Here is a 72,089-nt window from a genome sequence, read left to right as displayed (position 1 = left end):
AGGCTACCCTGGACATTACCCTCATTATACCTTTGTTAGAAGGTAGAAGCTGCTGTGTATTCCTTCAGGGCCTTTGGAAAAGTCCCAGAATTTGTCTGGACTAAAGTAAGGAATCCCAAATGAATAAATTACCTTTATGTAAAACATTTAGTGTTCCCTTTGGAGCTGAAGCTGTACTGACCTATTTGCTTTTAGTTAGGTTCATCAGTGATTTCAACTCCACTGAGTAGTGTGGCACTGAGCCATTTATTTTCTACTCAGAATCAAGGGTCTGTGTGGCTTTACAAGAAAGTCCTGCCAAGTATGATAACAACTACTGCAACTCGTACGGGATCTGTTCCATTTTACAACAGCAGCCCTGCTCCATGAGCGAGTGCTTGTGAAATTGTTTTTCATAGTTTGGAATGAAAAAAAAAACTCAGTCTGAACTGAGGTAACCTGTTCTTTACAATTCACATTGAAACTGACAGCTTTGGACAAAATCCCGACCTTATCAGTTGAAATAATTTAGAAGTTTACTGTTGTTAAGATAGTTATGAAGCTGGTTCTCATTGACCCTCTGCCAGCTCTCTGAATCCGCTTGCTGATCTCTTCAGTATCTCTTGCGAAGGACTAGTAGAACATACAGTATTGATCTCCAGTTCATTTGGAATTGCTGTAGCATATTAAAGCTACAGTCTGCATATCTAATAACAACCCCTACGGGAAGCTCTCATTAGGACCTACATGATTTACAGACAAGAAGTCAATGAAAATATTTATTTAGATGTTCTCATGTATCCCATCGTACAGTCCTTCATTCTTTCTAACTGTGGGATGTCTGCCTCCAACATGGACTCAGACATGCTTGACCGTTTTAATGAATTAATAAGTTAATTAATAATACCTCTACACACTAATCTTCATGCAGTGTATTAATTAAATGCTGGTAGAAAATCGGCATATGTCAATTCATATACAGTGGATTCCAAATAATTGGGCTATAGGTTAATCATGGCAGCAGTTTATTTGGGACAACTCTTAAGGAACAAAAAATAGCTGCAAAAATATCTAGGATTCCCTTTGCTTATTTGGGACACTATTCTGCTTAAATGGGGCAGGAGACTGTTGCCGCACAGTTTCTAATTAGCATTATTTGCATCCACTTGAGTGGCTATTAGACACAACACAGTGCTTCAAGTGAAGTTTTCAAATAGCATCAGTTCTGTGTGTTTGTGTTCAAAAGGCAGTGATTTTTGTAACTGATAGTTGGTGAGAAATAAGCAGCAAGACAATTCAAAACCGCTTTGGTCACTGCAGTTTCAAACACTCAGGCTTGGAGATGTCAGAAATGGCCAGAAGTGAAAATGAAATAATTTCACTACTTCACCAAGTTAGAAACTATGAAGAATCTGAAGATATTGACAATCATTTTGGACGTTACAATGAAAATGGAGATTTGTAGGATGAAGGCAGTCCATTACCTGCACTAGGAGTCTGAGCAGATTTTGTTCATTTATAGTCAAAAGAATGTTACATGGATGAATTCCTTGGTCAATAACAAGTGCATAATTTTATAGTGTTATAGTACTATTGGTAGTGGTGTAATTTGTTCTTTATTTCTTTTAAATACATAAATTGTTACTCAGTTTGTCTTGTATTGTACCTTTTTGAATTACTTCCATGAAACTATGGTTAATTGGGCCTAAGTTAACTACTGGACTAGTTAACCGGAGTCCATTGTACTGCAGTAGTGTTCAGTTGAGTCTTTGGGAATAAAGGCATGAGGACCACCACAAGCACTTGCTGGTTTGCATAGGAAATCTCAGGTTTGGTCAGCTTAAGCATTGCACAAGTCTATTAAAAGTCAACATTTTGTATTCAGGACTTCTATTTAAAATGAAACTGTAAGCTCCATGGTCTGGCTTTTGCTGAGTTTTACCATCAACTGTTGAGCCAGCATTTAGCAATTTTAGGACTTTTACACATGTTGAATTCTGCATTTTGCTGGCTAAACAGTGGAACAGAAGTGTTCTGGGATTGCTCAACATTTGCACTGGAGAATCTTATCTCGGTTCCAGCACAAGTTTATAACTGCAGCTGAATTCAAAAGTTTTAATTTTTATTTTAAATGGTTAAATATCCATAAATAATGATGCTTGTTAATAATCAAAATTGTCAAGGCAAATTTTGATCCATGATAATTCCACAGTGAAGAAGAAATGTAAGATAACATTAAACATAGAACATAGAACAGTACAACACAGAAGCAGGCCCTTTACATCACAATGTCTTTGCCAAACACAATGCTGAATCCACTAAATCTTTAAGGTAAGTAATAAATAACTATTTATTTAAGTTTGTTTCAACAATTTAAACATTTAAAATAAAGCTTAAAACTTTTGCATTTATTACTTCATTTTAATTGTTCTTCAATGTTTTTACCTTCAGAGGTGTTTGACCTTTTGAAAGATGGTGGAGATGGAGGTGTGGATTTGGCACATCTCCAAACTTCTTATTCTAGATCTGTGCCACTAGCTGTAACCTCATCATATTCAGCCCAGGATGGTCTTGGCCATCAGGATTAGCCAAACAGATGAGAAAGTTCAAAGGTCGAAGTACATTTATTTTCAAAATATGTATACATTATACAACCTTGAGATTTGTCTCCTAACAGGCAGCCAAGGAACAAAGAGGTGCCAGAGGTGAATGCAGGCATTGGCCCTTAATCACCAAAACCCAGGACTGAAGGGAGTAAAGATAAATATGAATATTCTTAATTCTGTACATTGTGAATAGAATCTCAGCAATGAAACAACTATAGGATCTTGGATGCAGTCTGGATCTTAGAAATACAGGGTTTTCAGTGAATTATTTATACCAAAGTAAGTCCAAGCACAGATAAACCACCAGGAAACCTAAGATACTGATTCTCCTTTCTCTTTGCTGCCCTCCTTTGTGCTAGCTCTGTGTGCTGTCAGTTGAAGACATATCCAGGCCTTTTTATTGGTTCCCTGACTCTTATTGTGTCTGCATCCATCTCAATCTCATTACAGTACCTCCAACTGTGCTGTCGGCAAATGTGTTTAGCTTTCTCATGTGGTTTTCAAGCTATTGCAGCTTTGTTTGTCTTGTAACCTTTTCAATAGTTTGTCAATTCCAGTTTCCTCACTGATTAACTACGTACCTTTCAGTGTACAATCCACGCAGCGGTCTTTTAAGGAAAAAGCATTTTAAATGCCTCAAATCTCTTCTCTAACTTGTAGTTAAACTCTCATGCCTCAAAGGCATGAAACATTGTGGAGAAAGTCACAGCAATGGCAAACGGTAATCTATTAATTATTGCAGGTTATAATTGAGAAAGGTCTAGATTCAACTGTATAGCCAGGATTAGGTGCATGCAAGAGGCTAAAATCAATAGTGTACCTGCTGACTCAAAGGCATAATCACCAGTTGAAACTTGGTCGGAAGAAACATCAGTCAAAAATCTTGATCTTCCACTGAGAAAAGGAGAAATATTAGAGCTACTGTAGTCCATCTTCAAGAAAGGAGCTAAATCATGTTGTACTAAAAATATAGAGGTCTCCCAGCTGTTTGCCACATGGCCAGGTTACTTTCCAGCTCCCTCTTTTGAGTGGTCGAAGAACCGCTCATAAATTAGTGTGTATTTTGCCACTCCACATTCAGAATGGACAACATCTTTACCATTCATTATCTTCTAGGGAATGAAAGAAGGAGCAACATTGCTCAACATTCTTCTTTCAGCCGCACAAGAGTCTTTGACCCTATCAGTTGAAACAAACTGTAAAAATGCCCTTCACAAATTTGGCTATGTGCAGAAATCTATTTTACCTTACATGTGCAAGATTAGAAACTTTAATTCATGATCTTAAACCACCAGGTGCCCTGAAGCCCCAGTCCCTGTACAGGTTGATGGGCATGATTGATTCAGTGTCTTGGTCCATCGACCATCCCAACACACATTTACCTCAGGGGTGATGGTGCAGACCCCACCAACACAGTGTAGCTTTCACTGGCATAGTGTGGTCTGAGGGACAATGGGGATGGTTGTAAAGTCCACCTACATTGTCTCCAATGTAGAACCAAGGTCACCCCTACAGCAGGTATTAGGTTGCAATTTGCATGCAATGCTTGAGCATGAGAATATGCTCATCAACTTATTTACTAAGGCGTATGACAGACAGAATTTTCACCTTAGCTTGCAAAGCAAAGGTCCTATAACAATTTGTGCCCACTGTACAATCCTTCCTCTTGTCAAAATGGTATATGGCAATATCCTGGAAAGCTTGAGTCAGCTTCAAGGACAGCAAACATCAATGTCTTCTGTGCACAAAGTTCAAATAATCCACTAGAGATTGGAAAACATTGCCCTTCGATCTCTGAGACATTAACTATTTACTCAATACTTGAGAGAAAAAAACGCTTCACCTCAGTATTAAATGGGAAGGCCCTTCATGTTTAAGCAGAGATTCCTAGTTTTAAGTTCTTCCGTTAGATGAAACAATCTGCAAGACCGCTCTCGACCATGTAATTGGGAAGGATGAAGGATACTTCTGTAGTCATGTTAATCAGGTATGAGATGACAGTATTAGTAAGAAACACCTAAAATAAACACAGAATCCAAATTCAGATACGTATTGGAAAGCTTCTCAGGGACATGAAAATGAGCGTCAAGTATCAGAAAGGAAGTGAGAACTCTGGAGACACAGGTATTTGAAATACACGTACAAAACAACCACAATTATAGTCATGGGGAATTCTAAATGTTAGTAGGGAGGAAACATTGCTCGATCTACAAATTGAAAATGAACCAGTACAGACAAGTGAAGCAAGCATTAGAGTCATAGAGCAATATACGTATCACAGATACAGGCCCTTTAATCCAACAAGTCTTTGCTGATGACTTTGTCTACATAGCTAATCCCAGTTCCTGCACTTGGCCAGTATCCCTTCAGGTCTTTCCCTTCCATGAACCTGCCCAGGTGCTTCCCAAATGATACCATCGTATTTTCCTCAAACACTTCCTCTGGCAGCTTATCCCATGAACTCACCACCCTCTGCGTAAAGAAGTTGCCCTTCAGGTCCCTTTCAAATCTTTCTCCTCTTACCCTGAATCTCTGCCGCTAGTTTTAGACATCCCTGTCTTGGGAAATGGACTATGAAGACCCATACTCAACATTTTAGAAACAGCTTTTTCCCTCCGTCAGATTTCTGAATACACTATTTATTTATCTTTGTAACATAGAGTAATTGTATGCCTTGCACTGTACTGCTGCCACCAAAGAACAGATTTCATGACATATGTCAATGATAATAAAGCTGATTCTAAGTGATCAAGTTATCTACAATATCTATCATCAACACCTTTTAACGTTGTGTCATCTGCAAACTTGCTGATCAAGCCTTGTGCAGTCACATCCAAATCACTTGTTGAAATAATGAATAACAAGGCTTGAACACCAGCCCCTGTGTCACACCACAAGTGTCCCGTCTCCATTCCTAAAAATCAACTAAGAAATAAAGGATAAATGCAGAGTGGAAATCACATTCTATTAAGGTTTATGATTAGGATTATTGACAGTAGAAAGAGTAAAGTATTAAACTGGGGAAGTCGGGAATTATGTACCTATGGAGATTGAATTGTGGAAGATGACTCTGATATAGAAAATTGTGCCGTATTTAAAAAAGAGATTACTAAGGTTCCCTAAACATTTAATATTATGAATAACTCAGGTCAGACTGAATCTTGAAAATTAACAAACACAGAATGTGTGAACAATGAAGAAAAGGTTAACAAGATGGAATATGCTATACTTAAGTAAAAATATTAAATTATTAAGTAAAAGATAACATTAAGTAATTTGGAAGACAAAGAGAAAATATGAAATTGAAAACAGTTAAAATATACTGAAAATAATGAAGTACAATCCACATGGTTTACCTACTCTGTTTCCACTGTGTGGGCCGAATTAAAATCAGGGCCCATATGTTGTTTTATTTGATTTTCCTTTCCCAGATAATTTCTCTTCTGTGGCCAGAAATTGGAGATGGAGGGATCAGATGAAATCCACAGTGCATGTTGCTTGGACCAATTCATCCTTTCTAATCCTTCAGTATGCTGAATCATTACCTGTGTTTGAAACATAATAGATCAGAACATTTTCAAAATTTTCTTGCTCAACCATTGTGATCTAAGCAGACATAAGGTCATAATCCTGCCTACACACATAACTCAATTTTCCACACTATTTTTGGTGAAGCTATGGTGGAACATTCCTTGTCAATGTATTAATATAAATTGTGATGAAACTTGACATCAATAAGGAAACATTGGTCACAAAGGTAAACAATTTAGATCACCACATCACAGGAAAAATGTTCTCGTGGACACAAAAGAGATTTATGGGAACATTGGTAGGGATGGACAACCCTATTTATGAGGAAAGGTTGTCTAAACTTTTCTTATTTTCTTTGGAATAGAGGGAGTTGAATAAGATTTAACTGAAGTGCATAAAACTATCAGTGGTCTAGATAGAATCAGTAGGAATAATAATAATGACTTATTTATAGAGCAATTTTCATATGGATGATGTAATTCAAAGTGCTTTACAATGGGATAAAGTGCAAACATGAAAATAAAATAAAAAGATAGGAGTAGAAATAAACATGGAAATAAAAGGAAGGATTTAGTTACCTCAGCAATGAAGTCAATAACAAGGAGCAGAAGATTTTGAGAAGATAATAAATTCACACAAAGCATAGCAGGGTGCTAGAATTCAAACAAAATAGAAGCCCTCATCAAACATAGAAAATAGTTAGATATGCGCTCTGTGTACAATAATGGATTAGCCAATGGTTAAATCATGCTGACTACAGCAACCAAATATTTACATGGAGTAAATCGAGACTTACGTGGTCCTGATACCTTAAGCTTGCTGATTGGGAGGTAATATTGCAACTACAGTCTGTTGCTGACTTCCACATGAAGTTTGACAGATATCCTGGGATATCCCGACATTGCCACTGGAGCTCCATCCTTTCAATCAGTTTAAATTTAGTGCAGATTCAGAGAACAACTTCATTCACAAGGGTATTCATGATCTATTACATAGTGAGTGTAGTAGGCTTTGAAATATGATTTTACTTTAGCTTTATATAATAATTCACTTTTAATTAACTTCAAAAATTAAATTATTTAGAACGGTTTTAATAACTTTGGATGTTTTAAGTGTCAGTGATATTAAAAACTATTAAATTATTTGACAGATTTAACAGGAGCCAAATTAACACTTCCAAATCTTTTGGATCTGCAAACAAAGTTTTGGGACGGTACTCACATGTCATTTAGGATCCGGAAGTCCAGTGAGTTTCAATCTACATATCTAAATATGGGTGTGGGTAGAGTATAGATGTGGGATCTGATTCAACATGACTGATCTCATCAGCATCATTTTGGCCAATATTGACACATAAACCAACTGACTTCTGTGCAATAACTTTGTTCATTTCAGTCTTATTGCTGAACTTAAACATGATGTAATTGGCAAAGATAATTTTCCTGTCTCAGTTCTTCAGTACTTCAAATCATGTGCCAAACCAGGCAGACTTTAAATCGAGGGATAAAAAATTCAGTTTGGGAAAAGGCCAACCCTTGAAACTTTTAATTAGTTCTTCAGACATTTAATCAGCATTCTTCTGAAATAAGTGAGATCAGCACAAGGATGGGAATGGGGTGGGGGCGACAAGGTTAACTCATATGTTGGGATCATTCATTTTATGGCCACTGCATTTTGTTCATCTGTCAAATCAATAAATCATTCTTATTTCCATATTGCAGCCTCCTCATTATGGACTGTAATGCAGGCTGTTCTTTTCTGCTATGTGACTGGTTCGGAGATTTTGCAGACACATGCAAAATATCGTTCCTGGAACCTGAAAGCAGTGGACCACAGGATTAAGTGTGAAAAATACGAATAATGACAAGAGATTTATGTTGTATAAAATAAAACACAGCTGAGGCAATTGGTAACCTATTATTCACTCTGAGGACTCCAGGTGTTGTTGACAATATTGCATGGGTTTAGGTCCTCACAAATTCTGGGCCTTGTTTGATCATTTCAGGAAATTTAGTGAAATAATTGATTCTGCTGTCATTCTTAGTAACATTTTACTCTTCCGTGTGTTGTTCATCACAAATTATTTATCTACACATACGACAAGAAGAAGAAAGTTTAAACTAGTGATACTCCCATATTTCTTCAAGATTAAAATTGACTGAAGACTTTGCTCTATTTATATTGAGAATCAAATCTTTTGTGATCCTTTGCTCCATAAGAACCATTTAACCCTGCAGCAACACCACGAATATTCTTTCTGAAAGAGGACAGTTGCAAATGGAAAAGTCAGCCACAATATCCTCCGCCAGGAATTTATTTGCTTTCTATCATGTTGTCCCCTTAGTATGCACTGCTATTGGTACCACACAGTGCCATCAACATGACTCCTTCTTAATGCTCTGTGCATTGTCTCTGCTTCAAGAAGCCTGTGGCTGAGACCATCCTGATGGAGTTATTGAAAATTATGGTTACACTCATCTTACCAATGTTACACCTACTCTTCCACTAGCACTTTTGTCCACACATCAAATTGTACATAAGCTGATCTATAAATTTTATTTAGAGATGCAGCGCAGAACAGCCCTTCCAGCCCTTCGTGCCATGCTGCCCAGCAATCTATCGATTCAACCCTTGCCGAATCACTGGACAATTTACTATGACCGATTAACATAGAACATAGAACATAGAATAGTACAACACAGTACAGGCCCTTTGGCCCACAATGTTGTGCCGACCCTCAAACCCTGCCTCCCATATAAGCCCCCACCTTAAATTCCTCCATATACCTGTCTAGTAGTCTCTTAAACTTCACTAGTGTATCTGCCTCCACCACTGACTCAGGAGGTGCACTCCACGCACCAATCACTCTCTGAGTAAAAAACCTTCCTCTAATATCCCCCTTGAACTTCCCACCCCTTACCTTAAAGCCATGTCCTCTTGTATTGAGCAGTGGTGCCCTGGGGAAGAGGCACTGGCTATCCACTCATATCTATTCCTCTTATTATCTTGTACACCTCTATCATGTCTCCTCTCATCCTCCTTCTCTCCAAAGAGTAAAGCCCTAGCTCCCCTAATCCCTGATCATAATGCATACTCTCTAAACCAGGCAGCATCCAGGTATATCTCCTCTGTACCCTTTCCAATGCTTCCACATCCTTCCTATAGTGAGGTGACCAGAACTGGACACAGTACTCCAAGTGTGGCCTAACCAGAGTTTTATAGAGCTGCATCATTACATCACGACTCTTAAACTCTATCCCTCAACTTACGAAAGCTAACACTCCATAAGCTTTCTTAACTACCCTATCCACCTGTGAGGTAACTTTCAGGGATCTGTGGACATGTACCCCCAGATCCCTCTGCTCCTCCACACTACCAAATATCCTGCCTTGGAGTTTGTCCTTCCAAAATATACCACCTCACACTTCTCCGGGTTGAACTCCATCTGCCACTTCTCAGCCCACTTCTGCATCCTATCAATGTCTCTCTGCAACCTTTGACAACCCTCTACACTATCTACAACACCACCAACCTTTGTGTCATCTGCAAACTTGCCAACCCGGCCTTCTACCCCCACATCCAATAAAAATCACGAAAAGTAGAGGTCCCAGAACAGACCCTTCTGGGACACCACTAGTCACAATCCTCCAACATGAATGTACTCCCTCCACCACGACCCTCTGCCTTCTGCAGGCAAGCCAATTCTGAATCCACTTGGCCAAACTTCCCTGGATCCCATGCCTTCCGACTTTCTGAATAAGCCTACCGTGTGGAATCTTGGCAAATGCCTTACTAAAATCCATATAGATCACATCCTCTGCACTACCCTCATCTATATGCCTGGTCACCTCCTCAAAGAATTCTATCAGGCTTGTTAGACAGAATCTGCCCTTCACAAAGCCATGCTGACTGTCCCTGATCAGACTGTGATTCACTAAATGCCCAGAGATCCTATCTCTAAGAATTTTTTCCAACAGCTTTTCCACCACAGACGTAAGGCTCACTGGTCTATAATTACCCGGACTATCCCTACTACCTATTTTGAACAAGGGGACAACATTCACCTCCCTCCAATCCTCCGGTACCATTCCCGTGGACAACGAGGACATAAAGATCCTAGCCAAAGGCTCAGCAATCTCTTCCCTCGCCTTGTGGAGCAGCCTGGGGAATATTCCATCAGGCCCCGGGGACTTATCTGTCCTAATGTATTTTAACAACTCCAACACCTCCTCTCCCTTAATATCAACATGCTCCAGAACATCAACCTCACTCATATTGTCCTCACCATCATCAAGTTCCCTACTAAATTAACCCTATTAACCAGTGCGTTTTTAGACTGTGGGAGGAAACTGGAGCACCCAGAGGTAAGCCACGCGCACACGGGGAAGAATGTACAAACCAGCTTTCAGAGGATGCCGGAATTGTACTCTGAACTCTGATGTCCCAAGTTGTAATAGAGACGTATTAACCACTACACTATTGTGGGACCCATCATTCGAGCTGATGATCTTTCTCAAAACAAGCCAATTTAAGCCTGAAACCATTTAACAAAGTTATTAACCAAGCCAACTATGAAAATAATAAGTACTGCTATTTCTTTATGCAGAATTTGGACAAGAATAGCATCACCTCCTTGCTGACAAACAACACAGGAGCACTCCTCAAGGATGCATGTTTAGCCTGCTGCTCTTTACACCTAAAACTGTGGCTAGACACACCTCAAACTCTATTTATAAATTTGCCAATGACACCAATGTTGTTGGCAGACTCTCAGGAGGTGTACAGGAGTGAGACAGATCAGCTGATTGAGTGGTGTTGTAATAACCTTGTACTCGGCATCAGCAAGACCAAGGAAATGAATGTGGACTTCTGGAAGGGGAAGTCAGGAGTGTACACACCAGTCTTCATTGCAGGATCAGAAATGGAAAGAGTGAACGGTTTCAAATTCTTGGTGTCAACACCTCTGAAGGCCTATCTTGGGCCAAGCATACTGATGCAATTACAAAGATGGAATGCCAGTCGCTATAATTCATTAGGAGTTTGAGGAGATTTAGCATGTCACAAAAGATTCCAGCAAATTTCGACAGATGTACCATGGAGAGCTTTCTGACTGGTTGCATTAGCATCTGGTATGAAGATGCCAATGCACAGGATCAGAAAAAGCCGCAGAGGGCTGTAAACTCAGCCAGCTCCATCGTAAGCACTAGCTTCCCCGCCGCTGAAGGTGATGCCTCAACAATGCAGCATCCAACAGTATGGACCCTCCATCACCCTGGACATGAACTCTTCTCATTGCTACCATCAGGGAAGAGTATAGGATCCTGAAGACACACACTCAATGTTTTAGGAACAGCTTCTACCCCTACACATTCAGATTTCTGAATGGTCCATTAACCCATGAATACAATCTCACTACTTTCCTCACTTTTTGCACTATTTATTTATTTATATATATAGTTTATATTGTAACTTACAGTATTTTTTATCTATTGCACTGTAATGCTGCTGTAAATTTCATGACATTTGTCAGTGGTAATAACCCAATTCTGATTCTGATACTAATATCCTATCATCTTGACACTGCATTGGTCTTCTACGCTGCTGCCAACAATGGCATTTGTATTTATGGATATCTCCAACCTGCTGAGCACCCACTGCCATTGGAAGGAGCCTATCATCATTGTTTGGGCAAAAATCAGTATTCCTGTCTCCCCAAAGGAGTTTGTAATTGAAGATTTAAAGTCTGTGAGATGTACAGAGCTGGGAAATGGATCCTAGCCCATCACTAACACACTCATCCAAAATGCTGCAGGGACTCAGCAGGTGAGGCAGCGTCTATGGAAATGAGTGAACAGCCCTTCTTCAGGACTGGAAAGGAAGGGGAGAGGTCTGAGTAAGAAGATGGGGGAGGAAGAAGTACAAGGTAGCTGTTGATAGGCGAAACAGGGATGGGGGAGCTGGGAAGTTGATTGGTGGTAAAGGAGGGGGAATCTGATAGGAGAGCAAGGAAGAAAGGAAAGTAGGAGGATCACCAGAGGGAGGTGAAAGGCAGATAAGGAGATAAGGTGAGAGAGGGAGACAGGAATGGGGAATGGTGAAGGGAGGAGGGGTACAGTTACTGAAAGTTTGAGAAATCGATATTCATGCTATCAGGTTGGAGGCTACCCAGGCAGAACATAAGGCGTTGCTCCTCCAACCTGAACGTGGCCTCATCACGGCAGTAGAGGAGGCTGTGGACCGATATGTGAGAATGGAATGGTCCGTGGAATTGAAATGGCTGGCTACAGGGAGATCCTGCTTTTTCTGGCAGACAGGACGTAGGTGCCCTGACTTATCATCCTTTCTCTCAGTCCTGATGAAGGGTCTCATTTGAAACGTTGACTGTTTACTCTTTTCCATAGATGCTGCCTGACCTGCTGATTTCCTCCAGCATTGTGTGTGTGTTGCTTTGGATCTCTGGCATCTGCAGATTTTCTTGTATTTGTGACCAACACACTCGCCTTTGGGTTTAACAGAAGCAGGACAAGGTGCTGGCAGTCAACATGCCTGCACAAGGCATTTATTATCAATAGGCTTCATGTTTCAGGGATTGAGATTGAGATTGAGTCCTCAGGAAACCTGATAGACATAAAGAAGGAACGGATAGTGGAGCCAGAAAATAAATAGCTGTTTACTGACCTTCTGGATCTGTCATATCCATCATTATGATTGGATGCTGGACTTTCTGACGGTGGTGTCTGAAAAGAGGATGCTGTCCAAGTTACATGCCATCTTGGACAATGTCTCCCATCCACTACATAATGTACTGGTTGGGCACGGGAGTACATTCAACCAGAGACTCATTCCACCGAGATGCAACACAGAGCATCATAGGAAGTCATTCCTGCCTGTGGCCATCAAACTTTATAGCTCCTCCCTTGGAGGGTCAGACGCCCTGAGCCAATAGGCTGGTTCTGGACTTATTTCCTGCATAAATAATTTACAAATTACTATTTAACTATTTATGGTCTTATTATTATTTATTATTTATTAACAAAAATGAATTTCCCCCAGGATCAATAAAGTATGACTATGATTATGACTATGACTATGACTATTGGTCCATTTAGTCATACATATCCACCAGCTTTCTCACAGATGATACTGAAAGCATTCATCTCCTACATTCCTAAATCTAACCCCACCTCCACAACCTCCAATTCCAAGCACATACAATCTCCTCTGTGCTTCAGATCTCAAGTTTACCTTGGCCCAGACACCATTCCACCCTCTGGCTTTTAACACATCCCAGCCACATAACTCCTTTTGTTTATTTTCAGCCATTCTTTTCATTATCTTCATCCCATCAGTGTGGTTCAGTATCAAATCCCATCCAACAACTAGCCTGCCTTTCATCCTGGCTTGAGAAGCAAATTCAATATTTGTAATCAGATTCCACAGTTCTGATTTGCAAAATCTGAAGAAAACTCATTCTCTTTGGGTTCTCAAGTAGGATCTTTTTCCTTGGCTCCTTTAGCCAATGAAGGAACTTCATTCTCTTTGGGTTAAAGACATTTTTTCATTCCACCTATGCCACACCCGCTCTTTGTAACTTTGATTCCCTCAGTGACGGTTGATCTCTCTTGTTCAGGGGTTCCCAACAGTTCTATGCCATTAAGCAAGAGGTCTATTCACCCTAGGCTGGGAACCCCTGCTCTAGATGGTATTTGACACTGTAATCTGCTGCAAAGGGTTGAACCACTCATTTAATGTAATGGTATCTTTCCCCCAGTCTACTAACAATTATTGTGCAGACATCTATCAGCTGTGAGCATTAGAAAATTCTTCATTCTCAGAAATTCAGATTATTTTCTGAATACATTTCATAGAAAATTGCAATGAAATTTGGGATCCTGAAGCAGTATGGATAAATTCACTCACCTAAACATGGAACAGGTTGCACAACCCATGGACTCATTTTTAAAGTCTCTGCAACTCATGTTCTCAGTATTTACTAATCAATGTATATATGTATGTATTTATTCATTGATTTATAATACTCTAAATGCAATCTGACCAATGCCTTATAAACCCCTGGCATTACATCCTTGCTCTTACATTCTAGTTCTTTCAAAATGAATGCTAAGATTGCATTTGCCTTCCTTACCACTGACTCAGCCTACAAGTAAATCTTCAGGGAATCACACACGAAGACAGCCAAGTCCCTTTGTACCTAATTGTATAACACCTGCCCCAGCCTCAGCCCTATCACTGGTTCCCGACCCCTACCAAATTAGATTAAACCCTCCCCAACAACTCTAGTAAACCTGCCTGCAAGGATATTGGTCCTCCTTTGCTTCAGGAATAACCCACACTTTTTCTGCAGGTCATTACTTCCCCAGGAAGAGATCCCAATGATCCAGAAATCTGAAACCCTGCTCCCTGCACCAATCCCTCAGCCAAGGATTCATCTGCCAGATCATCCCATTCTTAGCTTCAAAGGCACATTTCATAGGCAGCAGTCCAGAGAATACTATCCCGGAGGTCCTGCTTTTCAGCTTTCTACCTAACTCACAGTGTTCTGTATTCAGAACCTCCTTCCTTTTCCTACCAACGCCATTGGTACCAATATGTACCACAACATCTACCGCTTACCGTCCTCCTTTACAATGCTGTGCACCTGATCTGAGACTTCCCTGACCCTGGCATGTGGGAGGCAACATACCATCTGGTTTCTTTTCCACATTCACAGAATCCGCTTTCTGCTCCTGGAAAACTGTGGAATCCTCTATTACTACTGCACTCTTCTTCTCCCCCCCTTCCTTTCTGAGCCACAGCGGGCGAGACTGAGTGCCAGAGACCTGGATGCTGTGGCTTCCCCCTGTAGGTCATTCCCTTCAACAGTAGCCAAAGTGTGTATTTATTATTGAGAGGAACAGCATAGATTTTATTTTCTTAGCGTCTTTTAACAGTCACTCAAATACCTGCCTCTTGCGATTTAGGGTTGACTACCCTCCTGTAGCTCCTATCTAGCTCCTTATTCTCCTGTATGAGATGAAGTTTTATCGATCTCCAGCTCGGATTCCTTAACAGTCTTTAAGGAGATGCAGCTCAATGCAATTCATGCAGATGTAGTTATCAGAGAGAATTGAGGTCTCCCAAACTTCCCAAAGAACGTACTGCTAATTCCGAACTCATTCTCAGTGCACTAACTTTGTACTAATAGACAAAGAAAGAGAAGAAAAAAACTTATTGGAAACTCACTTAGAAATTCTGCCTGTGCTTGCCCAAGCCTGTTAAGCCAAAGACTCCCACTCAGAACCTATGAACACAGGGAGTGCTCCCGTAACTGCCACCTCCCATCCCCTTCTATCTGGTAAGCTCCCCACAGCTTAAAATTCCAACACCATAGCCTGATCTACTCTCTCTGTTCTCCACATCGTGAAGGCTCTAGGCACACGGGAGGCTCTGGTTATTTCTGGCGCAGCTTTCTGGACAAGACTCTGTGTGTGGAGCTTGGACTCCCTCCCGAGCCTAGTTCTCACTTGTTCTGCATCACTGCTTTTGATGAACATCACTTGGAGTCTGGGATGGTCAAAGTGTGCACACGGCCCTTGTACATAAGTATTGGAGAGCATCGTGGGTACATCCAATTCTTCCTTATCAACTTCCCCAACACTCCTCTTGTCTTGGGTTACCCCTGGCTCTCCACTCCTGACCCTTACTTCATCTCGTCATCCGGTTCACAGCTGAGTGGAGGACGAACCTGCAGGATTACCTGCCTGCAATCTCAGTTGACTTCACCCCATTGATCTGTGGAGCCAGAAGAAACTTGACCTCACTAAACTCCCACAGGAATAAATGACTAAGCCATCTCGTTCAGTAAAATGGAAGCCAGCATCCTACCACATCGGGGATCACATGACTGTATGATCGACCTCTGCCTGGGCACCTCCCCTCCCTGAGGTCATCTGTTCTCCCTCTCCCCTCCTGTGACCCAAGTGATGAATGACTACATCCAATGAAAGGAGTTTTTTTTCTTGTTGTGTGCCTGAGAACGAGGTGATCTGGGTCTTTTGTTCGGTGAGAGAGGAAGAGAGAAGGTGCCAGAAAGGAGACGTTGTGGACTTGGCGTGGGGCCGGGAGTTGACAAAGCCGGGGAAATCGATGGAGGGCCAACGGAAGGGAAACCATGAGCTCCAACTTGTGCACATTAGACTGTTTCATTAAAATGGGCCCTTTTCTTTTTGTTTTACTTTACTAACCCTTTAGTCAAATTAAGAATCATAAACCTAAATTATTTAATCGCATATAGTGTACTGTCTGTTATTCTGGGGTACTGATTTGTAACAGGGTAACACATCACACAGCATCCACTCAAACGGGAGGGTTTGCACCTCAATCTCACACATTTGGTGGGTCCAGAGGTTGTCTACTCTAGACTTACTCACCCAACAGAACCGGAGGGTTACAATTATGGGGTATAATTCGGGATTGATTTCGTTGGATGCTGTGTGAGCATTGAACCAATGGGTTGTGTGTTTAAGTCTGTGCTAAACTACTGTCCGGTAAAGCGATTACGATACCGTGGGTACGGATGCTGCCAGTGTTGAGCAGTGGTGTTCATCCACAGGGTTACTGGTAACGAATGCATCGTGTTGAGTGGGGTAGATATCCATACTCCTGATAAATTGTTCATTCGACTTTTAAGTACTGTTAAAGTTGCAGGCAAAGTTACGATTGTGGGATGGAAGTTTGATAAAATGACGGGCACAGACCTTGTTTCAGTTCAGACTAGTGTTGACGTAATGGCAGTGGATCTGCCTGGCACTATTGGAGCCCCAGAAGAGGGGCCGTAGACTGTCCATACTTTCCGGGAGGAGAGTAGTGTAGGGGAGCAGAACAAATTGCAAGTCGAGTCTCCCGTAGCTGGAGGGGGAGAATTCAAAGACAGGGTTCTCTCATTTCTGCTTAGCGAGGGGAAGGAGTGGTCTGATTTGGAACGTCTAATTAGCCCCCATTCCCTCAGTGAGAATTCTGAGTGAGTATCGGCCTTACCTCTCTGGTGAATAAATGGAAAAATTCCCAGGTTCAAAGTACCAGCGATCGTAGGCTCTGCCTGTTCTCAGGAACGAAGCCCACCCCTAAAGGGGAAGAGGAGTTTCAGACTTGGGCAGAGCGGAGCTCTCAGTTGTTCGATGAGTGGCAGTGCTCTGATGACATAAAACAACAGTGATTGGCTGAAAGTCTGAGTGGGCGGGCTGCTGACATAGTGAGAGCCGTAAAGGCACAGAACCCCCTTGCCACCTCTGCAGCCTACACATGAGCACTAGAGAAGTTGCTTGGTGTGACAGGAAGCCCAATGGAGCTCATTACGGGGTTTAAGAACATGTCAGGAGAAGGGGGAGAAGCTTTCTGCCTACATCTTTTGGATAGAGAGGCAGCTAAATTGCTTGTGGCACAGAGGGGCCATTCAGACGGCTGAGGTGGATCAGTTAAGAATGGGCCAAATAGCGAAAGGCGCCCAGTCCCAGAACCTGGTCGCTTGAGGTCTCCAACTATTTTGTAAGACGCACCCCACTCCCTCTTCTGTTGAGCTGATCAGAGAAGTACGAGAGGAGGAGAATGCGTCGGAGGCGTGGGAGGCCTCCTTCAGCAGAGTACAGTCCTCAGTAGTGGTCCCCTGCGGTGAAGTGACCAGGGGTAGCCTGCCTCAGGGTGTGGTAGAGGAGACTGTGGCAGAGTTGAGAACTGAGATGTCCTGGTTGTTATCAGTGGGTGTGGCCTCCTTGTATGATGGAGCTGATGGGGAGATGGATCCTCCAAGGGGACGGACTATACGGAGGGCTGCCAGCAGCCAGTGTCCCGTGAGAAGGGGAGTGGCCAGTATCGTCTGTTATAACTGTGGTGAAGAGGGACACTTCAGCCGGGAGTGTGGATGACGCCTCAGAGATGAGCCCCCGGGGACCTAAGCAGAGAGAGTCATTATGAAAACTTAAAAGAGACCCAGAGAGGGGACGGCCTGGTGCATTGCAGGGGGGGGGGTGCACATTCCCAGCAATATATCAAGGAATACCCTCAAGCAAAAAACCATGTTTCTGAAGGCTTAATGAGGCCAAGCTCCAGTATATCGCTACAGATAGAGGGTATTTATGCTAGAGCCATACTTGACACAGGGTCGCAGGACACTCTGCTGTACTATTGATTTGTAATCCAGGGAGCGAGAAGCGCAGAATCAAATATCGCTGTGATGATTGTACATTCTAGTATCAATTGTTTGGCGACAATGAAGTATAAAGTAAAGTAACGTAAAGTACCGTTCATTTTACAACCAGTAATTGACGCATTTACCATTGACGCCACTCAGTGCACTAGAGATCTGAGGTCTTAGTGCCGGTGATTATCCATATGGTGGTTTTCTGTCAGTGAAGTCAGAGTTTTCAGAGGCTGACATGGGAGTGTCTGAGGTCCTTGACACATTAGTGCTAGTTTGTCTGGACCCCATTGAGAAGGGTGGCATTTCAATTCTTGTGGGGACCAACACTCCTTTGGTGAGGAGGTTCCTGGGAGCCTGCAAGGAGAAAGCTGGGGAGAGCTTCTTGAGAACATTGTCCGTTCACCCGGTGTTACGAGCTGCTTTTGAGGAAGTGCGTGGCTGCATTGGGCTGGATACTGAGTTTAGACGAGGGACTGTGTGGTTCATCCAGTCAAAGCCAATTGTGTTATGGCCTGGGGAAATAGCGAGAGCGATGGGAAACCCCAAATTTCCCAGAATGCCCAAGGGCGAGGCCCTCCTGGTGGATGCTCCGGAAGACCACAAAGAGAAGTCAGGCATGTCTACTGGTGAGGCCCAAACTACAGAAGCCCTTGATTGTACAGGCAAACAGTATGGGTGGTAATTGTCAAGAAAACTATGAAGAGGGAGGACACCTTCCAGCGGGGGATGCCATTGGTGCATCTCTTCCCGGTGAAGGTAATGACTGGCGTCCCAGTGAGACAAGCCGGGGAAAAGTGGGAAAGTTGACCGCTGAGTCATTCAACTTTGGGGACTCCCCTGTACCTGTGGTTGGAAAAGGAGGTTGATAGAGAAGATGTTGAAATTGGATGGTGTCTTTTCCGCTAACGAGTTTGATGTGGGTTGTTCCAAGAGCTGTCGTCACATTATCCGGGTGACCAAGGACACCCCGTTCAGAAAGAGGTCGCGGCGACTGGCCCCTGCAGAGGTGGAAGATACTGGGCAGCATCTGTGTAAGTTGAAGGAAGCAGGGATCATCACTGAGTCCAGAAGCCTCTCCATCCCCAGTAGTAGTTGCCAGGAAGAATGGGAAGGTATGGGAATGTGTGGACTATAGGACTCTGAACAGGCGTACTGCCCCTGACCAATATACGGTCCCAAGAATCGAAGATGCACTGGCCTGTCTGAGTGGTGCGAAGTGCTTTAGTGTGCGGGACTTGAGGAGTGGATATTACCAGATCCCCATGAGTGAGGCTGACAAACAGAAGATGGCATTTATATGTCCTCTAGGATTCTTCCAGTTTGAAGGGATGCCCCAGGACATATTGGAAGCCCCTGCAACCTTCCAATGTGTCATGGAGAAAACAGTGGGGGATATGAACTTGCTTGAGGTATTGGAGTATCTGGATGATCTCCTAGTGTTTGGGTCCACCTTGGAGGAACATGAAGCAAGGCTACTGAAGGTGCTGGGCCATCTGAAAGTTGAAGAGTTAAAACTTTCTCTGGACAAATGCCAGTTCTACAAGACATCTGTCAGCTATGTTGAGCACATAGTTTCCCGGGATGGAGTAGCTATGTATCAGTCTAAGATAGAGGTGGTGACCACATGACCAAGACTGTGAGCGCTTTGCACTCATTCCTTGGGTTCTGTGTGTACCATCGGAGGCTTGTGAAGGGCTACGCAAAAGTGAGTCACCCTTTAAATCAGTTTCTGTGTGGTTATCCTCCCTTGGGGAAGAAAGTGAGGAGGGTAAAGAGTAATTTAGCCCTTCGGACACTTTTGGACCAAGGTGGGATGCGAAATGTGAAGAGCCCTTTCAATTGTTGGAGGAGTTGCTGTCCCAGGCACCTGTGCAGGCTCTTACAGACCCCCAATTGCCCTATGTACTGCATACAGATGCCAGCAGAGAGGGTTCGGGGGTGTCCTGTATCAGGTTCAAAGTACTGGGTTGAGACCCGTTGCGTTTGTCAGCCAGAGTCTGTCACCCTCTGAGAAAAACTATCCCACACACAAGCTGGAGTTTCTGGCACTGAAATGGGCTACGGTGGATAAGGTGAGTGACTATCTCTATGGTGCCAAGTTTGAGGTGAGGACGGACAACAATCCCCTAAATTATATCCTGACCTTGGTGAAATTGGATGCCACAGGCCATCGGTGGTTGGCAGTGTTGTCTGCCTATGATTTCAACCTGAAGTACCAGCCGGAAAGCAGTAACATTGATGCTGATGCTTTGTCCCGCCGTGCCCATGAAGGGCTAGACAGGGACGAAGAGTGGGAGAGCGTTCCTGCCCCGGGAGTGAAAGCCATGAGCCAGTTTACCATCACGGTGAAGGAGGAGAGAAGGCAAGGGCAGGATCGAGTGGCAGATCAATTGGGAGCTTCTGACAACACCATTCCACAAGTTTACTGTAACCTGACTACCAGACAAACCAGTTACCGGAATTGAGTCCTGGGGAAGTGGCAGCTACTCAGTGAGAACACCCGGGCATCGGTACCATTTGGTCAGTGGTCGAAAAGGGAGACATGGCCCAAGCGGAGAAGATGAAACACACTGTGGTGCCTCCATTACTGAGAGAATGGCCCCGGTTGGAGTTGAGGAACCAGATCCTATACCGGGTCACGTCACCTCCAGACTGATCTCAGCGTTCCCAGCTGATTATGCCCGAAAAGTATCGGAGGATTGTGTTGAAGTCACTTCATGATGATTCTGGACATTTAGAGGTTGAAAAGACCTATGGATTCCTCAGAGATCGGTTTTACTGGACCCGAATGTAGCCCGAGGTCGAAGAATACTGCAAGTCGTGAATTTGATGCATATGGAGGAAGATGCTGCCTACAAGGGCTGCCCTGTTGTCTCACTCCAAGAGTGTGGGGCCCCTTAACCTGGTGTGTGCGGATTTCCTGTCAATAGAGGCCAGATGCCAGCAGCAAGGCGAATGTCTTAGTCATCATGGGTCACTATACCAGATATGCACAAGCTTTCCCTACCAAGGACCGGAGGCTGTCCACGGTGGCCAAAGTGTTCTGGGAGTATTTCATTTATTATGGCCTCCCCAAGGGGATACATAATGATCGGGGATGGGATTTCGAGAGTAGGTTCATCCATGAGTTACTGAGCATGCTTGGAGTCGAGAAGTCGAGGACTACTTCTTTTCACCCCAGGGTGATCCCCAGCCAGAGAGATTTAATCGGACCATGCTAGACATGCTCAGAACCCTGGAGATCAGCAGCAAGAACAAGTGGAATCAACATATCGGACACCTGATCTACTGCCATGACTCTACACAAAATGAAGCTACCAGCTACTCGCCATATTATCTGATGTTTGGGCGTGAGGTGAGGTTGCCCATCAACCTTTGTTTTGGGACTGGCAAGGAGGACCTACCACCGAAGAGTTACCTGAGGAATGTGTCTGATATGAGAAGGCAGCTGAAAAAGGCTTATGAATTAGCTGAGGTCACGGCTACCAAGCAGAATCAAGGAAATAGAGGAGGTATGATAAAAAGGTTAGGCTGTCCCAACTCGTGCCGGGAGACCGAGTCCTCATAAGGAATTTAGGGCTACCTGGGAAGCATAAATTGGCTGACCACTGGGCAGCTACGCCCTATATAGTGGAGAGTCAGGTGAAAAACGTACCAGTTCTCTTGGTGAAACCAGAGGATGGGAATGGGCCTGTCAAGATTCTCCATCAGAACCACCTTCTGCCTCTGGGGCAAGAGGTGCAGGTTGACCTAGAGCCCGACCTGGAGCCTACACCTAGTAAGAGGACTCTGTAGTGATGTGGGGTGACTGAAGGACCAACAGCAGGAGAGATTAGACCGGCCCCCGACCCTGAGAGGGATACTGATTCGGAGGATGAGGAAATGGGGGTGTGGTATATGCTGCCTTTTGCTAACTCCTCACTGACTCCCAACCCTTCTCACACTGAGTCAGGTGAAATCAGTGGGGTGGTGGGGGCGGGGGAGTATCTGTGGACAGCCTGGGTTTCAGCGGGACCCTGCAAGGGATGAAGTGGAGCTCAGCCAAGGGACAGAGGGGTTCGAGTTGCAAGTGGGCACGAGTGATAGACCGAGGGAGGCCTCACCAGGTAGATCAGCAATATCCCCAGTAGTGTCGGAAACTGAAGAAGTAAATGAGGGAGTACAGAAGTTTCAAAGAATCAGAAGACCACTGGATAGGCTGGCCTACGTAGCACTGGGGGAACAGAGTGTGGCCCCTACTGCCTTGGGGAGCTATGTCACTGCATTTTACACCTGGATTAGACCATAAGATCATAAGATATAGGAGCAGAAGTAGGACATTCGGCCGATCAAGTCAGCTCTGTCATTCAATCATGGGCTGTTACAGTTCTTCCAGTCATTCCCACTCCCCTGCCTTCTCCTTTTGATGCCCTTGCTAATCAAGAACATATCTATCTCTGCCTTAATTACACCCAATGACTTGGCCTCCATAGCCAATTGTGGCAACAAATTCCACAGATTTACCACCCTCTGACTAAGGTAACTTCTCCGCATCTCTGTTCTAAATGTATGTCCTTAAATCCTAAAGTCATGCCCTCTTGTCCTAGAATCCCCTACCATGGGAAATAACTTTGCCATATCTAATCTGTTCAGGCCTTTTAAGATTCTTAGTGTTTCTATGAGATCCCCCCTCATTCTTCTGAACTCCAGGGAATACAGCCCGAGAGCTGCCAGACGTTCCTCATATGGTAACTCTTTCATTCCTGGAATCATTCTCGTGAATCTTATCTGAACCCTCTCCAATGTCAGTATATCCTTTCTAAAATAAGAAGCCCAAAACTGCACACAAGACAGTACTCCAAGTGTGGTCTCATGAGTGCCTTATAAAGCCTCAACACCATATCCCTGCTCTTATATTCTATACCTCTAGAAATGAATGCCAACATTGCATTTGCCTTCTTCACCATCGACACAACCTGGAGGTTAGCCTTTAGGGTATCCTGCACATGGAATCCCAAGTCACTTTTCATCTCTGCATTTTGAATTCTCTCCCCGCCTAAATAATAGTCTGCCCATTTATTTCCTCTACCAACTTGCATGACCATATACTTTCCAACATTGTACTTCATTTGCCACTTCTTTGCCCATTTCCCTGAACTATCTAAGTCTCTCTGCAACACTGTTTCCTCAACACTACCCACTCCTCCACTTTACCTTTTTATCATTGGCAAATTTAGCCACAAATCGATTAATCCCATAGTCTAAGTCATTGACATACATAGTAAAAAGCAACGTCAAACACCAACCCCTGTGGAACTCCACTGGTAACTGGCAGCCAGCCAGAATAGGATCTCTTTCTTCCCACTGTTTTCTGCTGATCAACCAATGCTCCACCCATACCAGTAACTCCCCTATAATTCCATAGGCTCTTACCTTTCTAAGCAGCCTCATGTGTGGCATCTTGTCAAAGGCCTTCTGAAAATCCAAGTACACCACATCCACTACATCTCCTTTGTCTATCCTGCTTGTAATTTCCTCAAAAATTTGCAGTAGGTTAGTTAGGCAGGATTTTCCTTTTAGGAAGCCATGGCCTATCTTGTCATGTGCCTCCGGGTACTCCGTAATCCCATCCCTTACAATCGATTCCTACAACTTCCGAACCACTGATGTCAGGCTAATAGGTCTATAGTTTACTTTCTGCTGCCTCCCACCCTTCTTAAATAGCTGAGTAATATTTGCAATTTTCCAGTCATCCGGTACAATGCCAGAATCTATTGATTCTTGAAAGATCATTGTTAATGCCTCCGTAGTCTCTCCAGCTACTTCCTTCAGAACCTGAGGGTGCATTCCATCAGATCCAGGAGATTTATCCAACCTCAGACCATTAAGTTTCCCGAAGCACCTTCTCAGTCGTAATGTTCACTGCACATACTTCACTTCCCTGACACTCTAGAATGTCCGGTATACTGCAGATGTCTTCCACTGTGAAGGCTGATGCAAAATGCGCATTCAGTTCCTTTGCCATCTCTGCATCTCTCAGTACAATATCTCCAGCATCATTTTCTATGAGGCCTCTATCTACTCTCAACTCTCCTTTATCCTTTATATACTTAAAAAAACTTTTATTATCTTCTTTGATATTAGTCACTAGCTTTCTTATCTATTTCATCTTTTACTTCCGAATGGCCTTCTTAGTTTCCTTCTGAAAATTTTTAAAAGCTTCCCAATCCTCTATCTTCCCACTAGCTTTGGCTTCCTTGTATGCCCTTTCTTTTTGTTTTACTTTGGCTCTGACTTCACTTGTCAGTCATGGCAGTGTCCTTCTTCAATTCGAAAATTTCTTCTTATTTGGAATATATCTCTCTTGCATTTCCCTCACTTTTTGCAGAAACTCCAGCCATTGCTGCTCTACTGTCCTTTCTCTAGTGTCTTTTTCTAGTCAACCTTGGACAATTCCCCTCTCATGCCATTGTAGTTTCCTTTATTCTATTGAAATACTGACACATTGGAATTTAGTTTCTCATTTTCAAATTTCAAAGTGAACTCGATCATATTGTGGTCACTGTTTCCCAAGGGTTCCTTAACCTTAAGCTCTCTTATCACCTCTGGATCATTGCTTCCTTCTATGTCCTCTGTTATCAAAGTCTGGTTTGGACTTTGTGCTTTGCATGAAGGGCTGGCAAATAATCTCATTGTCATGAGGACATGACTAAATTTGGTGGGGGGAGAGTGTAACAACCTGGGAAAGGTTTCACTGCTAATGTAATGGTCTTTCTGTAGCAGCAGTGTTTGGGTTATGGTTAGAGATAATGGGTGCTTTGGCATATCAGCCATCCAATAAGGGGAGTGTTTTTTCTGGCTGTGTGCCTGACACTGAGGCGATCTGGGTCTTTTGTTTGGCCGAAGATCGGGAAAGAAGATGCCAGAATGGAGAGATCGTAGACACCAGAAAGGAGTGGACTTGGAGTGGAGCCGGGAGTCAACGAAGCCCAGGGAAATCGATGTAGGAACAACGGAAGGGAAGTGTGAGCCCCAGCTTGTGCACATTAGACTGTTTCATTAAAATGGGCCCTTTTCCTTTTGTTTTACTTTACTAACCCTTTAGTCAAATTAAGAATTATAAAGCTAAATTGTTTAATTGCATATGGTGTACTGTCTGCTATTTCGGGGTACTGATTTGTAACAGGGGAACACATCACGCAGTATCCACACAAACAGGAAGTTTTGCACTTGAATCTCATACATTTGCAGGGCCAGAGATTGTCTTTCCTAGACTTACACAGCCGACACAAGCTGAGGTTTACACTAACATGGTGGAAGATGATCCAGTGCACACAGCTCACTGGTTGATGGATTTGTGATGTCTTGGACTGGGTGTGCAGTACCTGGTTGACTGGTAAAGGTATGGCCTGGAGGAGAGATATTGGATGCCATCCAGTTTAATGTTGCATCCCTCACTCACCTAAAAGTATCACAGGTCCATCTGAATTGATCTGGACTGCCGAATGCTGGCCATGGTTTGGTGGGGGGAGGGTGGTGGGAAGACACAGCCAGGCAGCTCACCTTCCAGTCTCCACGCAGCTCACAGGTGTCACCTGCAATTCATTTCCAACTTATCACCGGCAGCCTATTTAAACCCAGCTCTCATCCATATCGTTTGTTCCCCAATTGAACCAGCAGCTTCAACCAGTTGCTCCTAGCCTTCAGCTACTTTATTGCCTTGATGTGTCAAATAACTGTTCTCTCATTTTATGGCCCCTTGTGGCTTGTTATTTTGCAGTTTATTGATAAAATATCATACTGTTAAAATATCTCTGCTGCTCTGCTTTTTGCTCAAACCTCTTCTACATTTCCTGACAGATGGGGAGATCTACAACTAGGGCTCACCAAGTCATGATTTGGGGAAATGCCCTAGTGAGATGAGATGAAATTTCTTCACTTAAAGGGTTGTAAACTTGGGAGAATTTTCTAACTCAGAGGACGGGAAGGTCAAGTCACTGAATATTTTATGAAGTAATAGACATCTAGTTACAAATGACAACTTAGAATATGAAGAGAGAGAATGAATATAGGATTGAGATAGAGGATTAGCCACATTTTCTTGAATGACAGAACAGTCTCAATGGGCTGAATAGGCTCCTGCTAATTTTTCCCTATATTTCTTTAATTTATGTCCCTGATTCATGACCTGTCTGCTGAAGGAAATCAGTCCTTTCTGATAACGATTTAAAGAACAAACATCTGTGTCCTTGATGCCTTTTAAGCCATATCGCAGTGAAAATCAGTGACTTTTGAAAAGCTGGAGGAAAAAAGAATCTTGCACACTGTTTCTTTTAGTGAGGTTCATATAGCAATTGATCGTTGTCTGTTAAAAACAGTCTTTCGCAGAACAGAAACTGAATGCCATCTACCTAGAATGACATCTGTGTGTCTGTTGACATTTGTTAAAGAGAAAATACAGAGATTTAATTTTCGATACTGCCCTTTTAAAACCTGTCCCCTAAGGAGCAACAAATGGAAGAATATCTTTGCCTGGTCTGATATTTATTGTTTCAGTGAGCTAAGCACATTTATTTCCTTCGCTCTAAAGGCCCCAGCTGCGTGTGTAACAGGAGCAGAAAATCCGAGTAGTTGAGGAATCTGAGGCTGAAGGTGTTGAGGGTCACGTGAAGGACACCATAATGATGATGTGTCATCTGTGGGGAACCGGATTCCCATCAGAGATCCCTGAGTGGCCTGAAACAGGAGAAGATGAAAAACTATTTTTAAAATCTTACAGGAGGTCATGCTGCAAGGATTTACGAGAAGTGCATAATATTGTAGCTGTTCATTTCTGGTTGACATAAATCAAAAGCAGGCAATGTAAAGTGTTAAGAAGAATAAGTAGAAAGTTAGCAGGACCCAATTTTGTGCACCTATTTAAATAGAGTGGTACTCACTCGACAACTGAAAGAAATCCAAGGAGACCAGTATTAACCCTGGGACATCACTCAATTAGGATCAGATGTGCACAAAGAGCTCTGAGGGGGAATGAGGTAGAAGTGAGCTGCAGCACTGCTATATATAAGCACAGATACTCTAAAAGATAAGTGAGAGTTTCTGGGAGAAATGAGAGTGATATGGCAATAATGTCTCTGGAGAAGGAAATAATTACCTCATATGGAGGGGTAAGGGCAGAGGAGCCATCTGCAAAACCCCATGATAGTGAGGTTTGGAGGACTGGGAAGCTTTGACTCTTGAAACAGAGATTTGAAGGCACGGGAATAATCGGGAGGGTGAGTTTTGGTGGTATCATAGGTTCCCTTTTTATCTAGTCCTCCAGATTTAGAGGGAGGTATATAATTCTTTTTATTGAGGGTTCTCATCTGCAAGCATAACAGGAAGATCTCCCTTTGTCCAGCCCAACTCCATGGGAGGTGCATGTTTGTTATCAATTCTGATATGTATCCACTACATTGGGGACTTAGGAGGTCTCACAGTGCCCTCATAATTGGAAATAAGTGGCCTGGTTCCTCAGGGAAAATCCTTCTAAAAGTAAGAGGAGGAACTAAGCAAGTCTGGTCACGAAACATGAATTGCATTTGATGAAGGATATGAAGAACAGACATAGGTTATTTACATATTTCAGCATTTAGATTTGGAAATTGTGAAATCCGCAAAAACACCAAGTTCATTTACATGTGTATTTGTATATGTGTTTGTTCGTCTATAGTTGCATATGTGTGCTTTGTGTCCATATTGTGTGTTTGTATGCATTTTGTGTGTATATGTGTGACTGCATGCATATTGTGAGTGTATGTTTGCTTATGCATTTGTTTATATGCGCATGTTTAGTATCTATGCATGTGTAGGCGTGTATGAGTGTGTTTATGTAAATATGTGGTGGGCGGTGTTGGAACATCTGTCTGCTTGTACTTATTTTAAGACTTATTTTTCTGCTTCCGTTTTATCTTGATCCTTAAACTCAGCCCTTCTGTCTGCTCTCATGCTGCCAATAAATAGCTCCTCTCATTTCTCTCCTCACAGATATATGAATCCTACCAATTCCTACCCAATCCATCACCATTTAAATACCTAGAAGACCTAAACTGTGGTCTTTGTCCACCTCATAAATTCTGTATGTTTGCCTCTGATTCCATACCTTTTCTTCAGATGATTGTTCTCAACTTCAACATAGTACTTGAAACTATGTTGAAATTCTGACTCCGTAAGAATTTAAAAGACTAACTTTTTTTTAATCTCAACAACTTCAGCCTTTTCACGGCACATCAGCTGTTCTTGTCTTCATTTGTCACTGTCATACCTAGACTTTTCTACTCAAATGATGAACTGACTTGCTTGCCTCCAGTCTAACTATCATCAGCAACATTTAACATCTCTATAGTTCTGATCAGTTACATTCTTCACTCACCCCTGTCTTTGCTAAACTGCTTTTGCTCACAAATCCTCAAAGCTTCCAACATAAAATGCGGATCTGCTTCCTTAAATTTCTACATAGCTTCACTACTTCCTTTCTTCTTATTGTCTTCAAACTTTAGAAGCTTTTTGCTGAATTCATTTCCTTCAGCTTTGACTGATTTTGCATCATCATATCATGTATTTATTTTTCCACTAGAATTAATACCAATCAATTGTTAAATATGAATAGTCAACATTACATATTATTTTGTTACATTAATTTCAAACTTCTCCAGTACAGTATAATATCACCCCCTTCCTCAAAAATACTTTTAAGGTGATTAACTTCAAAGTTCATATGTATCAAATGGCATCTGAGTTGGAAGAACATTGTGGGCCCTAAGATCTGTTCAGCAAAAATAATTTTTTATCATAAAAAGAGGAAATTAATTAAAACCTTTCCTCCCTTTTCTACACTAGTTATCTGCTACCACATGGTTAAAGTTTTAAAATATAACAGAAGATCGTTAACCCAGAAAATGTCAAATAGCTGCTTTTAAAGAGTAAAACAAAAGGAAAGAAAATGAATTTTCATTGTCCCTTGTAGATGCTAAAGTTCAGCAAATAAAATGGCAAAAATCTAGGAGTGATGTGGATCTAGGAGCATGTGTTATTATCACTCGTCCTCCTCTTCAGGCTTTCTCGTAAAATAGGGGACAATCAGTGCAATACAGCAACACCATCATTTCCAATATTTACTTGTCATGTGCAATCAATATGCTGGGAACACCGATTGTAAGAACCTTCCCTATGTGTTTCCTTCCAGTATCAGTATTTTTTATAGCTATTACATTTCTCATATTTCCCTGTGACATTTCAGCTAACTGAGTTTTGGATAGATGGATCTCAGGACAAATCCATCAGTCCCACTGGCCCATTTATTCCTCAAAAACCTTTCACTTCTCACATGCCTATCAACTGCAATGTGATTTCTTCCCACCCATCTATACCGAGGGCAATTTACCATAGTCAGTTAAACTATCAATATTTCTTCGGGATGAGGAAGAAAACCATGAGGATAATCCATACAGTCCCAGAAAGAACATGCAAACTTCATATAGGTAGCACATGGAATAAGGATTAAACTTGAGTCAGGAGCTGTATGGTGGTGGAACTAGCCTTTGCACCATTATGTCACCCAGTAAAAGAGTATCTAGTAAACCTTTAATTTATGTTACAAATTCTATTGTAATGTCAGGTTTTAATTTTATATTTCATTAACGACTTAAGTTTGTGACTGTTGACATCTTTCAAATGTATTGATTTTGTACATGAATAGGAAGGGGTGTTAGGAGATCACTGTACTATGAGAACAAAGATTGTTGCTGACTAAATTATTTGGCAAAACTATTGAAGTAGACAGTGCAATATGTTTGAGAGGCTATTGGATTTGCTGCTAGGAATATGGGTTAAGGGATATCATGAGGAAATGGATGGGTTGGGCAGAGTTACGAAAAGGATAAGCTTTTGATCCCCAATGACGGTGACTGTTCATGTTCTTAACTGTGGATAACGGAGATCTAATTTTCCTTTTCTCTCATCCACAAAAAACTGTGATGCTTTTATGGTCATTATAAGAACTACTGGATAGATTTTTTTTCTTTCCATGCCTGACTGCTTCTGTCTATCAGCTTCTGTATGCAATTCTACTTTTAATGTTTAGTGAGGCCCATTCATAGTTCTGATCATTAGTAAGATCAATGTTTTTAGATCTTAATGTGGAACAGGTTCAGGGCTGACAGATTTGTGGCCCACAGGAAACCCAGGTTATGTGCACAGCACACACCACAAAGGATAACATTGGAGTAAGTACGGTACACCCAGAGAGATAAAATGAGTTATTGGGAAGCACAGACAAAGGTAAAGGTGGAGAAATGAGATTTATGAGTCCTCAATATACTGAAATAGAGGCAGCATTGAAAAGCATATACTCAGAAACAGAGAAAAGTGTGAAATTGACAGATGTTGATAAATAGACAAAGATAAATAGAAACAGATGTAAATGTGCATAAATGAAATAGGTCAAGACCAATTTTTATGGATTGGTAAATCTTTGATGACATAAAGGAAATAATTCCATAGATAAGATAAATAGAAGAAAGGAAGTATAGAGGAGTTGTTTTTTTTTAACTTCAAGTTGATTTTAATTGGGTAGAGGGTCAATGTGAGTGTCAGAATCCCCAAAGGCTATTTAAAACTTCAGGCCTGTAGGCCACCCAAAGCAGGCATAAAGTGCAGCCACATTGTGGCCTGTTGGTTAAAATTCCACAGGTCATTGTCAGCCGGCTGAGAAAGTAGGGGGATACAAGTCTCCTCAGAGCCCCCAGAAGAATTGTGGGCATGATCTTTTATGGCATCTTGGTTCTTCAGAATACTGCACTGGATGGAGTGGGAGACCTGCAGCTGGAAAGACCATCAGTGATCTACAATCAATAGCTCTTTAGTTTTTATGGTCCTATTAGATAATTGCCTGATTTAGTTTGGTTCACCTTTACCAGTATCAATAGTATTAAAATTCTTCAAAAGCAAGATTTTGTTTTATTAACTGAGCAGTTTCTAGCAGTTAAGGCAAGTTAACACACCCTGTAGGCAGATACAAAGGTTTCTGTATTAAGAGAAAGTCCAGGTTGAGCTAGTTTTCAATGTAGCCACTTTATTTCATCCTCTTGACCGTGACATATGTTCTTGCTTTGTTTAGTCCTATGAGGTTCAACTCCTGTTGAGTGACTCCTGCAATTCTGACAAAAAGGTATTTCCTGTCAACGTGTTTATTAAGCAAGATAAAGAGAAAATTCTAGCCATTCAGGCACAATGTCTGACCAACTCCAGTCAATGCTGAGAGTTGTTTGGTGATTTACACAGTTTCCATACTGACAGCCATATATCTGAGAAACATTTCACCTCCACGAATCAGCTGTACAATCAATTGGGAACAGCTGAAAAGGAGAATTCCTTACCTAAACAACTGTCATTTTTGTTAAAGTAAACTTGCTGTTAACAGGAATGCTCTATATTAACACGTTATACACAGTGTAGAAAATACATTCAGAACTTAATCTACTGAAAATTGATGTTAGCCTACAATGTTCTTGGACTAAAAGATAAATTTTTAACATCTTCAGAATATTTCAAGACTATCAAGCTGGGAGTGAAGTCTGATCAGAAGTCTGAGATCAATTTTTTCAAATAATCAGCATAACCCAGATTTTGAGCCTAACATTATTCAATTTTGCCTAACAACTGGAAAAGGAAAAAATAAAAGAACCAAATTATGTTCATGTAATGCCCTATTGCATCTTGTCAGGACATCCAAAGTGATCCGCAGATAACTAGTTGTTCATTCAAGTGCAAGCATATTAATTACACAGAAATATATGGAAATCAATTGGGGAAGTATAGAATACATTGCAATTTATTCAGACCCCCTTTCTAGTTGCAAGCTGTTGTTCATAGAGCATTTTGGTAGTGACATCATCAATGACATAGTCAACTTATTGAAATGAGCTGCATCCATAAAAATTCTCCATGGAGATATCCTCAAGCTTATATCTCACAGGATTTTTTCACATCTCTCAGCCTGCTTCTGACATCTGGTGCATTTAACCACGCGAATCTCAAGTCAATGCTCCCCAAATTCCATCAGCATGTGGACTTTCCAAGAGAGGGGCGAACTCGTTGGATCTTGTTTACACAAACATCCCCGACGCGTACCGGGCAGAGCCCCACCCCCACCTCGGTTACTCAGACCACATCTCTGTTACGCTAATCCCAGCATACAGACCGCTCATCAGGCGCTCTAGACCAGTTCAGAAGCAGATGAAAACCTGGCCAGCAGGAGCCATCTCTGCTCTTCAAGACTGCTTTGAGCACACTGACTGGCACATGTTCAGGGAGGCTGCAACCGATGGCGACTCTACTAACTTAGAGGAGTACACGGTATCAGTGACTAGCTACATCAGCAAGTGCATCGATGACGTCACTGTGGCAAGACCATCACTACACGCTCCAAACAGAAGCCATGGATGACCGCGGAAGTGTGTGCGCTGCTGAGGACCCGTAACTCTGCCTTCAGTGCAGGCAACAAGGCAGCCCTAAGAACAGCGAGGGCCAAACTGGCCCAAGCCATCAGAGAGGCAAAGCGTGCACACGCCCAGCGAATCCACAGCTACTTCTAGGACAGCGGTGACACGCGGTGCATGTGGAAGGGCATTCAGGACATCACCAACTACAAGACAGAACTACCTGCCTGTGCTGGTGATGTCTCCCTCCCAGATGCATTCAACAACTTCTACACTTGGTTCGATGCGGAAAATGACGTGGTGGCGAGGAAGACCACTCCTCCTCCCAATGACCAGGTGCTGTGTCTTACTGTGGCCAATGTGGGGAAAACTGTAAGGGGGGCTAACCCATGGAAGGCTGCTGGACCAGACAATATTCCTGGCAGAGTGCTTAGAGGATCTGCAGACCAGCTGGCAAATGTTCTCACTGACATCTTCAGCATCTCCCTGAGCAGCGCTGTTGTTCCAACATGCGTCAAGGCCACCACCATCATCCCCGTGCCGAAGAAGTCTTCAGTATCCTGCCTCAACGACTACTGTCCCGTTGCACTCACATCCATCATCATGAAGTGTTTTGAGAGGCTTATCATGAGGCACATCAAGACCCTGCTGCCCCCCTCACTAGACCCCCTGCAGTTCATGAATCATCCCAACCACTCAACAGATGACGCCATCGCCACGACCCTCCACCCGGCCCTCACACACCTGGACAAAAAAGACACGTACGTTCGAATGCTGTTCATAGACTTCATTTCAGCATTCAACACAATCATTCCTCAGCACCTGATTGGAAAGCTGAAACGGACCCACGACTGTGCTGCAACACACAGCTTGAAACACATCATCAAGTTCGCCGATGACACGACCGTGGTGAGTCTCATCAGCAAGAACGATGAGTCAGCATACAGAGAGGAGCTGCAGCGGCTGACAGACTGGTGCAGAGCCAACAACCAGTCTCTGAAATGTGAACAAAACAAAAGAGATAGTTGTTGACTTCAGGAGAGCACGGAGCAAGCACTCTCCGCTGAACATTGATGGCTCCTCTGTTGAGATCGTTAACAGCACTAAATTTCTTGATGTTCACCTGGCGGAGAATCTCACCTCGTCCCTCAACACCAGCTCCATAGCCAAGAAAGCACAACAGCGTCTCTACTTTTTGCAAAGGATGAGAAAAGTCCGTCTCCCACCCCCCATCCTCACCACATTCTACAGAGGATGTATCGAGAGCATCCTGAGCAGTTGCATCACTGCCTGGTTCGGGAATTGCACCGTCTCGGATCGCAAGACCCTGCAGCGGATAGTGAGGTCAGCTGAGAAGATCATCGGGGTCTCTCTTCCCACCATTACAGATATTTACACCACACGCTGCACCCATAAAGCCAACAGCATTGTGAAGGACCCCACGCACCCCTCATATAAACTCTTCTCCCTTCTGCCATCTGGCAAAAGATACCGAATCACTCAGGCTCTCACGACCAGATTATCTAACAGTATCTTCCCCCAACCCATCAGACTCCTTAATATCCAGAGTCTAGACTGACATCTACACCATTTATTATTATATTGTAATTTGTCCTCTACTGTGCCTATTGTCTTGTTTATTATTTATTGTACTGCCCTGCACTGTTTTGTGCACTTTATGTAGTCCTGTGTAGGTCTGCAGTCTAGTGTAGTTTTGTGTTGTTTCATATAGCACCATGACCCTGGAGGAACTTTGTTTCATTTTTACTGTGTACTGTACCAGCAGTTTATATCAAAATGACAATAAAAAGCGATTTGACTTGACTTGACTTGACTTGATTTCTAGTTTACTTCTTTTCATGATTGACAAACATACCAGTCGCTGTCGAGTTTCAGAACAGCCAAGCTCCCAGCTTATACCTCTCCACACAGCCACCTCTTTTAATAAGTTTCTTAAAATCTGTCATTTGTTCCAATATATCTACTTATGCTGCTTCCTGTTGATTTTTGCTTTATAAAGCTGTCATGAATCGTCTTGGGATGGTTTTCTGTGTTAAAGATATTGTAGAAGGGCAAAATGCTGTTGCTATTGTTTTTGGTGGTGAGTCTAAATTACTTTAGTTAATGGCTATGGAGTAAGACTTCATACAAGACTTGCACTTTGAGAGACTCCTGACATGTTAGGCATGAGTGTATGGAAATACCTAAAGACCATAAGTCATAGGAGCAGAATCAGGCCTTTGGGCCCATTCAGTCTGCTCTGCCATTTGATCACGTCTCACCCACTTCCCTCTCAACCCCATTCTCCTACCTTCTCCCTGTAACCTTTCATGCCCTGACCAATCAAGAGCCTATCAAACTCCACTTTAAATAGACTCACTGACCTGGCCTCCACAGCAACCTGTGGCAATGAATTCTACAGATTCACCACCCTCTGGCTAAAGAAATTCCTCCTCATCTCCATTCTAAATGTACATCCCTCCATTCTGAGGTTTTGATATCATCAATGGCATAGTCATTCTAAACTCCCCCACTACAGAAAACATCCTCTCCACATCCACTATATCTATACTTTCCAACATTAATAGGTTTCAATGAGATCCCAGCCTCATTCTTCTAAATTCTGGTAAGTAAAGGCCCAGAGCCATCAAGTGCTCCTCATATGATAAGCCAGAATCATTTTGGTGAACCTCCTTCGAGCCCTCTCAAATCTCAGCACATCCTTTCTTAGATAAAGGACCTAAAACTCCAAAAGAGGCCTCACCTAGTGCCTTATAAAGTCGCAGCATTACATCATTGTTCTTATGCTCTAGTCCTCTCAAAATGAAAGCTAACATTGCAATGGCCTTCATCACCACTGACTCAACATGCAAGTTAATCTTTAAGGAATCTGTGGAGTATTTGATATTTCAATAATATTTGAGTAATCTTGTATATATATTGTTTAGCTAAGCAGTCGAGTTTATTTAAATAAATAATCATGGGTTATTTGCAAAAATACGTTAATTGTCACACTATCACGTGTATATACACACCTTGCTTAAAGTAAACTCAAGGTTTGATCTGAATTTTCAAACTCCCATGTTTTCCTTTGAATTAGCTTAATGTTTTGACGTTACAAAACATAACATCGGTGATGAGGTATTTTTAGTGTGAACCCGAGACAGCTAAAAATTTGTTAAAGTGGAGCAAGATGTTTGAACTGAACAAAAACGCTGCAAGAAATGGTCAAATTTAAAAGAAAAAGCCCAACACATGCAGAGATGGTCTTTGGAAGGGAAGACATGATCGAGCCAAAAAACAAAAGAATACATAAAGAATGAGTACCAAGTGATAATAATCATTATAAAAAAAACAGAAATGGGTGGCTATATTGGAAAAATAGACGAGCTTTTTTATGCAGCAGGTAATTGGCACATGCATACTGTGCTACTAGAATAGTATTTTGAAGCAAATGAAATAGCCAATGAGAAGCAAGTGCCAATTTTGCTGAGTTCATTAAAGACATACTGTTGTTTCGACATTTGACAACTCCAACCAAACCATCAGAAATGAGCTTTGCTGCTATTGTAAAAGTGATGCAGGAACACATAGACTCAAAGCCATTGCTAATTGCATAACACTTTCATAAGCACACTTTTGATCCCACTTAGGCTTCATAAGTGGAATCAAAAAGAAGGTGAGTCAATTTCAGTGTACATGGCCTAATTACAGAGATTGTCTGAGCATTGTCAGTTCACTGATGGCTTAATGATGCAGTGACAGATTGTTGCGTTTAAAAGATTGCATTCAAAATTGGCTCCTAACTGAAGCACAACTTACATTTTAAAGAGCAGTTGAAATTGCTGTTTCAATGGAAACTGCAGGCAGAAATGAAAGTAGCTTGAACAAAATTACAGCATTTAAACAGAGACCAGCCTGGTGAAACAAATTCTGTTCCCATTGTGGCAGAGGCTCACATACACCAAAAAAATGCAGATTTAAGGCTGAAACTTACAGAAATTGCAGCAAGGTAGGTCATATATAAAGAGCATGTCAACCAAACAAAAATAAATGGACTGCACAGGGAAGAGAAAATGTAAAAAATCAAGTTGCAGTTTCAAAAAGAATGTTAATCTGTATGCTGTTGATGAAAAATCTGATAATGATGGGAGTGACACAGGACTGCATAGCTTTGTGATTTACAACGTGATAGCTAACAGTAGAGAAGCAAAATGACTTATACCAGAAGTGAATGGAAAATTAATTAAAATGGAATTTGACACTGTCTCAGCTGTTTCAGTCATTCCACAAAATGAGTTTAAATGACATTTCAAAGATACTGAACTGAAGCCTGCAGATATCCAACTAAGAACTTATACCAGAGAAAAGATAACTCCTGTGGGAATGACATTCGTGACAGTGAAACACAACACCAAAAAGCCCCATTGAGCTTGTAGGTGGTAAAAACAGAAGGACCAGCATTGTAGAGGTGCATTTGGCTGAGACAATTATCACCTGATTAGAGATCCATCCCTGCACTGAAGCTAACTGAAAGTGAATAAGAATAGTACTGGTTGGTGCCATAATTGCCTCCATGCCAAACACCGTGAACCATTGCCCAACAAAGAACAAACTGGTGCTGGAGCCAATCTCTGTATCTCTGATTGGAAAGGACCATGCTGTTCAGAAGAAGCATGGAAGTAACAAAAGTAGTGATTCAACTATAACAGTTTTTGTAGGCAGAGTATCTGAGAAAGTCTCTGATATGTTAATCAGGCAGTTACTTGCAAAATGTGGCTTGGTTTTCAGCTGAAAGAGAGATCGAGGAGCTTCTGCAAAGTTGCAAGCTTTTGTGAGTTTAAAAAATCAGAATCTACTCTGTGTCCAGTAGGTTATTGCATGAACTTCAAGTGGGAGACAAAAGCTGCTTGTGAAAGTAAATGCAAAGACCAAAGCCCAGCTGGATGGATGGAAAGCCAAGAAGAAAGGAGTCAATGAAGATATGAAAGCAGCAGATTCGTCAGATCATGTTATGGATGAGCATGCCAAAAATAGAGATCAGCTCAAAGAGGAGGCAATAGAAGGATTAATACGAGAATACTCCAGTGAGCTAAATGGACCGCCCAAGATCAAGTTGCACAAACTTAACAAAAAAGGAGGGAAGAGATGGAGAGAAAGAATATATGCTGTAAGAATGGTATGAAACAGAGAAAGAAAATGAAAGAGATCGAAGTAGATCCAGAGAGCGAAAAGGAGAAGAAATGTGTCTGGGGCTGTCAGAACAACTTCCTGCAGACTCAGAATCAAATACTACCAACTCCATGGAGGAAGCCCCAGAACCTGAAATTATGAGGTACTGTACATCATCATGCTATCAAGTGATATGTGCGTGCCCTGCTTAAAGCAAACTTGAAGTTAGATCTGCATTTTCGGACTCCCTGTGTTTTCCTTTGAATTAGTTTAATGTTTTAAAGTTACAAAACATGACAGAATCCTGCACGAGGATTCCCAAGTCTTTGCAACTCAGATTTTTAAACTTGCTCACTGTTTAGAAAATAGTCCACTGTTTTATTCCCTCTACCAAAGTGCATGGCCATACACTTCCCAACACTGTGTTCCATCTGCCGTTTCTTTGCCCACTCACCAAATCTGTCCAAGTCCTTCTGCAGCCTCCCTGCTTCCTGAACACTACCTGCTCCTCCACCAATCCTTGTATCATCTGCAAACCTGGCCACCAAGCCATCTATTTTGTCATCTAGATCATTGACATAAAAAGATGCAGTTCCGATACCAACCCCTGCAGAAGACCACTATTCAGCGGCAGCCAATCGGTAAAGTCTCCATTTATTCATACTCTTTGCCTCCTGCCAATCGGCCAAAGCTCTATCCATGCTAGCATCTTCCTTGTAACACCATGTGCTTTTATCTTGCTAAGCATCCTCATGTGCAGTACTTAGTCAAAGGCTTCTGAAAATCCAAGTACAAAACATCCATTGATTCTTCTTTCTCTATCCTGCTTGTTCTCAAAGAATTCCAACAGAATCCAAAAGACTTATGAAATGGTTTTTCATGTGAATATTGAATTCATTTTCTGCTTACTCAGGGGTGAATATGTTACCAACTAAGTGAATTGAACACAAGGGAGAGAAGTTCAGTTAGACTTCAATGAAATGCAAAAAAATGTAATTGTTGAAAAATGGATGAAATATCATATTTCTACCTTGCTCGTATTTCCTGTGCAAGATTTCAAAGAAAGTGCTGAAAGAGTCTCCTGAATATGAGAGTAGAAATTTATGCATTAAACAGATCTGGATCTATAACATTTTAGGGCTAAACTGCGTCTTACCAATATTATAAGGATAACTGCACAACATTAGGTATGTAGATATGTTGCTTTAGATGCAAGTTCTGAAATTAGAAATATTGTATTACTTAAAAATTTCCTTTAATTTCTGACAATTTTGAGCCCACTTGTGCAAGCTGCTTCTGAAATAAATGTTCTTTCTAAAATGAATAACATAACATATGGTTATGAATGTTGTTGACAGACAAAACAGTTGTTGCTATAGCAGGCAATCTTTCTTACAGATCAGACACACACTTTGTAATTTTCAATATAAAATAGACAAGAGAGGTGAGAAGGAATGACAGTTATCAATATCAGCTTGACACCACACTGCAACCATCTGTCTCAATAAAGCAAAGCACAATAATGGCTGGAAATTTCATTTATTTTTTTAGAAAAATCAGCACCTTGTTTGTCATTGCTTATTACTGAAAGGTACTCATCAAGATGACAAATGCATTACCAGGGTAATGGAACATTTTGTGTTTAATGGCTGAGTCAAGCAGTCTCGAATTAGATACACTATGGTTATATCCTCACTTAAGATCCTTCTCCAATGGCCTATCTAGTGCTCTCAGATAAAACACAATGTGGAGTTATGCTCATTGTTCTGTGCCACAAATACATCCAAGCTGCATTTTCCCAAGGTCAACTATTCTGCGATCTCTGAGACAAATAGCAATATAATGTACAATTAGAGTGGTATCAGAACATAAAAAAACAGGAGCAGCAGTAGGCCAACAGCTACTCAAACACATTCTGTCAGTTAAGTAAGGAAAGTGGCCTCATTTCTGGTTTCCTATTCAATTTCCATTACCTTTGATACCCTTGTAGTGCAAAATAACCATTATCTTAATGAGTTCGTCTCTATACCTCACAGGGATAGAGAATTCTAAAGAGTGGTTACTTTCTGAAGAAATTCCTCCTTCTCCCAAACTTAAATGGTTGACCTGGTTTCGTGAGACAATGGTTCCTAGTTCTAGATTCCTCCACCTGGGGAAACTTCCCCACTGAATCTCCTCTTGTTGGACCTGTTCAGTATCTAATGTCTCAATGAGGATATCACAGGTTTTTGACCTCCAAGGAGTACAGGCCCATTATGGTCACTTCCCACTGAAAGTTTATGGCAGGACCTTAGTGACCAGATAAAAATCATTTTTCAATCAAGATATTACCAAATTCTGCCTGACTTTGAGGACTACCAATGCCCCAGTGTTGATATAATGTGAACAATGTTTAAATGGAAGTACTAGAACTTATCACGCAAAGTTCAAAGTTCAAAGTAAATTTATTATCGAAGTCCATATATGTCACTATATTAAACCCTGAGATTCATTTTCTTGCAGAGTTACTGCCTTTTATGCCACTGGAGTTTAGGGCAGCAATGAAGGTTCCCCTTCTCTGTCTGTCCTTGGCCATTTTCTCTATTGTACCCCAGGCGTGGCTCAGGGTCATTATTTCTGCCTTCATGGTATGGCGCCAAGTTGTGTTTTGTCTCCCACGTTTCCTCTGCCCTTTCGGGGTCCAATGAAGTGCTATCTAGATGTTGGAGTTGCTCTGTATTCTGATCACATGCCCAATGCATCTCCAATGTTTCCTCATGCTGATTATGGCTACGTCCTCTTGGTAACACTGAGGGATGAGGGCGTGGTTGGAGAACTTTCCTGGGCAGAAAATATGGAGTCCAGTCTTGCCTCTCTGCTTTTCTTTCATTGCTCGGCTCATAACCCAGTCAATCACCAGGTTAAATAATATTGCCGACATCACACAGCCTTGTCATAACTTTAAAGCTCAAATTGCAGTCCCCACCTGTGCAGATGAAGTTAGCATAGAAACTTTGGATAAACTGGGTAACTTTGGAAGATCTGAGAATTTGACAGAGGCTTTCCATGTGGATGCTATCAAAAGCCTTTCAAAGTCCACAAAATTTGTATACAGTTGTTTCTGCCACTCTGCAATGTTCTATGATGTTATGCATCATGAAGATCTGATTGACACAGCCTCTGTTTCTCCTGAAGCTAGCTTCTTCTTTCCCAAAGCGCACATCAATAGCATCTGTAATCCATTGGACAATGACTTTGGTGAGAATCTTGCTGGACACTTACAAAAGTGTGATGCCACACCAGTTGTTGCAATCACTTAGCACTCCTTTCTTGGGGATCCTAACAATATCTCCCTTTGTCCAGTTCTTGGATACTTGTTTCCATTCCCAGGTTATAGTTAACACTGGTTGCAGGATGGTTGCTGCAACTTTTTGGTTCAGCTTTGAACAGTTCATCATTCAAATTGTCATGTCCTGGAGCGTTGCTGTTCTTTAATGATTTAATTGCACCAACAATCTCTTCTTTCTTGGGTGGATCTGTGTGGATGTCAAAGTCCTCAGCTGCCACTTGTATGTCGGGTTCTTCATCTGATGGTGGTCTATTCTGTAACTCTCTGAAGTACTCCACCCATCGTGCTTCTTGTTTCTTTTCAATTGTCAAAAGCAGACCGTTCTTATCTCTCGCAGAACTACTGTACCTGGCCTGGAACTTTCCGTATACCAATTTTGAAATCTAGTATACATTTTCCTGCACTCCTTGAATGGCTGTTGCTTCAACCTCCTCTGCAAGGTCTTCTCTGTAGATTCTCTTATCCTTTTTTACAAGTCTTTTCTCTTTCTTGTTAGATCCAGTAATGCCAGTTGAAGTTTTACCTTAATTCATGTTGACTTTGCATCTAACACTTTCTTCTTAATTTTCTGTCTTTCTTTTAATGTTGTTCATTCTTCCTGCTGTATCCATTTTTTTGTTCTTCTTTCCAGGTTTGTATCCTAGACAAGCCTTGCTGCTCTCCTTGTAAACTGAGACAATCCATTTCCACGCAAACAACAGGAATTCTGCAGATGCTGGAAATTCAAGCAACACACATCAAAGTTGCTGGTGAACGCAGCAATCCATTTCCACATTGTGTTGATCCTGTCAACTAACATATCCTAGTTAAGATCTTGCAAAGCCTGGAATCTGTTCTTAAGCTAAATGATGATAGCAGATCTCACACTGGTGCCCTTGAGCTTTTCAAGATCAAAATGTCTTTGTACATGTGTTCTGGTCCCAGTGCCGCTCAGCTTGAGTTTCAGCTCTGCGGACATACTCAATAAATCCATAATAGAATAGAAAGCATAATAAAATCAATGAACGACTGCACCAACTTGGGTGTTTAACCAATGTGCAAAATACAACAAACTGCAAATTCAAAAAAAGGCGATAAATAAATAAACAATAAATATCGAGAACATATGAAGAGTCCTTGAAAATGAGTCCATAGGTTGTGGGAATATTTCAGTGATGGGGCAAGTGAAGTTGAGTGAAGTTATCCATCCCCTTTGGTTCAAGAGACTGATGGTTGAGGGGTAATAACTGTTCCTGAACCTGGTGGTGCAAATCCTGAGGTCTCTGTATGTTCTTTCTGTAGGCAGCAGCGAGAAGAGGTTGTGATCTAGGTAATGGGTGGGGGGGGGGGCGGTCCCTGATGATGGATGCTGCTTTCCTGTAGATGTGTTATTTTGTCAAATGGATTGCGATCAGGGCTGTCTAGACTCCAAATGGAAAGCAGAGATTGCCTCTTAGACAATGCACAGGCTTGTTCAAGACTCTGTTAAGCCCCACACTCTATTGGAAGTAGGAGTTTAAGATTAGGAAGAAAAAAAATTCAGCTTATTTTAAAATCAATTCACATCAGTTTAATGTTTTTACTATTTATGTTTTAAGTAACTTTTTTCTTGGAATATTTAATGATTTTTAACAATTCACTTCAATTTTAATATTTTCTATATATCCCTCATCATCAAATCCTAACTAGAAATGATCAAAAACGAATTACAATTTTTATGGTCAGCAAATCTAGGAAAGATGTTTTATCTGCCATCAAAGACATCAGGGACATGTAACAGGCATGACTTCCTCAAGGGAGGAATTTGGTGGTCCTGTCACTATAAAATGGTTGCACTCGGGTAGGCTTCAGACCTGTGAGATAGGCCCATTGCAATCAAATATGAACAGGAAAGGTTACAGTGGGAAATGCTTCATTCTGGGGATTATCTGATCTGCACAGCTTAAGTTTACTTAACTTTGATAGTGTCTGTCCAGTACTGCAGAGTTGCTTGGATTGTTTAAATTTTAAATAACCCCGATTACTTTTACAGTGAGAATAGATGCTAGGATTCATTATGGATACCTGTGGTCAGCATTGGTAAGAGATGATGTCATGTAAATCATAATACAGCTGGGCATATAAGGAACATGAAAAGACAAGGTCAAAGAGATTAATGTTTTAAAATCCTTGTGTCCTGGTCTCCTTGCTGTAAAGTTTAGTTCTCAGTTCTAGTGATTGATTTAGCATGCTAGTCAGCTGATTGATGCATAAACATGGAATAGTTTCTTTTAAACAGACCCAGCTTTTTTCACTCCTAGTAATGAACAAGGTACTTGGGCCATGAATTAAAGCTGCAAAGTACCTCTTGCTGGGGCTTTGGGTGCTAAATTAATCACAATGCGGCAAGTCATGCTGACTTGAGTATTGGGTAGGAAGTTCATGTTTGAAATGCAGTGGCCAATAGAAATATGAGAGGTGACATCAATCAGTACGCAATGCTGATCTGATGTCATTGCTGCTGATTCAGAGCTTTACAATCCTGCTAAATCTTTGTATTACCAAGGGAACATGGTTCAACTGCAAAAAGGACTATCACTGCTCACTGAGATTACTGTGATCGCAGCATGCACTATAATTTTCATGCTTGTAGACCACTTCAAACTTGCTAAAATTTGCAGTGGGCTTTTGATCAGCAAGCATTGTGGTTTGTTTTCTTTTAAAACTCTGCGGGAAGCAGTTGCTCTCCATCATGGGATTTAATGGTCTCTTCCCTTAGAGTACTATATAAAGATAATAGGCACTGATAACGTAATCATGAACAAGCTTCTAGGAACAGGAAAGACAGGAGAAGTAGAAGGGTTCTTAGCAACATCCCAAAGTAATACATGCCTCAAAAAGGAGAATCGCTCCAACTATGTGCAACCTAAGGCCAAGGTGAAGGACCCCTTTACAGCTTTGAACTTTTATATGTTTGACCATAAGATATAGGAGCAAGATTAGGCCATTCTGCAATTTTATCATGGCTGATTCAATTTTGCTCTAAGCCCCAATCTACTGCCTTCTCTCTGGTATCCATTCAAGCCCTGACTAATCAAGAATCTATCTACCTCTGCCTTAAATATGCATAAAGACTTGACCTCCACAGCTACCAATGGCAAAAAATTCCACAGTTCCACCCTTCTCTGGCTAAAGAAATTCCTCCTCATCTCTGTTCTAGAAGGATGCCTCTCTATTCTGAGGTTGTGTCCTCTGGTCCTAGACTCTTCCATCCTCTTCACATATACTCTATCAAGGCTTTTCACCATTCAATAGGTTTCAATTAGGTCAACCCTCATTCTTCTGAATTCCAATGAATACAGGCCCAAAACCATCAAACACTCTTCATATGACAAGCCATTCAATCCTGGAATCATTTTCATGAACCTCCTTTGAATCCCTTCCAGTTTTAAAACCCTCTCCACTTTGCTTCCTTCCTGACTGGCAAGGGAGGCAGTTGCCACATTTATGTTCGAAGTTTGCCATTGAGATTAAACCAGGTGCATTACGAACTGTGAAGGGGCTTCAAGAAGACTCGGATTGAAGAAATAGATGAAGACATTGCAGTATAACATGGATAAGTATGAGATTGTTCACTTCATTAAAAAATGCTTTATTACTTCAGTCCCATTAGAATGGAAAGTATGATGCCCAAAGTGATTTGGGTGTTCTTGAACATCATTTAGTGAAAGCAAACAAGTAGATGCAGTAAGTAGTTAACAGGGCAAAAAATTGTTTGCCTTTGTGTTATGAGAATGTAGGAACAGAAGGAAGGGTATCTTGTTACAATTATAGGGGCCCTTTGTGAACACAGTCCTAATAAACTATGTAATGTTGGTCTACATCCCAAAAAAGGATTTACTTAAATGTAAAAAAGTGCACTGAAGGCTGATTGCTGGATCAGAGTGAAAGTCAAGTTTCAAAGTCATGTATATTGTCATATGCAGCATATGTACAGTGTACCTGTGTTCAATTAAGAATTAACTTGTAGCAGCATCACAGCTACATAGCATTCACAAGAAAACATGTCACACGTTTTATAAGAAAAAAATAATTAGAACAAAAAAAAATTGAAGTCCATTGAAGAGCAAGGTGGCCAGACAGGTCATTATGTTGTGAAATTGTAGTGGTGATTAAAGTTTTGCCAATAGGCTCAAGAACCAATTGATTGGTGTGTTTAGAATAAAGCTCCAATATCTAAGTTACAGCTCAAGAGAATTAGAACTGAAATGTGGAAAGATTTCTTCATAGCTCTATCAATATGTTGCATCCAGGTTAGGTTCTCAGAGATATTGACACTCAGGAACTTAAAATTGCTCACTCTCTCCACTTCTGATCTCTCTCTGAGGATTGTTTTGTGTTCCATCACCTTACCCTTTCTGAAGTCCACAATCAGCTCTTTGGTCTTACTGATATTGAGTGTAAAGTTGTTGCTGGAACACCACTCAACTAATTCATATATTTCACTTCTGTCTACCCTTTCGTCACCATCTGAAGTTCTACCAACAATGGTTGTATCATTAACAAATTTACAAATGGCATCTGAGCTATGCCTAGTGGTGGGTGAAGAGAGAGTAGAGCCGTGGGCTAAGCACACAACCTTCAAGCACGCCACTGTTGATTATCAGTGAGGTAGCGATGTTATTTCCAATCTGCACAGATTGTGGTCTTCCTGTGAGGAGTTCGAGGATCCAGTTGCAGAGGGAGGTACAGAGTCTAGGTTCTGTACCTTGCCCATCAGAACTAATGAAATGATGGTGATCCAAGGCTGCTTGGAGATACATTGAAACCGTGTCTGCTGTAGACCTATTGTGGTGATAAGCAAACTGCAGTGAGTCCAGGTCCTTTCTGAGACGGGTGTTGATTCTAGCCATGACCAACCTCTAACAGCATTTCATCACCATAGATAAGAATGCTACTGAATGATAGTCATTAAGGTAGCTCACGCAGCTCTTCTTGGGCACTGGTATAATTGTTGTCCATTTGAAGCAGGTGGGAATGTAGCAGTGAGGGATTTAAAATGTCCTTGAAAACCCTGCCAGTTGGTTAGCACAGAACTTCATAGCCTTACCAGGTACTCCATTGGGTCCTGCTGCCTTGCGAGGATTCTTGAAAGACAGTCTGATATCAGCCTGAGAGAGAGAGAGAGAGAGAGAGAGAGAGAGAGAGAGAGAGAGAGGAGAGAGAGAGGGGGGGGGAGAGAGAGAGAGAGAGAGAGGGGGGAGAGAGAGAGAGAGGAGAGAGAGAGAGAGAGAGAGAGAGAGAGAGGGGGAGAGAGAGAGAGAGAGAGAGAGAGAGAGAGAGAGAGAGAGAGAGAGAGAGAGAGAGAGAGAGAGAGAGAGAGAGAGAGAGATGGAGATGGATGCATCAGAGATCCGCATAGCTGTGGTTTTATTCTCCCTTTCAAAGCGAGCATAAAATACAGTGAGCTTGTCTGGTAGTGAGGCATTGCTACCATTCACAATGTTGGGTTTTGCTTTGTAGGAAGTAATGGCCAGCAAACCCTGCCAGAGTTGTGGTATTTTGTGAGAAATGGAGTTTTCCAGTGGAGCTGAGTGCCACTCCAATCTCTTTTGTAACTGTTACATGACAGTTCAGAGATGTACCACAGCAGGAAGTGGTCACTCTCTCAGTGTACAGCCAGTGAGTGACGAAACTCAGTACAGTATGTCATCAATACTTCCAGCAAATAGTGCAAAATGCTTTTGTTTTGTCAGTGTGATACAAATGAATTGAGTTTATTATTGTTACATAGATCATTCTATACATAACGCATCAAGAATGAAAGCAATACACACAAAATGCTGGAGGAACTCAGCAGGTCAGGCAGCATCTATGGAGAGAAATGAACAGTCAAAGTTTTGAGCCGAGACCCTTCTCAGGACTGAGAAGGAAGGGGGAAGATGACAGAATGAAAAGATAGTGGAAAGGGAAGGAGGACAGCGAGAAGCATCAGTGAAGCAAGATGGGTAGGAAAGGTAAAGGGCTGGAGAGGAAGGAATCTAATAGAAAAGAAGAGTGGACCATAGGAGACAGGGTAGGATGGGCGAACCCGGGGGAGATGGTAGGCGGGTGAGAAGAGTTAAGGTGCCAGAGTGTGGAATAGAAGATGAGGGTAGGGGAGGGAAAGGTTTTTTTTTACTGAAAGGAGAAATCGTTGTTCATGCCATAAGGTTGGAGGTTGTCCAGACCGAATATAAGGTGTTGCTCCTCCACCCTGAAAGTGGCCTCATCATAACACAAGACAAGTCAGAACAGGAGCAGGTGAAAGGATGAAGGTGTTTCTTTTTAAATCACATAGTTGTTTAACGTGCTGTGCAATCCAGCCACATACAGTATAACATCATTCAAATAATATGTACTATACTGCTGGTTGCAGTCTGATAGAGCAGACCATTGACATGCTCAATCTATGATTTTGCTGCTGAACTATCGGTCGAACTGAATTGTACTCAACACACTGTTTCTCAAAAACCATGACACATACAGCATGCTTTTACTATCGTCAGGGACCTACCCCTTGCACCAGCCCTCTGGGACCCATTGGAGATCAGCAAGTCAAAAGGAAAGAAGTGGCAACTAGGCTGTTCCTCGAAATCAAAAGCACAAGAGACTGCAGATGCTAGAAATCTGAAGCAACACACCACAAAGTGCTGGTGGCACAGCAAGTCAGGCAGGATCTATGGAGGAGAATAAACAGTCAACACTTCCAGTTGAAACACTTCACTAGGACCATAGGCATGGCCTGAAATGTCGACTGTTTATTCTCCTCCGAAGTGTAGGTTTTTACAAATAAAACAAAGAGAGGTGTCTAATGTTTAATGAAACTCGTAACACATGTTATTGAACTCACAACCTAAAGTACACTAAAAATCCTTTCGTAACTATGTCCAGCCTCTTAAAGTAAAACTCCAACTCAATGTTGCAGGTTGTGAATCATAGAAAACTACAACACATTACAGGCCCTCTACAAAATCCAACATCATGAATGGTAGTGATGCCTCACTACCGGACAAGCTCAATATCTTTTATCAACACACACCAAAGTTGCTGGTGAACGCAGCAGGCCAGGCAGCATCTCTAGGAAGAGGTACAGTCGACGTTTCAGGCCGAGATGTCGACTGTACTTCTTCCTAGAGATGCTGCCTGGCCTGCTGCGTTCACCAGCAACTTTGGTGTGTGTTCCTTGAATTTCCAGCATCTGCAGAATTCCTGTTGTTCAATATCTTTTATGCTTGCTTTGAAATTCTGGGTAGCTTCTACTCTAGAAACTGCCCAGAATTCCCCTACTGCATAGTCCTCTGTTTTTCTGAGCTCCATGTACCTATCTAAGAGTCTCTTAAAAGACCCTGTATCTGCCTCTACCATCTTCGCTGGCAGTGCATTCCACGCACCCATCACTCTGTGTGAAAAACTTACCTCTGACATTCCCCTTGTACCTACTTCCAAGCACCTTAAAACTATGCCCCCTTGCATTAGCCATTTCAGCCCTGGGAAAAAAAAACCTCTGGCTATCCACACGATCAATGCCTTTCGTCATCTTACACAGCTCTATCAGGTAACCTCTCATCCTCCGTAGCTCCAGGGAGAAAAGGCCAAGTTCACTCACTCTATTTTCATAAGGCATAAGAATTATGTACATTTCTCCCAATTACGTTACCCTACATAGGCCCCCTCCCTATAATTCGCTAACACTGTCATTGTCAGCTTGTCTGGAGCCTGGCTTGTGTCCTGTGTTCCATGAGTAGAGGAACCGCAAGTGCCACTGGCTCATCCAGAGGTGTGTTGACACGTTCATGGTCATGTTGTGATGCTAGGAGCATGGCAGTGGAATACTCCAAATCTTGGTGGGCTGGTTTAATGCGATCCACCAAAATAAGTTCAGGGATACCCCTCTTACCTATGATAAAAGTCTTTCCTCTCCATTCCAAAGCATGGAGTGGGCCATCATAATGTGGCCTAAGGCGAAGTTGGTGTGCGTCATGGAGGATGAAAACAAACAAGGAGGAATGTAGGTCAACAGGGACCCAAGAGTGCTATACACCATGATAGGAAATAGGAATAGGTGAGAAGTAATTGAATTTACTGAGGAGGGTGGAACGCTGTTGAGGGGCTGAGCAGGCAGTCGTGACATATAAAAATTAAATCATCTGGCACTCATAATGGCTGCCTGTATACCAACTCAGCCACAACAACTGCAGGTCCTCTTTTGGAGCAGCTCTGAGCCCCTGCAGGACTCATGGGAGACGATCATACCAACATTCCTCGGTCAGGGAAGCCCTCAGAGCAGCCTTTAGGGAGCGTGAAACCACATGCATAGGCCACTAGACTGTGGGTGATACACCGTGGTGTAATGTATCCTATTGCTGAGGCTCTGGGCCATCTCAGACCAGAGGTCTCAAATGAATTGGGGACTGCAGTCAGATGGGTGCCAAACCGAGCAACCCAGATGCTGATGAACGCGGAACCATGTCTGCGGCCATCGCCGATGCTAGAGTGGTACGATCCACCTGGCCACCTGGTTGTATGATCCACCATGGTAAGAAGGCATGAAACTGTGGGAGAGAGGAAGAGGACTGACAAGGTCCATATTGAAATGGTCAAACCATCACTCAGGGACCTCAAAAGATGCCAATGCACTTGAACATAATGGTCTATTTTTGCACACTGGCACTCCACACAAGCTGCAGTCCAAACACACATGTCCTTTCTGACGCCATGCCAAACAAATTTTAGTGCAACCAGTTTCTCTGAGGTCTACTGGCCCGGATGCGAGTGGTCATGTATGGAGTTGAAAATAGTCCATCTCCAGTGTACGGGCGCAAAGGTTGATGCATCGCACAGGAGAGAAACCCCAGCTTCTCCAAACTTAATGTCAGCCAATCGCAGGCACTTGACTGTTGTTCTGTAAGCCTGGACCTCTGGGTCAGTAAATTGGTGGGCTTCCATGCAGGCAGGCATTGTTAAACCCTATGTACAATCTCAACGGCTAGCTGTGAGAGGCAACCAGCCACAGCATTATTTTTCACCTTGGCATGTTGCATGTGAGTTGTGAACTTGGATATATACTGTAGGTCAGGTGGCGTTGCTACCCTGCAGACTAAGGGTCTGATATTTTGGCCATTGTGTACATGAGAGCTTTGCGGTCAACGAATACCGTAAAATGGCAACCCTCGAGAAGGAAATGAAAATCACGGACAGCCAGATAGAGACCGGGACGCTCAGGGTTAAACGTGCTGTACTTCCATTCGGGTGTACAGAGCTGTTGGCTGACGAAGGCGAGTGACTGTTACACACCTCCGAACAGCTGTTTCGTGCATGGCACCCGCAGCATAGTCTGAGGCATCAGTAGTTATGGCAATGGGTGTGTTAAGGAGCAGGTGCACCAGTAGAGATGTGTTAGAAAGAGCTTGTTTGATATAATCAAATGCCCTGGTCATATCCGCTGACCAGCCAAGCACTTGATTAAGGGTATTGATTTCAAGCATACTATACAGGGGGAGCACAAGTTCAGCTGCTTGTAGAATGAAGCAGTGATAGAAATTCACCATGCCTAAAAACTCCTGCAGTTTTTTAGCAGTGTGGGGTGGTGGGAAATCTATAATAGCGGCTACCTTTGATGGGAGGAGTTTTGCACCACCTGCAGAGATACGATGCCCAAGAAAGTCAATGTTTGACAACACATGCTGGCATTTAGCAGGGTTAATAATCAACCCGTGTTGGTTTAAGAGCTTAAAAAGTGTGCAGAGATGAGATATGTGTGCAGAGATGAGATATGTGTGCAGAGATGAGATATGTGTTCGGATTTGGATGCATTGGTAAACAAATATGTCATCCAGGTAAACAAAAGGAAAATCTAAGTCTTTTAATAAAGAGTCTATCAGCCGTTGGAAAGTCTGTGCTGCATTTTATCAGTTCAAACACAGGCACGGGATGGTAACCCCTAACTAAATCGACTTTGGAAAAAATTAACTTTCCAGTTAAACATGATGAAAAGTCTCGAATGTATGGGACCGGGAAATGTTCGAGAGCGGTAGCCTTGTTAAGGCATCAATCATCACCACATGGGCGACAATCACCATTGGACTTAGGGACCATATGAAGGAGTGAAGCCCAGGGGCTATTTGACTGGTGTACAATTCCGAGTCTCTCCATCTTGACAAACTCTAACTTCGCGATTATCAGCTTTTTGGGGTCCAGTCTATGTACGTGGGCAGGGACGGTTGGGCCATTTCTGGGAATGTGGTGCTCGACCCCATGTTTTGCGACTGTAGTGGAGAATGTGGGCTTGAGGAGCTCTGGGAATCACCCCAGCAGCGGAGTAACTCACATGCAGTGGTGCGTGAGCTTGACAGAGTCATTGTGGGGAAGTTACTGGGGGAGCAGGGTAACGACTCAAAGTCCTTGACACCCACAAGCCAACAGTTCTTAAGATCGACTGACAGTCCAGGGGCACAGAGGAAAGCTGCACTTAGCAAAGGTCTGTCCACTTTAGCCGGGACGATGCCCCATGTGTAACGTCACTCACTGAAGCAGCATGTCACCCATCGTGTCCCCTAGGTCTGGTTTCTGCCTCTGCATGCAGCCTCCGGCGAGGTTTCATTGCCTTTTGCCTTCTCACCAATAGGCAATGCTGGCAGCACCCTCACTTGAGCACCTGTGTCACACAGGAAGCATTACCCTGAAAAGGTGTCCGTAGTGAACAGTAGATGACCCAAGCAGCTGGAACCCATGGTGTTTGCGGACCTCTGATGTCCTGGTGTGCTGGCACTGTCAAAGTTGCAAGGTGGTCAGCACTTCCCAGTGTTCCTACCAGAGCGAGCATGGGAAAAGCACAAGCCTGACTTCATCTGTTTCACAGCCACGGGTGTCTCGACCAGGCTTATTGAGGTAGAGAAAGGAGGAGGAATGATGCATTGCTGCCTTGTTGAGTGTAGACTATCAGCCATCTCAGCAAGCGTCCTATAGTGCCTCTCAGGTGCATTAGCGAGGGCTATATGGACTGGATCAGGCATTTGCTGCATGAGGAGTTCATTAAAGATAAAACAAGGTTGGTAATTTCCCATGAGATATAGCATGTGGTCCATTAGCTCTGGGAAGGTGTACCATCACCGAAACCGAGTAAGGAGAGCAACTGTTTGGCGCACTCTGACTCTGACAGTCCAGAAGTCTGTAAAAGGTGAGTTTCAGTAATTGGTATTTATTGTGCTAGGGTGGATGTTCAAGCAAACTCACAACTCTTGCAGCCATGGAGTTGCTGAGTAATGCTGCCACGTAGTAAAATTGGTGGTGCTGGCAGAGATTTCTCTAAGAGCAATCAGAGCTTCAGCTTGTACAAATTAAGCAATGGAATTTTGCTCCCAAAACTCTGGCAGTTTCAAAGCGGCTGCATTGGCCAATATGTTCAATAACTCCTGAATCATCCTAGAGCATCAGGGTCACCAATGTAGGTGTTTGCAAATAAAAGGAAGTGAAGCAAAGGTAATGTCGGCATTTATTTTGAGGGGAATAGAATATAAAAACAAGGAGATATTCCTGAGGATTTATAAGGCACTACTCAGGCCCCAATTGGAGTATTGTCAACAGTTTTAGGTCCCATATCTCAGAAAGGATATATTGTCATTGAAGAGAGTCCAGAAGAGGTTCACAAAAATTGTTTCCGGGAATGAAGTGATTAACATATAAGGAGCATTTGGCAGTTTTGGGCCTTTACACACTAGAATTTAGAAGAATGCGGAGGGATCTCTTTGAAATCTACCAAATGTTGAAAGGATTAGACTGGGTGGATGTGTAGAGGATGTTTCCTATGGTAGGTGTATCCAGAACTAGAGGACATAGCCTCAAAACTGAGGGGTGACGTTTTAGAACAGAGGTATGGAGGAATTTTTTAGCCAGAGAGTGGTGAGTCTGTGGAATGCTCTGCCATAGACTGCAGTGGAAGCCAAGTCTGTGGATAAATTCAGGCAGAAGTTGATAGTTTCCTGATCAGTCAGGGGATCAAAGAATATGGCAAAAAGGCAGGTGTATGGGGTTGAGTGGGATCCGGGATCAGCCATGATGGAGTGGTGGAGAAGACTTGATGGGTTGAATAGCCTAATTCTGCTCCTATGTCTTATGGTCTTATGTTTAATGAAGCCCATAACATATTTTATTGAACTCCAAAACCTAAACACAAAAGTATGCTAAAAATACTTACATAAACACATCATCATGTCCAACCAGCCTCTTAAAGCGAAGCCCCAACTCAATGCCAGAGGCTTTGAATATATACATTTCTCCCAATTACATTACCCTACAGTAGATGCTGCTGACATGCTGATTTCCTCCAGCTTTTTGTGTATGTTCCTCCAAATCAAACTATAGCCAACTTATCTATCTGCACCATAACACAATCGTGGCTCCTTATTCACAATTTCCCTGTGGCTATCAATCACAATGCCAACACGAAACAAATACAAGAAGCCAAATTGCAATGTAAAGATTTACCAAATACCAGACTAAAATCAATTAAAAGCCTTGTGCACCCCCTTAGTACATGTCCTCTGAAAATCTACGCTTGTCCTAATGCAATGATGCTCTACTGCTCAGCAATTGCAGCATTGCAGGTGGAAGTCAAGTCAAGTCAAGTCACTTCTTATTGTCGTTTCAACCATAACTGCTAGTACAGTACACAATAAAAATGAGACAACGTTTTCAGGACCATGGTTCTACATGAACAATATAAAAACTACACTGAACTACGTAAAACTACACTAGACTACAGACCTACCCAGGACTGCATAAAGTGCACAAAACAGTGCAGGCATTACAATAAATAATAAACAAGACAATATGCACAGTAGAGGGTAGCAGGTTGGTGTCAGTCCAGGCTCTGGGTATTGAGGAGTCTGATGGCTTGGGGGAAGAAACTGTTACATAGTCTGGTCGTGCCTTTCAGTGCCTTTTGCCAGATGGCAGGAGGGAGAAGAGTTTGTATGAGGGGTGCGTGGGGTCCTTTAGAATGCTGTCTGTTTACAGATGCAGCGTGTGGTGTAAACGTCTGTAATGGCGGGGAGAGAGACCCCGATGATCTTCTCAGCTGACCTCACTACCCGCTGCAAGGTCTTGCGATCCGAGATGGTGCAGTTTCTGAACCAGGCAGTGATGCAGCTGCTCAGGATGCTCTCAATACAACCTCTGTAGAATGTGGTGAGGATGTGGGGTGGGAGATGGACTCTTCTCAGCCTTCGTAGAAAGTAGAGACGCTGCTGGGCTTTCTTTGCTATGGAGCTGGTGTTGAGGGACCAGGTGAGATTCTCCGCCAGGTGACCACCAAGAAATTTGGTGCTCTGAGCAATCTCTACAGAGGAGTCATCGATGTTCAGCAGAGAGTGGTCATTTCGTGTCCTCCTGAAGTCCACAACCATCTCTTTTGAAGTTTGCAAACTTCAGGGAAAAAGAATGTTCCCTGGGTTTCATCATCTGAGTTACAGAGAAAGGTTGAACAAGTTGGGTCTTTATTCTTTGGAACGTAGAAGGTTGAGGAGGGACTTGATAGAGGTATTTAAAATTATGAAGGGGATAGACAGAGTTGACGTGGACAGGCTTTTTCCTTTGGGGGTGGGAGAGATTCAAACAAGAGGACATGAGTTGAGAGTAAAAGGGCAAAAGTTTAGGGGTAACATGAGGGGGAACTTCTTTACTCAGAGAGTGGTAGCTGTGTGGAACGAGCTTCCAGCAAAAGTGGTTGAGGCGGGTTCGATGTTGTCATTTAAAGTTAAATTGGACAACTATATGGACAGGAAAGGAATGGAGGGTTATGGGCTGAGTGCAGGTCGGTGGGACTAGGTGAGTGTAAGAGTTCGGCACGGACTAGAAGGGCCAAGATGGCCTGTTTCCGTGCTGTAATTGTTATATGGTTATAAGATACCAGAGGTTGCATTATGTTGCACTTTCTCAATAGAATCTCTGCTAGCTGCTGAAATTATGAAAGAATGGTAATTATGTAGGCTTGACAATGCTGGTTGTGTAAGCAAGGAGAAAATACTTGTGCTCCTCAGGGTCCTACATTCTTCTATTAGGTAGGGCATCAATAAATTTGGTAAATAAATCTAATAAACTACAGGATTACTGCAGTGCAGTGACATAAGGATCCATATGCATAATGGAAGCAACCTGGGTTTTCACTCAATACCATATGACAATAAGATATTGGAACAGAATTAGGACATTCGTCCCATCGAGTTTGTTCTGCCATTCCATCATGGCTGAACCCTCTCAATGCCATACTCCTGCTTTCTCCCCGTAACCTTTGACATCCTCACTAATAAAGGACCTATCAATCTCTGTTTTAAGTATACCCAATAAAGTGGCTTCCACACCTCTCTGTGACAATGAAGTCCACTGATTCCCCACCCTCTGGCTAAAGAAATTCCTCCACATCTCTGTTCAAAGGGACCTCCCTGTATTCTGAGGCTGTGCACTCTGGTCCTAGACTCAGCCGCTACAAGTAACATCCTCTCAATGTCTGCTTTATTTAGGGGGCTGACATATTCAATCGGATTCAATGAGATCTCCTCATTCTTCTAAACTCCATTGAATACAGGCCCAGAGTCATCAATGCTCTTCATACATTAACTCTTTTATTCCCAGGATTATTCTTGTGAACCTCCTCAGGTCCCCCATCTCCAATGCTATCACACCTTTTCTTATGTAGGGGGCCCAAAGCTGTTCACAATTCTCCAAGTGTGGTCTGACCAATGCTTTATATAGTTCTCTCAAAATGAATGCTAACAATGCATATGCTTTCCTCACCACAGACTCAACCTGCAATTTAACCTTTAGGGAATCCTGCTCAAGGACACCCAAGTCCCTTTGCACCTCGGATTTCTGAATTTTCTCTCCATTTAGAAAATATTCTATGCCTTGATTCCTTCTACCAAACTGCATGACCATACACTTCCCTGTTTCATCTGACACTTCTTTGCCCATTCTCCTCATCTGTCTAAGTCCTTCTGCAGCCTTCCTGCTTCCACAACATTACCTGCCCCTCCACCTATCTCTATATTGTTTTCAAACCTAGCCACAAAGGTTATTAATTCATTCATCCAAATTATTGATATACGTATAACATGAAAAGAAGTGGTCCCAACACCAACCCCTGTGGGACACCACTAGTCACCATCAGCCAATCAGAAAAGGCTCCCTTTATTCCTTTCTATCCTTTCTGTCAGTCAGCCAATCTTCTATTTATGCTAGTATGTTTCCTGTAATACCATGGGCTCTTATCTTCTTTAACAGCCTCATGTGCAGCAGGTTGTCAAAGGTCTTCTGAAAATCCAGGTAAAATATATCCACTGACTCTCCTTCCTGTATCCTGCCTGTTATTTCCTCAGAATAACACCCAGACACTGGGTGACATTTGCTTGTGCTCCGTTGAAATACGAGTCTATAAGGCTATGTGACTATTAAGACATCGGAGCAGAACAAGGTCATCTGGCCCATTGAGTTCTCTGCCATAAAATGATCCACATTGATAAACCCACAAGACTGTTGGTGAAGTTCTCATCACTTCCATACTAAAAAGGATAAACTGTTTCTTATGTGAGACTATTTAATAGAGAGACTATTTCTCTATACCTGCACGTAGACTTTTATGCGGTTAACCGCCTTCTCCTCCCCCAATGTCTCCTTTCCATGATTGGTTGTAATTATGCACAAGTGCAATTAGGCAATTCCATCCTACTTTTTTTCACTCAAAGCCAGAGAAACACCTGAAAAGCTTTTCCTCAGATCTCCACATCATTACTTCAGGTGCATTCCAGTATCTATTCCTATTTCTCTTCTACTGGTCAGCCTCAGGAATATCCTCTGAAAGCAGATTGTGTTTGTGTTTGTTAAATAACGTTACTCAGTCTGCCTCAGCACCAGTTCTCTTTACTGCTCCATCATTTCTAATTTCTCAGAATTTGTTCAAAGTTTGGAAGGATGAAATATATTGTCTTTTGATTCTATCGTAAGGGTATGACTATACTTTCTCTCCAACTCCATCTCCATCTCCTTCTCTCCCATTCTCTCCCTCCCTCTTCTCCCTACCCCATCTCTCTCCCTCTCTCTCTCTTTCCCCTCTCTCACTGTCTTGTTCCCTACCTTTCCCTCTTTCACTTTTTCCTTCCCTCTCTCCTCCTTGTCTCTCCGTATCTCTCTTTCTCCCAGCAATGACCTGAAATTGAAATGAAATAAACTTTCCACACTCTATGAATGCTTTTACAAAGAATGTCCATATTCATCTCTCTAACATCATTTGACGCTCCCGTCTCCTCAGTTCAACAGCTGATAAAACATTTACACTCTGTGGATTCTGCACTTTTTTGTTCCTGTGCATTTTTGTACTACACTTTGCAAATTGGAAGTTATCCAAAACTCTGCGGAATATTTCCTAGCTTATATCTTACATTAAACTTCAGTTATGCAAAACCTTGCCTTTATATTCTTCAATTACACAACCTTGCTTACCTCTGGAATCTCGTCCTTTCTCATAAACCTTGAACACATCTGCATTCCTCCAGCTTACCTCTTGCTCCATGATTGGGTGCCATCTCTTCAGATGCTACAATCTTAAACTCTGCAAGCCCCTGACTAAACCTTACCATGCTCTCCCTCAATGTTGCAAAAACAAAGGACCTGGTTGTGGATTACAGGAGGTATGGAGATGGGCTAACTCCTATTGACGTCAATGGATCTGGGGTTGAGAAGGTAAACAGCTTCAAGTTCCTCGGCATCCACATAACCGAGGACCTCACGTGGTCTGTACAGCCCAGCTATGTGGTGAAAAAAGCACAGCAGCGCCTCTTTCACCTCAGGCAGTTGAGGAAGTTTGGTTTGGGCCCCCAGATCCTAAGAACTTACTACAGGGGCACAACTGAGAGCATCTTGACTGGCTGCATCACTGCCAGGTATGGGAACTGTACCTCCCTGAATCGTAGGATTCTGCAGAGAGTGGTGCGGACAGCTCAGCGCATCTGTAGATGTGAACTTCCCATGATTCAGGACATTTACGGAGACAGGTGTGTAAAAAGGGCCCGCTGCATCATTGGGGACCCAAGTCACCACAACCACAATCTATTCTAACTGCTACCATCTGGGAAGCGGAACCGCAGCATAAAAGCCAGGACCAACAGGCTCCGGGACAGCTTCTTCCACCAGGCCATCAGACTGATGAACTCATGCTGATCTGAGTGTACTCTATATTACGTTTTCTGTTCTATTTATTATAAGTTATTATAAATTACTACCATTGCACATTGCACATTGAAATGGAGACGTAACATAAAGATTTTTACTCATCATGTATATGAACGATGTAAGAAATGAAGTTTCATTCTAGGACGAAGGAGATGTCTTCCTTTTTAAAGAAAGGGGCTTCCCTTCCTCCACTATCAACTCTGCTCTTAAACGCATCTCCCCCATTTCACGTACATCTGCTCTCACTCCATCCTCCCACCACCCCACTAGGAATAGGGTTCCCCTGGTCCTCACCTACCACCCCACCAGCCTCCGGGTCCAACATATTATTCTCCGTAACTTCCGCCACCTCCAACGGGATCCCACCACTAAGCACATCTTTCCCTCCCCCCCTCTCTCTGCATTCTACAGGGATCGCTTCCTACACAACTCTCTTGTCCATTCGTCCCCCCCATCCCTCCCCACTGATCTCCCTCCTGGCACTTATCCGTGTAAGCGGAACAAGTGCTACACATGCCCTTACACTTCCTCCCTTACCAACATTCAGGGCCCCAAACAGTCCTTCCAGGTGAGGCATCACTTCACCTGTGAGTCGGCTGGGGTGATATACTGCGTCCGGTGCTCCCGATGTGGCCTTTTATATATTGGTGAGACCCGACGCAGACTGGGAGACCGCTTTGCTGAACATCTACGCTCTGTTCGCCAGAGAAAGCAGGATCTCCCAGTGGCCACAAATTTTAATTCCACATCCCATTCCCATTCTGACATGTCTATCCACGGCCTCCTCTACTGTAAAGATGAAGCCACACTCAGGTTGGAGGAACAACACCTTATATTCCGTCTGGGTAGCCTCCAACCAGCAACTTTGATGTGTGTTGCTCAATTCAATTCAATTCAATTCTCTTCTTGTTCTTCTTTTCAGACCCTCAAAGCTTACCGTATTGATCAAACATTTTGCCATCTTCCCTTTAATCTCCCACTATATCTTGATTTCAGTTTTCACTTGATAATACTCAAGTGAAGAAAGCACTATGGAAATAGAACAACAACATGCTGTTGCTTCAGGTGAAACAATTAGTGGGATAGGCTACTTGAAGTTATTTCTTGACTGTAGATGTGAGATCACTGACTCTCGTGCCAAACTATCTTTATGTTTATAGGATTGGATATTATCTTCCACAATTGTCTCCTTTTCCTGATTGTAGCCTTCCAGCTAACTGCAGTCCATCTTCACCTCCACTTTCTTTGCCAATAATTACAGGACAGCATCATAAAGTGTGTTTGCCCTTATGTGGTGTTGGTATGTCTTTATCACCTGTTACAACCACAATACACTTAACCTTTAACAATTAGCTTGTATTTGCACTCATTCCCCACTAATCTGACCACTTGCTCAGGTGATAAGTCAAGTAATAACAGTTAACACTGGCCGTGCACCGAGCTTATTATAACAGACAGACAGAACAAAATTAATGTACAACCTGAACTAAGCTGAGTGGATATGAGTTAACTGTGTATCATTTTGGATCCTATCCAGTTGAACACTCTTGTTTCGTCACAAACTTCACAAATTGAAGGCTATCTGTCTTTATGAAAGGCACAATAAGCTCTGGTTATACTGCATAAATAGTGTAGAACACACATACATTTGAAATGAATATGATGTATTGTTGTTTAAAACATGATCTTCAAACAATTTGCACCTCTGAAAACAGATTATGGCAGAAGATTTGCCATGGTTGCTACATGTTAAACAGATTTTTTTATTATTGCATTTCTTCTATCTCAACACATATCAACTAAATTTAGTATTCAGTCTGTGTCAACCAACTTACATACAAAGGTCAGGAATGGAAATTAAATATAGTTGATTGTAACAAATTTAAAAGACAAAGAGCGGAAAAGGGGAAATGTAATAGCTGCACTTAGAGATAACTGGAATGGCTGAAGGAAAAACATTCAGAAATTGAGTGCCTGTGGAATGAGATGAGAGATAATAAAGATTCAGTCATATTAATAGCTGTAATTTGCAGATGAACGAATATTGGAAATGAGTTGTAGAAGGACTATGTAAACTAATTAGGTAAAATAGGAGAAAAACAGATTAGTCATGTAATCATTGAGGATTTTGATATACCTAAAAATTAATCATGTGCAATTAGACAAAGAAATATAGGTAGAGTATCTTTGTAATATATATGGAGTTGCTTTACTATTTAAAATTTCCACTGAAGGAGTACTTTTTAATAGGATCTAGTAATCCAAAATGATAGTGGATCAAGGAAAAATAATTTAATATTAATAAAAAGCATAATAAAGATCAAGGGAAAGATATGTTTTCTTATGTGGAATGGAGAATCAGAACATCAATAGAACCACTAAAGGACAATGACATAAAATCACAATCAGTTTCATAAAACTGGCTGAAATGTTAAACTCTTATAATATTCAACTATTACCTTACTTCAGTATTTAGCAGAGAAATTGATTATGTGAAATATTCCAGTATTAGAAGATAAACAGGAAGAACATAAAACTAACTCAAAGAGAATGAAGAGTCTATATTCACTGTGTGTTTTAAAAGAATATAGAGAATAGATAAAGTCGACAACAATGTTAATATACTGTCATTAAAAATTTTATTTAATAACAGTATATTAACAGGGGAACGACAGATAACCAATATTATATGTATATTTAAGAATATGTTTGGAGAACTATAAACCATTCAGCAGCAATAAAAACAAAACTGCATAAAAAAAAGGGTAAGTGTTACTAATATTCAACTTCAGTCAACTCCCTGAAGAGGTATCAAAGAGAGTAGACACAGGTAAAGTAGTAGATGTTATTCTCATAGATTTCCAGCAAAAACTAACAATGAACATCAGAGTCTATAGGTATAATGGACAATTAGTTAGTTGTCTCAAAGCCTGGAGTCTGAAGGTAGGGATAAAGATGAACTATTCAAATGGGAGAAGACAGAAAATTAATCCCACAAGGATCACCACTGAGTTCACCACTAACGATAATTTACATTAATAGTTTAGACTGTGAATCAAAAGTACAATTTGTGGCAGCCTCTGAATTGGGGGTGGGGGAGTCGTGGTAAACAAAGAGGGCAATAGCATAAAATATAGGGAAACATTGCTAAACTTGCTGCATGATTGCATAAATGGCAGATGAATTTCAACAAAGATAAGTGTGCAATGTGGCATTTTGCAAAGAAAAATAAAAAGGTTGCTTTTTCTTGAAAAAAAATTAAATCGCATAGAGGAACAAAGGGATATGGGAGTACAAATACACAATTCACTAAAAGTAGCGTCACAGGTTAATAGGGCCGTTTTAAAAAAGCAAATCATGCAGAAATGTTTATTTCTAAAAGGATAGAATTGAAAAATAGTGAAGTTATGCTAAACTTATATCGAACCTTGGTTAGACCACACTTGGAGTATTTAGTATAATACTAATTGCTATGCTATAAAGAAGAATATAGAGGGACTACAGAAAGTTTTAAAATATTTTCAATAATTCCTGCAGATACGACTTTTTATTGAACTATGAGGGATAACAGGTTATATATTTTACCCCAGGAAAGGAAGGCTGTCGCGACCAGAAAACCAAATGAGTAGTTTGGCATGGTAAAGATGCATTTAAGGGGAAGCTACATAAGCATTTGAGGGCAAACAGAAGGTAATACTGATGAGAATTGGGTATAAAAAGACTGAAGAAAGGTTGGCAGAGCATACTTTCCAACACAGAATGATTGGATTGGATGGTCTCTTATTTTACTGCTTCATCCTTTTTTGTGTGATAGAAACAAATCTATCACATAAACTATGACAAGGACCACTCATTAATCAGAATGAACTACAAACAGGAGCTGTCAAAAATTAAGAACAACTTTAACAATTTAGTCTAGACAGTCAGAAAAAGATTGCATAACTAAATATATGCTATACGGTGGGTGCTGGGAGTGGACCCAAATGCAAGACACAGACACTGAAGTACTAGGAACAGGACTAGGTGTGTCAACCAAGCAAGGGAAGTGGGGAAGGTACGACGCTAGACAAGACGCAGGCCCTGGACGAGATTAGGATACAGGGCCTGGGCTAGGACTAGACTAGGAAAGCGGGACCAGGACGAGGTACTAGGATCTTGGAACCTGGACAAGGACTCTGAGCCAGAGACTGGACAAGGACCCAGAACCTGGGTCTTGACTCAGACTCAGACTCTGGACCTAGGCGGGGATAAGACGTGGCAAGGCAACAGGACTGGACGTGGCAGCAGGACACGGGACTCCTGGGCAGGTCGAGGCACCAGAACTGGATGAAGACACGAAGCTAAGACTTGGACTTAGAAGACAGGAACGCAGAACACAGAGCCTTGGTCTTGGGAGACAGGAACGCAGAACACAGAGCCTTGGTCTTGGGAGACAGGAACGCAGAACACAGAGCCTTGGTCTTGTGAGACAGGAACGCAGAACACAGAGCCTTGGTCTTGTGAGACAGGAACACAGAACACAGAGCCTTGGTCTTGAGAGACAGGAACATGGAACACAGAGCTGGGATACCTCCTTGGGAACAGGACATAGGGCCAGGACTCATACACAGAACACAGAGCCGGGACCCCTCCTTGGGAATAGGACGTAGGGCCGGGACTCATACAAAGAATGCTGAACACGACGAGACGGTTCCCAACAGAAGGTAGCAGCAAATGGCCGGACCTACCTAGCAAAGGCATGGAGTCAGAGACGGTTTCCAACACTAGGTAGTGGTAAATGGCTGGACCTACCTAGCAAAGTCAAGGACACAAAGAGACAGTTCCAAACAATGATGGGCAGTTCCTTATCTAGACACAGCAAGGCTTCGGTCTTGCTCCAGCAGTAGAACTTGGCAGCGATACAGGCTGGACCCAGACAGGCATGACGGTCCCCACTTGAGTGCTTTGAGGGACCAATCAATTGGTGGGTTACGTCAAGATAACTAGGTGACACCAAGCAACAGTGGCAGTTCAGGTGAATCAACCAGGTAGAAGGTGTTATAAGGTGGGTGTTGATGGCGGACCCAAATGCAAGACACAGACACTGAGTTACTAGTAACAGGACTAGGTGTGTCAAGAAAGCAAGGGAAGTGAGGAAGAAATGACGCTGGACAAGACACAGGCCCTGGACGAGACTAGGATACAGGGCCTGGGCTAGGACTAAACTAGGAAAGCGGGACCAGGACGAGGAACTAGGAACTTGGAACCTGGACAAGGACTCTGAGCCAGAGACTGGACAGGGACCCGGAACCTGGGTCTTGACTTGGGCTCGGGCTCCGGATCTAGGTGAGGGCAAGATGCAGGACTCCTGGGCAGAACAAGGAAACCTCAGCACAGGACGAGAGAACCCCAGCACTGGGCTGGACAAGGTACTCCTGTGCTGGGTGTGGCACATGGACAGGATGAGAACACGAAGCCTTGGCTTGGTCGAGGGAGACAGGAACGTAGAGCCTTGGTCAAGGGAGACAGGAACATGGACCACAGAGCCGGGACCCATCCTTGGGAACAGGGCGTAGGGCCTAGATTCATACACAGAATGCTGAACATGACGAGATGGTTCCCAACACTAGGTAGTGGCAAATGGCCAGACCTACCTAGCGAAGGTGTGGACACAGAGATAGTTCTCAACTTAAGGTAGCGGCAAACGGTCGGACCTACCTAGCGAAGGCGTGGGCACAGAGACAGTTCCAAAGGACAAAAGACAGTTCCTTATATAGACACAGCAAGGCTTTGGTCTTGTTCCAGCGGTAGAACTTAACAGCAAGAATAGGCAAGGACCCAGGCGAGGCTTCAGATGAAAGGTTGCAGGCGAGGTTCCAGGCAAAAGGTAGCAGGTGAGGCTTCAGCCAAGGGCTACAGAAGGAAAAGGAAGGGAACAGTCCAGCAAATGAGGCTGAACTCAGGAGCTATTTATGTAGCCAGCCCAAAATGAGAAACATGTGCCACAATTAAGGCACACGACAGGACAAGGGAAAACCGGAAAACCTGGAATAAGGAATGATGGACCAGACCATGAACTAGAATGCGAACTTCACGGACTGGATCATGACAATGCAAACAATATTCAGAGATGCAAACAAAACCTGATTGAGGTCTACACAAAAGGGAATAGTTGCTTTCAGTTTCAGGTTGGCCTTACTTTGGCACTGAATTCCAGTGAAGAATTCTGGGCAAAGCAGTAATGGCCCTTTTTCACATGCTAATTAATCTGTTTAGTATGTCTGTGCTTTACAGATCTACTTTACATTTCTGTTGATCACAAAATTCAATTAAACTATTACAAAACATGATGTTGACAATGATCCCTTCCTGTTAGCAGATGTTCCTTAATATGTGGCATTGTGAAAAATATAATCCATCCTGAATTTTAACTCAGGTTCCAAAACCCTCTCAGAATTAACCTATAATGAAGCAGGATTTAATTCCAGGACATTGTCGAGTGTCTTTGAAGATTCAGGGAATACATGGCTGTGGTGGACTTCAGATGAATTGTGGGCCTTCAGCCAAATGGCAACTGTTGTTATAACGAAGACTTCGTACAATCTTTATGACTTACAATTTATTTTTGCTTTGGTTTGTTGCTGTGTAGGTGGGTGCTGGGTAAAGAAAACTTTGAGATCCTGGCTACAATCTTGTCTGTATTGGCGCTTGGAACAGAACCACCTTAGACTTCCTCTACCAGACAGTGTACTAATGCTAGAAGATCAATAGCACATTTGTAATTGCATTGAGCTACAGAGTGGAAGTGATTCTGTTAACTTAACAAAGAAATTTGACTAAACTGTAATCATGGCAGATCATAATTTATCATTTAAGAATAGAAGACTACATTTGGGAGAAAACTCATAAACTGTTAAATTACTGATGAGGTGAGATGTTGTTTCAGCTCTGCCATGGGTCTTTCCGATAATGTCTCCCATCTGCTGCTTGTCATCCTCTTCCATGATCTTATAAACCATTATGAGAAAATTTAAAACTAACAAATAACATATTAAATTAAATTGTTAATGCACTTATGAATTCTATTACAAGGAAATAGAGTATCTATAAAATAATAAACATTTCTCCTAGCTGATACATATTTAATTAGAATATTAATCCTTAAAATACTTCACGTCCGTATAAGAAGATACTTTGTATTTCATATTTGGAAAGTCGTAGGAATGCACCATGAAGTACACAAAGAATGGGAAATGTTTTAAAACCTTCGTGCCAGTCAAAGAGAATTATTCCTTGCAAGCTCACTCCTGTGCACTCAAATATCATTCATCAGCACAAAAGCTCCAATCTATATATGGGATTCAACCGCTCAAATTGCTGAGGTCCATGTTTTTCACAAATCCTTAGATATCCTCTCCTGTGTATACTTACTCCTCTCTTGGGGAAGAATTCACAAATGACCTGATGAGACTCAATATTTGATGAGTGACCAGATTGTACTTCTCTGTTCCATACCCTTTGGCTGGGTGGCCATATCTTTTTAAATTACTCATTAAAAATGGCATGTTTCTTGTAGATCACCCTCCTGCTCCTCATGACCTAGGCAAACTAAAATTCATCTCTGCTCTCTCCCTTGCTGACTGATATAATTTTAACATGTTACAAAATTCCCATTTTGAATTATATTCCATGTGGTCAAATGCAACTTCAAGATTTACTGTAGGATTGCATTGTTTTAATATTTAATGTATGCTTCAATGTCATTTAAAATGGAAAGAATGTTTCAAAGATTTTAGAGTCACAATGGGGATTACATTTGAGATGGAAAAGTATGTTTCGAAACTTTTCCATCTGTATCTCTTGTTGAAAACATCTGTGTATTGATATGAAATGCCATGTGTGAATAAACAATTCTTCGATATACACATAGAATTTCCAATTCCAGCCCCTTTTTGTTTTACTTTGTGGAAGTACTCTCTGAAGTTGTTTTCAATTTATTAGTTTCAAACCATATATATTTATATATCGGCATCCGTTAGTCTCGTGAGACCACGGATTTGCACCTTGGAAGATTTCCAGGGCACAGGCCTGGACAAGGTTGTATGGAAGACCGGCAGTTGCCCATGCTGCAAGTCTCCCCTCTCTACGCCACCGATGTTGTCCGAGGGAAGAGCACTAGGACCGATACAGATTGGCACCAGTGTCATCGCAGAGCAATGTGTGGTTAAGTGCCTTGCTCAAGGACACAACATGCTGCCTCCACTGAGGCTCGAACTAGCGATCTTCAGATCACTAGACCGATACCTTAACCACTTGGCCACGCGCCAACACACACATGACTATATGTTACACATTATAACCTTATAGAGTATCTAAAAGAATAGATTATCTCAAAAAGACATGTTTAAACTTAAGTTTATGACTTCTTCCCCTCACCCCCCAGTCTCTTCACTACTTTGTTCTCACAAATTTTACAGTTGCACGGTAAAAAAAAGCTGCTGGAGGAACTCAGCAGATCAGGCAGTATCGGTAGTCACAAACGGACAGTCAATATTTTGGGTTGAGATCCTGTATCAGGACTGAAGGTGCAAAGCAAAGATGAGAGGGAGAGCTAACAAAAGATATGTGGATCCAGGTGAGAAGGTGTTAATGGGCAGGTGGAGCCAGGAAAGAAGGGTGGAGACAGCAGCAGAAGCTAGGAGGTGTTAAGCATAGAAAACAAAGGGCTACAGATTATGATATTTGGTATTGGGCCTCCCCCAACAGCAGACAGGACAGTGTAGTAATGGATCAGGGAGCAAACCAGTGAACAATACTTCACGTTTCCCTTGGGTAGTCTACAACCCAACCCAATGGTACGAACATTTGATTTCTCCAGTTTCATGTAACCCACACACCCTCTGTTACCTTCTCTCTCTTTCTGATTCACCCAGGTCCTTTCACACACAGCCTTCTTTCCAATCCTCCCATGCTCACCCCTAACCTCCAGTTACCCACTTTATCCCCCCACCCCCCTCTCACCAGGTTCCATCTGCCTATCACCCACACACTTAACTCCACAGGATCCACTATCCCATCTGCCCACCAACACACCCTTATCTCACTTCTTTCACTATTACCTCTTTTCTCCACAGACACCATAATTTGTAGTCCTTTGTTGTCAACTTCTTATCATCTCTCTGTCTCAGTTGCTACCTCCACCCATTTCTCCCTCACCTAACTCCATTTGCCTATCAACCTCTCATCACCTAGGTCAATTTATTACTTGCCAGCTTCCTACCTTACCCCTCCCCCTCTCCTCCTTATGCAGGTTACTCATCTCTCCTTTACACACTTAGTCCTGATACATTGACTATCCACACATGCTGCCTAACTTGCTAAATTGCTATGACAGCTTGCTTTTTTTGTTTGATCCAGAATCTGTATTCTTTTGTGTCTCCACAGTTTCAGTGTTATTGGTTTGCACAAAGCATGCTGGGGTATTAAACTTTTGGTCAACTTCTGGGTATGTAGACACAAAGTATCTGTACTGTAGAGCTATCTGTCCTTGTTAAGATCAGAATCAGATTTTATTATCACTGATATATCTCCTGAAAATTTCTGCAGTACAGTGCAAGACATAAAAAAGCTGTAAATAACAGAAAAAAAAATACAATAAAAAATAGAGCAAAAAGGAAATTGCAAAGTAGCATTCATGGGTTCATGTACCATTCAGAAATCTGATGGTGGAGAGGGAAGAGGGTGTTCCTAAAACATAGAATATGGGTCTTCAGTCTCCTTACCTCCTTCCTAATGGTAGTAATTTCAAGAGGGAAGGTCAGTACGCTTCTTGATGATGTAGCCTCAGGTGAACCAGATGCCTACAGCAGACCGAGCTCAGATCACCTAGACTGTGCTTGGTCTCACTGATGTAGCAAATCCCTCCCTCACCACCATGCAGGCCCTCACCAGCCCCTCCAGGTGAGGAAGATATTCACACACATCTTTGCTGAACTTGTATGTTGCATCCAGTGCTCCTAATGAGGCAATTTTAAATCATCCCCCCATTCCCTCACTGATCTGCCTGTGATATAGTCTCCTCCTCTTCCTTGTACAAAACAGTGTGCTCATATCAGCCGTCAGTTCAGCATTATAAAACAAATTCCTATTCAGCAGAAGTTTAGAGACCATTTATTAGTGACTGATCAATCACCTTTGTACTTCTGTGAAATCCCAGCAAGCAACCAGCTGTTGGAATGTAAGGAAAGAATCAGGATAGGGCAGCCAGTGACCCTGCTTGAGGCGACGATAATTCTGAGGCCTTTTAGAAATGTCTGAGTGAGCTAGGGGAATGAAAGAACATAAAAGTGTAGCCTGAGCATAATACAACAAGGAGCTGTTACCATAAATAAACAAAAGAAATAGGGCAGAATACAGCCAAGGAACAGTTTTCTCCATGTGCAGCTAAATGCCCATTAAATTAATGTTTTAATTAAAAGTAATAATTATTAAAAATAAGAGCAGAGATATGAATGTAGATATTCATCACATGCTCTGCAAAATGAATAAGCAGCTCCACCATCAGGATGCCTTTTAAAGAAAAATTCCTCCATCAAGACATCTTCTGAAAGTGATCTGTTTGCAAAGAACTGTGATTAAATTTCCATGAATCTCCTTCCTATAGGCCTTCAAACTGCACAATTATGAAGAAAATATCATGACCAAAACTCTTGGTTAGTTAGCTAGAAAATTACTGGCTATTACCCTTTGTCACTACTCTCACTGCATATATGTCACAAACTCTATATATTAAGATATGATTGGATTCATATCGAATTATATGGCTTCTTTGTGGACTGAAAATGATGGGGTGAAATGAAAATTAATTGCACAATATATCTGTATCAATCGGTTTTATGTAGAAAGTCACAAATGGAGATTAATAATATTGCATAATAAAAAAAGAAAATTCGAAAGTTGCATATTTATTAAAACATCTCATAGGAGTCCCAGGGGTTAACACTCAATGGCAAAGTGCCAAGCTAAAGAGAGAATTGAGCTGATTGTTTGGGAGAGAAGGAGAAGGACTCTTCTTTTTCCTCCCCCTGATATTTACAAGGCCAAGGGAGGTGTATTGAAATCTCTGTGTGGTACAGAAGTGATTGTTTCAGCTGTAGGTTTTTTACTTAGTAAAAAGTAAAAACATGAAGTCAGTGCTTGGACAGAAGCACACTGGGAGTGTAAACAGAAAGCAAATGTGCAAATTGGTACCATGCTCATAGCTGCAAAAGAGTTCTCATTTTCTTTTTATCCCAGGACTGAGATTATTTACAAGGAAAACAACATTGCAATATTTTGATGTCAGTTTTCCATTTGGAGAGAGGAAAAAGTTGTCAAACGAGAAATTAGCAAAACAATACTCTTCTGATTTTTGACCACGGTTTCAGAATTCAAGCATATCCGGAGTAGGTTCAAATTAGATTCCTATGACAATCTTATGAACCTACCTCATTTCAGGTTTGACTCAAGTTTGAACATAGAACATAGAACGTTACAAAACAGTGTAGGACCTTCGACCCACGATGCTGTGCTAACCCACTCTATGATCAATCTAACCATTCCTTCCCACATAGTTGTCTATTTCGCTATTATCCATGTGCCTATCCAAGAGTTTCTTAATTATCTCTAACATATTTGTCTCTACCATTACCCCTGTCAGCACCTTCCACGCACTCACCACTCCCTGTGTAAAAAAAAACTTACTTCTGAATTCCCCCTATGCATTCCTCCTAGCACCTGAAAGTCATGCCCACTTGTATAGCCTTTTCCACTCTGGGAACAAGTCTCTGCTGTCCATTTGATCTGTGCCTCTTAACATTGTGTATGCATTTTCATTCACTCCAAAAGGAAAAGCCCGAACTCTCCCAACTTATCCTCATAAGGCTTTCTCTCCATTCCATGCTGGACAATAACCCCCTCTACTTTGTTCAATAATCTGCATTACATTATCATCAACATCATGATGGATCCACATCTGCTACCCTGAGGTTGTCAACAGGACATTACTGTTTACTGTAGGGTGAAATGAATATAAAAAGAAGCTCTGCTTCAGTTATGTAGAGCATTGGTGAAACCACGTCTAGGCTGCCGTGTAAAATATTAGTCTCCTTATTTAAGAAAGAATGCTAGTGCACTGGAAACATCTAAGAGAATGTTTACCAGTTGTAGAATGAGCAGCCATCTTCTGAGAAAGTATTGGACTAGCTGAGCTAAGATCCATTGTAAGTTAGAAGAAAAAGATTCCATTTGATGAAAAGTATAAGCTTTGAGAGATCTTAACAGGATGGATGTGTAGATGATAATCCCTCATTGGAGAATTTAGAGTTAGAGATCACTGTTTAAAAATACTGAGTCACCTGTTTAAGACAGAGTTGAGGTAGAATTTATCTTAAGAGTCTTTGGAGCTCTCACTCTCAAAGGCAATGGCAGCTGAATCTTCGGATATCTTTAAACATAAATAAATAGGTTCTTGCTTGTTGAAAAATTATTGGGAGTAAGCAGAATTGTGGAGTTGAGATTATAGTCAATTGAGTAATTTTTTTATTGAAAGGTTGAGTTTGCTCAAGAGAATGAACGACTATCCCCATTCATAATTCATATGCAGTATTTCAGTTTTCTATTTATCTATTTCAATTCTTAATTCCAAAATTATAGATTGTACTTTTGAGCAATGGTTTTACAATTGTTACCCATGGTTAATTATATATATCCAATGCGGAGTGAAACCACATGTCCAGAACAAAATAATAACGTGGGTAAAATTGTTTTGCTCATGCTAGTTCTTTGTTAGAGCAATTTCACTGTCTAATTCTCTACTAATCACCCTGTATCTTCATCTACTTCAATAATTTATTCTCTTTCGCAAAAGATGTAATAGTCCATTGCTCAATTGCTCTTATTAACAAACCTTCTGATGACCCTGGGAAACAATTTGGAACGATAACTCAATAAGAAAGTTACTGATTCACCAATTAAGAAAAACAATTTTCCCTATCCACTCTTCAAAATGCTACATAATTTTGAGGCAAAGAAATCCCTCTATTAAGTCTTTGTTTTGCCTCTACTGTTCCATAACTAATATCACAAGTTGCTCTTCATTACTAAAGTTTAGCACCCCTAATATCAGCCTGATGAATTTTTGCAGTATCCTCCATTTGACTTTAATGGCCTTTTTAATAAACATTCTAAATAGACTTGAACTAGCCAGTATTCTTTGTTACTACTGATACACTCATGATTATTGAACAAAATTGTGATTGGTATTTTTTTTAGTTAATTTTATCTATATTTATAGTCTTTCCATAAATGTATTTGAGCTCTTCAGTCTCTTTGGTAATGCATATTTGTTTAATCCCAGAAATGTATTCACATTGAATTATAGATGAATTTTAATCTTCCAATGATGGCTAGAGAGTTAAATAAGTAAAAATCTGTCTTCCAATCTCAACACTACAGCAGAATTTAGTCCTGGTGCTTGCATAAATGCTCTAGACAGCAAGGTCCATGATTATTATACTTAAGAAAAGCTCTGTTCCTCAACTTTTGTAACCTTGGTCAAACAGGGTTTCAGGGCTCAGTCAATC

The sequence above is a fragment of the Mobula hypostoma genome, chromosome 10 (assembly GCF_963921235.1).
Source record: "Mobula hypostoma chromosome 10, sMobHyp1.1, whole genome shotgun sequence".
NCBI classification, from domain to species: domain Eukaryota; kingdom Metazoa; phylum Chordata; class Chondrichthyes; order Myliobatiformes; family Myliobatidae; genus Mobula; species Mobula hypostoma.
The sequence above is the reverse complement of the archived record's forward strand: the minus strand, read 5'-3'. Positions refer to the sequence as shown.